Source organism: Podarcis gaigeae (assembly GCF_964106915.1).
Source record: "Podarcis gaigeae genome assembly, chromosome: 8".
In the NCBI taxonomy this organism is placed as follows: domain Eukaryota; kingdom Metazoa; phylum Chordata; class Lepidosauria; order Squamata; family Lacertidae; genus Podarcis; species Podarcis gaigeae.
The window spans coordinates 62535736-62586472 of record NC_139684.1 but is presented as its reverse complement, the minus strand read 5'-3'; the positions used below and the strand labels follow the sequence as shown (position 1 = coordinate 62586472).

The following is a 50737-nucleotide window of genomic DNA, read 5'->3' as shown; positions in this document are numbered from 1 at the left end:
CTTAGTCATGCTGGCCACATGACCCGGAAGCTGTACGCCGGCTCCCTCGGCCAATAAAGCAAGATGAGCGCCGCAACCCCAGAGTCGGCCACGACTGGACCTAATGGTCATGGGTCCCTTTACGTTTATCTTTACTGGCGCTGCACCACCACCACACGATTTCTGTTCTCATCCTGGGGCAAAGTTCTTAACCTGAGGTACTACTTCCGGGTTAGTGGAGTCTGTAACCCAAAGTGTTTGTAACCCGAGGTACCACTGTATAGGAAGAAAAATGCCAACATCCTTTGAAATTTTGCAGTAGTGGCACACTGTAAAATTTCACTGAAGCCCTGTGAGACACCAAAATCCGCCGCTCCCTCCCCCCCCCCCCTTCCATGGGATGTTATAGTTGTGACACCTCCTACAGCGCCTAATAAGCTCTTGACCACTTGCACTCCCCTTTGTTTGGAGTGCGGTTCTCCAGCCAAGTAACTTGTAAGAAAATGCATAAACTAGGGTAAAATATGTGTATAAACACATAGAAATGACAGAAAAATGCATTATCTTAGGGGGAATTTGCACTAAAATGCAGGTGAATTTTCAGGAGGCCTAAAACAACAACAACCACAACAACACACTCTCATGTGAAAAATGTGCAGAACTGAACTAAAATTGGACAAATGAGAAACCAAAATGGCCAAGTTCATCCATCCCTGTTCAAGAGAACTGGAACTCTTTGCTAGGAAGTCCATATGGTGACCTGGCAGCAGGTAAATGGGTTTTTTTTTCAGACAGAACTTTGCCCTGATAAGTTGATTTGTCTGTGGCTGGTATGTTGTAATTTGTTCATCTGGCTGCTGTCCTTATTGATTTTAGCCACATGTTTCATCTGCCGTTTTTGTTCCTTTTTCATTACTGTTTCATTACCCTTCTCTTACTATTTGGTAGCTGCTTTGGGCACTCTTTGGTTGAAAGGAGGGGTCCAAATTTCACAACAAACATCGAATAAATCAATATTTATGTACAGTTTTCCTGTGAGTTAGGGTGAGCTGTGAAAATGAACATTCTGGAAGTGGTTCAAAAAGTCTCTTCAGTAGGCGGGAAGGCCTTCTCAGCTTGCTGGAGCATGCTTTAACATCTACAAGATACAAAGATAGGAACCGTCCTAGAGTATGAGTCAGATATTGCACCTCATATGGGGCCACTCCCAAGTGAAAGAACATCACGTCACTAACATGCCTTAAAGCAGGGGTTGCCAAATGTTTGGGGCCCATGGGTACGTTTGCAAACTGGAGGAACACAAGCTGCAATTATACTTGAAACAAGCCTTAACCAAAGTGGAACACTTCTTCCAAGCCTAGTTTCAACTAGGGAGGGTGAGGAACAGGACCCTACAGAGAAGGCCTCTGTTGGCAACTTATGACCTAAAGCAGTGTGTGAAAATAAGCACATTTAATGCACATGGCTTCGCCACAAATAATCTTTGCAACTGATTACCAGTCACAGAACTACAATTCACAAAACCCTTAACAAAACTACAGTTCCTTTCCTTCCTTCCTTCCTTCCTTCCTTCCTTCCTTCCTTCCTTCTTTCCTTCTTTCCTTCTTTCATTCAAGTTGCCATGTGCTTTAAAAGTGTGCTAAGTGCACTTTAGATATACAGTAGTACCTTGAGTTAAGTACTTAATTCGTTCCAGAGGTCCGTTCTTAACCTGAAACTGTTCTTAACCTGAAGCACCACTTTAGCTAATGGGGCCTCCTGCTGCTGCTGCGCCACAGGAGCATGATTTCTGTTCTCATCCTGAAGCAAAGTTCTTAACCCGAGGTACTATTTCTGGGTTAGCAGAGTCTGTAACCTGAAGCGTATGTAACCTGAAGCGTATGTAACCCGAGGTACCACTGTATGGGTATGGCTCAACCCCAACGGGCATATAAACGCATATATTAGTGAAAGTAACATACCAAAACACATTACATTGGGGAAAATTGCTTGCACAAATGTAAGCACTGGTCAAAACTACACACAAGAATGTGTTTATTTGAATAAATTTGCACAAAATTTATGCACAAACATGTGGGGATGTAGAGAACTGACTGGAAAAATGAAAAAGTGGGAGAAACTGAAATCCACATATCCCTCGTCAAGAGAGAGGCTGAGTGGTCGTGACCCTAAAGGAAGGGGCATGTGCCGCCGTCTGAAGCTTGGGGAAACGTTTAGGGGGATCATCATCAGTCCATTTCCTCCTTCCCTGACCCTGGGCAAGCAGCTGCAGATGTTGCTGACAGCCCAGCCGGCCACCTGTTGGTTTCCATGCAAGGACGGGGCTTTAAAGGGTGCAGGCTGCCCTGCCAGGGGCCGCGTTCCAAGCTCTTGATGTGGGATGCTTTTCTGAGCAATAGCCCGGGGATCCCATGTCAGCAGCATGCCAGGTGATGCCACTCAGCCAGTGATTAAATGCCACGGCGGAGCCTGTTTCTGCTCACTTTTTAAAAAGGAAACCTCACGCACAGAACCATCAATGGGGACACCACTGGACCAAAAGGGGAAGGCCTTCCATTTGAAGGAGTCATACAGAATGACCTTTGCATTAGGTTATTATCAGGGACTCCAGCAAACCTTTGTTTGTTTGTTTGTTTGTTTGTTTGTTTGTTTGTTTGTTTGTTTGTTTCAACCCAGGCCACCCTCCAGAATTATGAAAGGCGAAGGCTGTCCTTTTTTCTTTGTTTTCTTATAAATTTGCAGGCCTTGAGTCTCTACAGCTGACACCATGTCATGGAAGGCTTAGAGTAGTGATAAGGAGTCTTTGGCTCTCCAGATGTTATGGACTACAACTCCCATCAGCCCTTCTCTTAGAATCATAAAATCATAGAGTTGAAAAAGATCCTGAAAGGGCAACCAGTCCAACCACATGGTTGGCAATCCAGACTCCTCTTAAAAAACCTCTACAGTGGTACCTCGGGTTACAGACGCTTCAGGTTACAGACTCCGCTAACCCAGAAATAGTGCTTGAGGTTAAGAACTTTGCTTCAGGATGAGAACAGAAATTGTGCTCCGGCGGAGCGCAGCAGCAGCAGGCCCCATTAGCTGAAGTGGTGCTTCAGGTTAAGAACAGTTTCAGATTAAGTATGGACCTCCAGAACGAATTAAGTACTTAACCCAAGGTACCACTGTAATGAGTCCACAACCTTCCAGGGCAGGTCCAGTCATTCGGATATTTAAAGAAGGACAACAGGAAACTCCTGACTCCCCCCAGATACAACGAGGTCCAGCACAATCTATTTATTTAACAAAATGTATATGCCACCTGATTGTAGTAAAACATTGAAATCATCAATGAAAACAGTTTCAAATATTTAAAGATAAATGCCCTGTTCTCAGAGTCAGGGCGAGCTGGCCCATGAGGCGAGGTGAAGCAGTCACTTCAAGCAGCAGATCTGGGCCTAAGGAGTGTGCCACTCGCTGCCAGTGCCACATCCTTGCCCCCAGCTTCCACGGGCGCACCCTGCCACTGTGACTGGTGCCCCCTACTGCCTCCTCTGCCACAGGCATGCCCCGCGAACACCATGGCCACCCTTTCTGCCACAAGTGCACTCCACTCCACCATGCCCCCATCGTGGGTGTGTCCACAGTTCTCAACTGCAACCAAGGAGGAGAAGGAGGGCAGCAAAATGTCCCAGCCGGGCCCTGCTCATGGTGGTCAGCCAGGTGGCTGTGGGAAGCCTGGAAGCAGGATTCAAGCACAAGAACATTCTCCCCTCCTGCAGTTTCCAGCACCTGGTACTCAGAGGCATATTGTGTCCAATAGTCAATAAAACCCCACAGGAAGATTTAAAAAAACTATTGGAAAGACTATTCAAGGCAGCAGAGATATGAGATGATCAGAGCCTCCCTGAACTTGAAGCATGGGAAGTCCCAACAAAAAAATTTATAATTTACGCAGAATATTTGGACTATTTGATATGTATTTGTATAATTTGGAACATTAAATGTGATTTGATTGGATTGTTAAAATGGGAAACTTAATAAAAATGATTTAATAAAAAAAAAGTCAGTAAAACCCTGCTTTGCACAAAAGCGTTGTGCAAGCGATCAGGATGAATGTTCAATAAACAGGTAATCTGGAGGAGCCCTGCTCTCTCTCTCTCTTTCCCCCCTCCCTCTCAACCCGCCTCTCTCACACACAGTGCACAAATCCACAGATTTGTTCATTGGCTAAAATTTGTGCAAATAAATCTTTCTGGGAGCCCAAACAGAAGAAATCCATAGATTCTGGGCCTGGAAAATCAGCCTGCAGCTTTTCTTCCTTGTTCTGCTTTGACAATGGCCATGAATACTTCTGACCTAGAAAAATGATCTTGCTTTACACGTGCAGAGAGCTGTTTGGGGATCATAAATCCTAGATAGTTCTCTCCATTGTCATTGAAATGACATGAGATAATGCTATATTTAAGGCTGCAAGGGTGGGCAGTTTACCCTTGGACACATTCTTCCCGGGACAGTCATTCTTAATACCATCAAGCAGGGGGAAGGCATCCTTCCTTTTGTCCTTTATCTCTCTTCTTCAAGAGTAGCTCCCTTGCCAACCTGCTCTCTGATTTTTCTCTAGAAAAGTCAAGATTTAGAAGATTCCCCAACTTCAGGGAAGGTACGTGATTCCTGCCGCCTGCCCCAAACTTGTATCTTGCTTTAAAGATTGCTTGTGATTCTTGTCGTATGAAAGACTAGCTGATTTTCATTGTTGCTGCTATTCTTACATTTTGTTTCACAGGAATTCTTTTGCTCTGTTTTAAATTTAATATAATTTTAATTTAGCATGGAAGGGAAATGCGGTTACTCCCTGCCCTGTTCTTGAACTAAAAAGAATGTTCTGCTCTTTTATTTAGCTCAGATCTCTTTGATTATTGTTATTTATCATTTCTGTCATACTTCACACATCCTATATTAAAACCATCCTGTGAAGCAGAGGGGTGTTAGGGCAACATCACCAATCCTAGTTTTACAGCCCCAGTTTGCAGAGCATGTGCCAACTCTAATTTGCTGATCAGATGAAAGGGCACACTATGGTTTCCTGCAACCAGGAACTAGAAGTTCCTAGTCTTGATTGGCAAGAGAGGGCAGGAACAATGTGGATGAATGCATAAGATTACGCACCAGATTCAGCCAATGTGGTGCACTAACAAAAGCTAGGACAAGGACTCCTGCTAGAAGAATGGGGCTGTCCTCCCACTTGGCTTCCCCCACCCCAAATCTACCCTGGATGGTGAGAACCACCAAAACAGTATGTGGGGAGGAGAAATGTTTGCGCTGATGGAAAGACCATATTAGCACGTAGTTGAATCGCACCCCAAGACTATTCACTCGCAAGATACTAAACCACAGCTGCCCAATATGGCTGAACCACTTCTGCGGCTTCCCAGAGGCTCCAACAAGTGTCATGGACAAAGAGTGTTTCCATGGGCATTCCCATCTCAAAACCCATTAAATTTCCTAACTTCACCACCTTGTCTCTCCTCACTTGCCTGCAAGGAGAGCAAACCCCCAACTTGAGTGTATAGCCAAAGTATTTATCGAAAGGGAATGACTGGAGGAGAATCGAAGCAGCTACTCCACTTCAGGGTCTGCACATCTGTTCGCTTGCACTCATACCCTCCAACATTTTGGGAGAGCACAGTGGGACACCTTCCCTCCCACCCATCTTTCTACTCCTCCCCATCTGCCCAAACTCCATGCTCCTTCTCCCGCCTGAATTTTGCACTCTTTCTGGCCTCCACCTGCCTGATCTTCCCGCTGCTTCTACCCCACCCCCACCCCGCATCACCCGCCCATCTCTCATTGCTCCAAAACCTCAGCCAGGACGCAGTGTTCTCACTTATTTCTCAGTATGACAGTACAATATATGAGCAATGGTCCACAGCAGGTAACCACCTTCAGAGTTGCTGCACCCCACCTACCCCACTGTTCCATCTTTAATGCCTCTAACTCAACGGCAACAGCAATGTTTCAAGTGGCCATGGCTAAGGCCAGCAACACCCACCTGCTGTATGGCTAGCCAATGAAAAGACGAGTTTGCTCTGACTGAGCACCAGCTTCTGCCAATGGCGATGCAAAAGGAGAGTGGTGGTGCTAAAGAAGGTGTAGGGGGCTTGAAAAAAAATCTAATGGAGGCAAAGGTGAGAGAGCATCTTTCAGCTCTGTTTTTTTGGTGCTGCATTCTGGTGTGAGCCAACTGACTCGCACCACAGCGCGGAAGCAAAAACTACATGTCTTTTGGTCCCAAATAGGACATCCAGGATTGGGATCAGGAGTCAGGAAGGCTTCTGTTAATCCAGGAAGTCCTGCTTAAAACGGGACAGTTGCGTAGTATGCTCTAAGCCATTGTGTGCTTAGCATTGTATGCCAATACAGACAAAGGAGGCATCTAAAAGAAAACTTCATGAATATGCCCTTTCTGAAATAATAGGGAAAATGAAACACAGCCATCCCTTCTCCAAATTTTCCAGTGCAGTTCTCCAGCCAAGTAATGTGTACAAAAATGTAAGTACTTGGGTAAGGTGCACATAGAAATCAGGAGCAGCACATCACATTGCACTGCTTGTGGCCAATTGGGTAGTGCCACCCTGCCCTGCCACTGCCACTGCCACCTTGGGGGCTTCCATTGCTTGAGAGGGTGGCCTTGCCCGTCCTTTTTTAAATAAATTTTTTTCCTTAATTTTAACATATAAATTATAAAATGTACCACAAAACTTATCACTTATAAAATCTTTTTGGACTTCCATCAGCACCTCTGATGATCCACCGTTTTAACCACTTCTTATGCATTTCTTAACTTTATATTGCCTTTACCTCTCTTAACAAATCATCCTCTCCCTTGTCCATTTTTACAATACTTCTAATAATACTCCTCACAAAACGTCTTGCAACCCTACAAACATCGTGTGTTCTTCACAATTACTTTTCAAATAGTCTGCAAATTTACTCCAGTCTTCCATGAATTTCTGGTCTCGCCGGTTTCGAATCCTTCCTGTTAGTTTATCTAATTCTGCATAGTCCATTAACTTCATCCTCTAAGTGGCTTTGCCCGTCCTAATGGCTGGGCAGGCCCTGATAGAAATGCATATATTGGTGAAAATAGGATGCATAAAAGGTTCTGTTAGTGGGGAAATGCTTTGCAAAAATGTATTAGGAGAAATTTGTACTAAAATGCTGATGGCTTTTCACGGTGACTTCTAAAAGAAAGATTGAATACTGTTGATGAAATGTGAAGGACTGAACTTAAGACTGGGGGGAGGGGGAAGAAACAAAAATTGTCAGACCCTTGTCATCCCTCTCCACACAGAATTAACCTCTCCTATATTTATTTATTTACGGGGTGACCCTCATTACAAATCAGTGGAGCATATAGCGTGTTCTCATCTCCTGAACTTCTTGTTAAATCATCTAGCAATGTATACCAGAGTACAGCAAATCCTTCAAGACGAAGGCATTTATTTCTGAGTATGTCAAGAGGACTTGCTCATGAGTATATTGCTGGAGTCCCAGAAATGGCACCATCAAATACCCTCCCGCTTGGTGCCTGGCAACAGCCTCTCCCCTTCCAGTTTTTAAAATTGAAAGCGGTGTTGTCTCTTTACTGATTGCTGTTTAGGGAAGTGCCCAATATGGGGTGGGGGTGTCTGTTGCCTGCTTCTCTGGACTGTGTTTTGTTTTGGTGGGTGTATAGGGGATTGCCTGTTTCATGGGCAGCAGTGGCAGTCTTTCTTTAGTGAAAATTAATTTTGTGGAGCCCGCAATAGTTCCTTAGATTGCCAAATGGGCCACGTGGCCCCTAGAAATCAGGGACTCCTAGTACTATATATTTAAAGCCACATCATATCACTTTAAACCTTTGTGATTTCCCCAAAGAATTCTGGTTACTATAGTTTATTAACATAAGAACGCAAAGAGCACCTAAGTGGATCAGTCCAATGGCCTATCTAGTCTAGTATCCTATTCTCACAGGTGACTCTGGGATTAATCATAACAAGACTTATGAGGAGGCCCCCGGACTCCTCACAAAGCTATAATTCTCAGAGTGGTTTAATAGTTAATGCATACACTTTTGCTATTGCTATCTAATAACAACAGGTGTGTGTGTTTTTTCCCTCAGTAGGAGGAAAAATATACCATGTGTCCACATTGTGTCCACATTGCACTCTCTTTTCGCAGAAGTCATTTTGAAGGTACCTGCAAATTTTACCCCATAACTTACTTTCTAGGAGGGCAAGAGACTGATGTCTTTTTTAAAATGAAAGCTCAGAGTCTGGGGTACTTGCCCAGCAGCTCCAGTGTAATCCTTCAAGGGCATTGGGTTGGTGACCTCAGTGCTAGGTGTTACAGATATCAGGTTACACACCTGGGATTCTGGACTAAAGAAGCAATGACCTCATTTTTAATAATGTAAAGTCTAAATAATGTCTTAATAAAGTCTATAATATAATACTAAAGAATACTAATTTATTTATATCCATTTCGCAGCTGCTAAGTGTTATTTTCATCCCGAATTTAAGACAATTGTCTTTCCACTTGCTGCAGTTATTATGCTTCCTCTTGCCTGAGCTCTGTTGATGCAAGAGTGATGGGAACACATGCACAGTTAAGTCTGAGTGTTTTGTGTTCACTGCAACAGTTTAACACATGGGCTATTTTAAAACCCGTTACTTGCATTCAAGCGTAAACAGTTTATTAAAAGTATTAGCCTCAGATGTTCTAATTAAAACAGAAAATGCATCTTCCAAACAGAACTTGAGACACACAATAAAACCAACATGCCAAAGACAAAAAAACCTATTTATTTATTTATTTTAAAATAATGTTTATTAACTGGCCAATCACATCAAATTAAATCACATCACATAAATTCCGAATTACAAAGCCAAATTTTAAATTTTGTTGGGGGGACCCATACTTCAAGATCCAAATGGGGATTCTAATCATCTTCTTGCTACTGCGTTAATGTCCACACACACCAAAAAAACAACTATTTAAATCCAGTGAGTTAAATGGGAGTTTCATTTTACAGATTTGGAGACTGTGTTATCTAACAAGTATTTTGAGTAATTTCTGAAATAATTCACCTGAATAATTTATCTTGGTTTTAACATATCTAGGTGGGGCTTATTGTCTGTTTGGTTGCAAGTTGCTTTGGGTTATCCTGGGCAAGAGAAAGCAAATAACTAATTAATTAACTGAATGAATGAATGGGTGAATTAGGGTGTGTCTTCTTCAACAGGGATGGGTAAATTCATCAATTTTCAGTTCTCTCAGTTTCTCATTCTTTTCCAAGCAAGTTCTTTACATTTTCCACATCATTTTCCATCTTCTTTTCTCATAAAATTACACCAGCATTTTTTCTGAATTTTTCCATACATACAAATGTCTCTATGCAATTTTGCATTTTTGTCTGTTATTTTCATGAACACTTGATGTTATTGTTTCTGACAGGAATTCCCTCCCACCCCATAAGGGTCCATCATGGAAATCCGAAGCTTTTCCCACCGCAGGGAAGAAGAGCAAAAGGAGGAGAGGCACAGAAATCTACAAATGAGCTCTAGAACAAGGAAGGCAAAGTTCAGGACCAGGTTAGCCAAGGAATGAATGAAATGACAAAACCCAGTGTTATATATATATAGTTTGTGTGTGTGTGTGTGTGTGTGTGTGTGTGTGCTCGCGCGCTTACAATGAATATCAGAATTTCAAATAATGTAAACCTTTTGTGATAAATTTTGTGAGTTCACGAAAACCAAGAGCGAAGCTTTGGAAGATTCACAAAACTCATTAGGGATTGCTAGCATTCCCATGAGAATGCCACTACAGTTTGGATATTCAGCATATCATATGAGCAGAGTTGCCATTTGTAATGCCAGGAATCTGAATTTAAGATTGGACAAATGGGAAACAGGGAGAAACTGAAATTGACAGATTCACCCATCCCTAACTGAGTATTTAGAAACAGGCTGGGGGTTTTGAGCACCTCTAGTCCATGTGAAACATTTTTGTTTTTGAACTTGTCCTGTTACATATCTCCCTCGCTGTACCTTGTAGTACTTCTTTGGTATTCATGAAATCTTTCATTTCTATCTGCTTCCTCAACCTTGGGGGCAACAGTGAAGAAGAAGAGGGCTTCACATGTCTGGATTTGTCCATAGCATCTGCACTTGCATTGACATCGGAAAAATCATGGTAGGTCCAGTAGCTTTAGAGCAAACTTTTCCAAAATTCTAAAGCATAATGAGTTCAGTTAGAGTCAGTTATCTTAGTGATGGAACTGTGTACATTTGCATAAAATCTGTCTGCTGTGTGAATGTGAACTGATATCACCAGCAAACCTTTGGACGCATTAATTTTCTGGAGCCATACCTACAAGCATAAGAAGATAGTCATGTGATGCCCTCCAGATGTGGTTCAGCTCCAAAAATCCCTGGTTATTGGCCATGCTGACTAATGTGCGTTGAGAGTCCAAATGTATCTGGAGGGTACCATATTGGCTGCCTGCCATCTAGAGCCCTGCTCATAGGTTAAGAACATAAGAAGAGCCTACTGGATCATTCCAATGGCCCATTTAGTCCTGCCTCCTGTTCTCACAGCGGCTAACCAAATGCTTGTGGGAAACTGGCAAGCAGAACATGAGCACAAGAGCCATCTCCGCTCCTGTGGCTTCCAGCAACTGGTATTCAGAAGCATTACTGCCTCTGACTGTAGAGGCAGAGAGAATGAAAAAGGATAAAGATTGCTAGTTCGGGCAAAACCTGTGTGGGAATGTTCAGGGGTCGCCAAGAGGATTGTTTAGTAATATCCTTCCTAACTTGCACTAGCAAGTGTTAGAATTCCTGCTCCATGATTACAGTCATGGGATTGTTGTCTATCACATGATGGTGTATGTTTTGACTCCACAGAGTGGGAAGTGACGGAGACAGGATGTTTGTGTTACTGTGTTCCGTGAAGTGGGACTATTGTCCTTTGTTCTTTCTCTTTGCTGAGAGAGGGAGCCATGTTACAGTGCTCTGTGTGTGTTTATATGTAAATAAAGTAGATTAGCCAAAATGCTGAGTTGCTGAGGTCTGTTACGCAAGCTGCAAAGACTCTGCGGATCCCTAAGTGTGCCAATGTTTGTTGGCATTGGTCGCTGTGATGTTCGGGCAGAAGAAAGCTTTTGAAGTTCCCGGACGATCAACCAGGAGGGAGAGAACATGCCAGTCGGGCATGTGTCTCTGCCAGGGTCCTACTCGAGTGTAGGACAAGCTCCTGACAGCAAGTTCCTTTATTCAGCAGAGTGCATTCCCCTCTACACAGCAGAAAACTAGTTGAAAACTCATGTGAGTTTCTTAAGACAATACGTGATTCAATCTGGCTTGTCCAGATTGAAATGTGTTCTAATATTTTCCTGGTAAGACCCTTTGAATCCCTCCTAAAAGAATAAAGACACCACAGTCTTATTCATAAGCAGTAAAAAGAAAGTTTACTCACGATCAGGCAGAGCACAGTGTGATCTCTGAAGGCAGGCTTTAGGCTTAAAGTTACAAACGTATAAAAGAGATGTACCCCATAAGGGAGATGACCTGAGAGACTGCTTGGCTGGCAGCCAGCAGTTCATTCCAGGAAGTTCACAGGACGAAAGGAAGATGGAAGAGGAGAGAGTGGCAGCATGCCTTGTCCTTTTACCAGGTCTGGAAAGGTCACGCCCACCCACTAGTCACATGCAAGGAAGGATGTTCTAGGCCAGGAGGAACAGGAAGTTTCGCCTGGCTGGACCAAACATTCCTTTGCATGTCCACTCTAGGAAAACAAGGAATGTTGTACTTGACTGCTCTCAGTGGATTACATCCCAAACTGAACCCTGCGAGAGGACATGGAAAGCTGGGTGCTATATATTTTATGCTTTCTGTCCCCAGGGAAACGAAAATGAGGCAGAAGACTACTGTTTTGGAGCTAGAGAAAAGAGGACAGAAGAGAGTTCGTTTTGGGAACGAAATGGAGAAACTGGAGAAAACGGTCATTCGGAACTGCCGGGCCTTGCGTGTGAGAGCTGACAAAAAGGCCCTGCGGAGGAAGGTAAGGGGAGGAGCAGCTTAAAGTGGGTTGTTTGAGAGTCAAGAGCCAGCAGCATCCACAGAGGCAAAGTTCATTGGGCAGATACAAACTTTCAGTGAAACTGCTGCGAAACCCACATCCATCCATCCACCAGCTTGGGGCCAGTCTGGAAGCTTGCAAATTGTACTGTGAAGATCAGCCTCAAGGCTGCAGCTTTGCGGAGGAGGACTGTCTGGCTCTGCACATGTGTGGATACTTTATCATTGCTTTCCGGCAGTGATTTCTGCCAGAGCAACAGATTAAAGTTATGCATGTTAGATGGGATAAGAAAGGGTCAGCGCTGCGTGGTTTGCGAAAAGAGAGCCTGACTGTTGTATGTAGATACTCTGTTGTTATAGCAAGTGGGTTAACAACCAGCAGGTAAAATAACCAAGCCAGTAAGGAATCTCAATGTTCATTGACACCTCCTGGTTAGTTCTGAGTCCTGAAGCCCCTTCAGCCACATATGCACTATACATTTAAAGCAGTTTCGTCTCACTTTAAACAGTCATGGCTTCCCCCAAAGAATATTGGGAACTGTAGTTTAAGGGTGCTGAGAGTTGTTAGGGGACCACCATTACCCCACACAGAGCCCCCAGAGAAGGTGGATTTACTGTTAAACCATTCCAACCATTGTAGCTCTGTGAAACAGCACATTATAAGATAAATGAACGTGTTAGATTTACAAGATTGTGGACATGCAGCTTCCATACAGTGGCCACTTATATACCTCCAGAAAGGAGGGGGCTGCTCTCCACTAACATTTACTTGGAATAGATCCGCTGAAATTAATGGACCCAAGTTAGCAGTGACCATTAATTTCAATAGGTCAACTCTGAGTAGAAGTTAGTGGATCCAACCCAGGAGGACCGACTTATAAAAAATATTGGGGGGGCGGGGGCCCATACCGACTTATAAAAAATATTGGGGGGGCCCAAGACCTCCAAACTGCTGCTGCTGGGGGAACGAAAGGGGCGAGCCCCGGGCTGCCCCGACCTTAAGTGAACCTGTGAGGGCCCGCCCTTTGCGGCAGCCGATTGGCTGCCGCCGTGGGCGGTGAATATTAATGAGCTAGGGGGAATCCCCGCTTCTCGCGGGGCTGATGCCAGCCCCGCAAGATTGTTGATGGGTCGAGAGCCCGCAACCCCACCCCCTCTCTAGATCGGGAGTGGCTTTGTTTTAAGTCATTACTGAATGTATTTTAAAAGGTAACTATCGTCAAACAAGGAAAATAAAAAATACCAACATAATTTTGTGATTTTACAAAGCATAATATAACTAATAATTTTTTAAAATTATTGGGGGGGCAGAGCCCCCCCAAACAAATTTTTGAGGGGGCTCGGGCCCCCTCAGGCCCCATGGAGTCGGCGCCTATGGAGGACACATATCTGCATATACAGATTTATATGTATAGATGCAAATTTCTATGATATAAATAGAAATACTGTGACAGGTAAACTGCATGTCAGACAACTTCCTGTAAATCATTTGTTCATATCCCACACTTTTCAGTGGATATACCTTTCCTAGCTACAAAGGTATATATTTGGATTTAGTGCACCGAGGCGGCATCTTACCTGCACAAACTTAAAATTAACAGTATGCTCCTGAATCCCTCCCCTGAAAGGCTGACAAACTTAAGCTTCCTGGGAGAGCTGTTCCATGAGATACCTTCACAGGCTTGATGCTCTGTCTGAAACCTTTGAGAGCTGCTGCCAGCCAGTGTACACAGTACTGAGCTAGGTGGTCTAATAGTCTGACTCCATATAAGGCAGCTTCCAGAAAGGGCCTGCCTGATTATTCTGTAGCAGAAAACAGAAGGGTGTTAAGAGTTGCCTGCCCAGTTCCTGCAAGTGTATTTATAGAACACTAAGATAAAAAGTTTTAAAGCTGTTTGTGGTCCTTGTCCTAGGCTGAAGCAAAGGCACAGTTGGAAAAGGAGGTCATGGAGCTGCTTTCTTGCCGGCCGCCCATGTTCTGGATCCCTCTCCGGGCTCACGCCGTCTGGGAAAGAATGAGCGTCAAACTAGAATGTACAGTTCTGGCCTCTCCTCTGCCAGAGGTGACTTGGTGAGTGGGCAGTGATGGAAGAATTCAATTTCAAGAACCCCCTGCAATTAGGGCGGCGGGTGGGAATTCGATTCAGTCTGCGTTTAAAGGTGGCCCTGCTAAAACCACCCTTTTTGCAGCAATATGCAAAGGGAAACTCCATCATTCTTTTGACATTCACACTTCTCTGAAACTTCTCCAGCCAAGTAAAGTGTATGAAGATGTATCTGCTTGGTTAAAGTGGGCACACAAATGCATTTATTAGTGAAAATGACACAAAATGCATTATTTTAGGAGAGATGGCTAGCAAAAAAAAATGTTTCTTTTAAAAAACTGCATACAGAAATATGCTTCTTAGGGGAAATTGACACTAAAATGCCCCCATCTACGGGGATTCCCTTAGCATTAATATTCATTGCCCACAGCGTCAGCCAATCGGCTGGCGCTGGGGGCGGGCCCACCAGGGAGCATTTAGGGTTGGGGCAGCCCTGGCTCGCCCCTTTTCTCTCTTACAGCTGCTGCGGTTTCCCACCCACCCACCCTCTAGGTTTGCTTTCTGACTTTGCTATGGGCTTCGGCTGGTCGCCGCAAGGGGCCTGGTAGGAGTTTTTCCATTTGGCTAATTGGCTGTATTTTGATGCCACTTGGTTTTTTCGCCTACCTCGTAGCAAAACGTCACAACTCCTTGGTTTTGGCGGTTAGGCATTGGCAGGGGGTATTGTCATGCAAATGAAGTCGGGGGGGAGGAATGCCATCACCTCCCCCAAATCTTGAAGGGTGGTCTGTTAAAGGACTCTGAGGGGCGTCGCCTCGTCCGAAACCTACGGAGGCTAGGGCCTAAAGTGCGCTCCCGAGCGGTAACCCCTTGGGGAGCGCCTACGGATGTGCATCACGGGGGGCTCCCCCTGTTGGTGTTTAACCCTTCCCGGTTAGTCCGGATAGTCTGTTAGGGCCAATGCCTAAAGCCAATACCGCTCTTACCTGTAATCAATAAAGTTGTGGCCATTTTCGCCCATTAACCTAAATTATTGTGTCCGGTGTCTTTATTTACTCCATCTGTGGGAGGGAGCGGGTATCGCCACGCAAATTATCATGAGGACTTTCTTTTGTTTCTTAAAAAATCACAAATTGTCGGGGAAACATGGAGCACTGAATTTAAGATTGGCAAAACAAGAAACTTAAATAACCAAAATTTACAACTTCATCCATTCCTACCTGAAATCTGGCCTTGCTGCTTATTTTCATGTCTCTGTGTTTGTTTATTTGCACCTGACTAGGTATAAAAATGGAATTCGGATTGACCCTCGTCTGGCTCCAGCGGGGAAATATAAGATGAAGAATGAGTTTGGAATGCTGACTTTGGACATCAGCAGGTAACGGACTTGCATGAAAGCAAGGAAAAGCCAGATTGTGATTTACCTTTATTGAAACATCAGGTGCCATTTCTCCTCTGAGCTGTCTGCAGAATGTCTTAATAGTCCAACCACAGGTATTAAAAATAAGCACTCACTTGTGTATTAGGAATCGGGGCTTCCGAACTGAAAGCCGTGGGGCACCCCAACACTTTCAAGAGACTGCGACCCTCCCAACCTCTTTGTCTATCCCTTGGTATTCTCCCTAGGCCACGCCCCATCCCAAGCCCCGCCCCCTCCCTCGCCCTCCTCTTCACCCTACACAAGTGCCTTTGCCTAGCTGGAATGGGTCCCTGAAGTACAATGGTGGCTATTTTTTCCTGGTTGAAGGTTGAAGATGTGTGTGCATAGGTACACCTTTCACTTTTGTGCAGCTAGAATACAGCCTAGTCTGCAAAGTTAAGAATCCTGTCAATTGCTCCACCCACCTTTGCCTCTGGCCCCAACCACCACTTGAATGTGGCCCCCAGAAGGTTCCCCTCAAAGAGATTGTGGCCCTCTGGCTGAAAAAGGCATCCCATTCCTGCCCATGGACTCTGGTCTGGCACTCGTTGCTGTTGAGGCCTCCTGGGGCCCCCTCAGGGCCAGGTGCTTTTAGATTCCTCTCTTTCTTTCAGGTGCTCCTTGGACGATTCTGCCGAATACAGTGTAGAAGTGAAAAACGCTTATGGCGAAGCCTACTCATTTGCCACGGTGCTCGTCAGGAGTAAGTGGACGTGGGCAAGGGCGAAGTGATTTTCTTTTCTCTCTAAAATGCTTTAGGACTCTCTCAGGAAGCTTCCTTGCAACTTCCTCGTTGCAAAATGTTTGGGGTTTGCACATTATGTTTGTTTCTCATTTGCGAGAAGATAATCTTTTAGCGTGGTAAAAGCTGTACTTTAGGACTTCCTGCCTATTGACATTAGGCAGGTGGCCATGCTGTATCGTTTTAGACTCCTGTGGGAAAACCTGTTTATTTCAGCAACCCTACCTAGGCAATATAATTGAGTTATGCATATTTGTTTTTAAAAGTTTTACTGGTTTCATATGTTCTATGTTTCATAGAAATTTTTATTTTGAACTTGTTTTATTGATAACTTAGTTTTTGTTCTAAATTCTTCCACTTAGAAGCCACCTTGGCAAGTAAGCAGTATATAAATTAATAAACCATCATCATAATGATAAAACAAAATTTTCGTTCAGGAGCCTGAAGAAGTTCCTTGCAGTAAAAATGGAAATGGAAGACTTTCCATGTGATGCAAAATTACCTTAATCTGCTGTTATAGCAACGACCCATTGTAACAGAAGCAACATATAATTTAATCATCCACGATGTTTACCAGATTGTTTCCTGTGTTTGCTTTGGTTCATGCCCCATCTGTTCCATTATAGATCCCTTCTGATATCAGGAATCACAAGACAGAGAAACCAGTAGGAGAACATTTCAGTCTCCCAGGACATTCTATACAAGATCTCAAAGTAGCTATCTTATTACAAAAGAATTTCAGAAATAGGCTGGAAAGAGAAGTTGCTGAATTGCAACTTATTACCAAACTTAAAACCATGGAGAGACCTGGTCTGAATAGAGACATTGGACTCTTATCTCATTATATATGATAAAGCTATTTGTAGCCATCTCTCCCCTTGCTTTTTCCTGTAAGACCAATTGCAGTCGTTAAGAGTCGTCAACAGGTTTACCACACCTATCAGCCAATCAACCATTCCCACCACCCTTCTGAGTAATACCCCTCCCCACCCTCTCACCATATATAAGAGTCTGGTGACTTCTGTTTCAGTGTATCTGAAGAAGTGTGCATGCACATGAAAGCTCAGACCAATAACTAACTTAGCTGATCTCTAAGGTGCTACTGGAAGGATTTTTTTTAAATTTTGTTTCAATTATGGATCCCTGTAACCCACTGGGATTATCCTTTGGTGGTATATAGGAGATTTTCCTCTACAGCTATGAGGCTGAGACATTGAGATCTGCCAGTGACCTCTAAGCACATTGTGGAGACATAGGGCCTCTCTCTTGGGCAGCCTCCTGGTGCTGTCCAGATGTTCTGGACTACAGCTCCCATGATCCCTGGACATTGGCCATGCTGTCTGGAGCTGATGGGACTTGCAGTCCAAAGTATTTGAAGGGCACCTGATTGGGGCAAAGTTGCTCTAGATATCTAATGTGAGTTAGCAGACCTCCTGCCTTCCAAGCGTGCCTACCTTCACTTATGCTCTGCCTGTATACTTCAAAATAAACCAAACAAGGCAGAACCCTCCAAGGCTTTAGCACCCTCTCATCCAAAGGAAACCCACCAGAACTGCTTCTGGAATTCTTCAATGTTGATACGAGCATAGGAAGCTGCCTTATTCCAAGTTAGCCCATGGACCCATCTAGCTCAGGATTGCTGCTACACAAACTGTTAGCAGCTCTCCAAGGTTTCAGACAGAGACTGGTCTTTCCCAGCCCTACCTGGAGAAACCAGAGATTGAACCCGGTCCTTTGGCATGCAAAACTACTGAGCTATGACCCTGGGGAAAATGGGGAATGTGAACATTGCTTTGGAGGATCTGCTGATCAGCTCCTGGGCATTATTATTTAGACTCTGAACTGAAATACAATTCTATAAACTGGAAACCTATGGCCCTCCAGATGTTGTTGGATTCCAACTCCAGTCATCCCTTACCATTGGTTGTGCTCACTGAGGATGACCAATGACTTCTGAAGGGCCACAGATTGTTCATCCCAGCTATAAGTATATATAATGCCATTCTGACAAAAGAAGAATGGCAGACGAAATTAATGGGCTATGTAGAATTGGACAAAATGACAGGAAGGATTCGAAACCTGCGGGACCAGAGATTTACAGAAGATTGGAAGAAGTATATGAATTATTTGAAGAGCAACTGTAACCAACAAATTACGCTAGTAGGACTACAATAAGTTTTGTAAGGAGAAATATATGAAGTGTTACGAAGTAGAAAAAGATAGAGATATTGGTTATGAGTTTGAAATGCAACAGGGAAAATAAGAAAATAAGAAATGCATATTAAGAGATTAGATTGGAAAATTTTCAGACAGGACTGATGGAAGTAAAAAAAAATTGAATAAGATGTAAAAGTATGTTTAATTACTGTTGAAAATTATATGTTAAAAAACTAATTATATATATACACATAGTGCCTATCTCATCAATTCCCTTCCTCTCTCTTTTTTTTGGTAGAATATTATGGAAAGGAGTCTGGATTTGACTCAGAGATATATAAAAGTAAGTACAAAACTAGTTATTTTGTGGTTTTCTCTTTATTGGTTTAGCCTGGCATGTGACCTCATAGTACTGTTTGGGGCCATTTTGTTGCCCAAATGATGAGGTGGGAATGCTGGGGAGAAAGCGGTAGCAGAGGTAGCCAGGGGTGGAGAGGGACGCCCATAGGGCGTCATGGGGCTCTGTAGGGCAGCACGGGGGTCTGCAGTGTTTTAAGTTGGCTGCTGTGTGTCAGGGGAGTTTGCAGACACCACTGAGGTTCCTCAGGGAGCTCAACAACTTCAATTTCCCCAAAAAAGCTCAACATCTTTGGTCCGCCCCAGGCGCTGCCAGGGGTCACTATGCTACTGGAAGAATGTCTAAATGGTGACTGGGAAGCAGGTCTATGTCTATTCTGTGGAGAGAGAGAGAAAGGATCCTGTTCCAAATGAGCCTTACTCCAGGGATTGCCAACCTTTCAGGGCCTGTGGGCACATTTGGAATTTTGAGAGAGTGTTGCGAGCACCAGTCACAAAATGGCTGCCACAGGATTTGTGGCACAACACATTTGCTCATGGAAAGAACCTCTTTGTACTTGTTCAGAATGGAACAAGGAGGGTAGGTGCAAGCAAATCAGGATGAATGCTAGAAGCTACATAACCTCCCTGCAAACATACCTAACTGAATGTTTTTATTGGGCGTTTTTGTAAGCAAATCAGGATAAATGGTCAATAAACAAGTTGTCTGGAGGAGCCCTACAGTGGGTTTAAAAAAAGCATAGATATGATTGGAGGAGGGGGTTGTATAGATGCCCAATAAAAAGAATGAATGAGTCAAACACAGCTGTTCCACACTTTCCTTAAACTGGATGCAAAGAGCAGAGAATAGCTCAATGCACTGTCTTCTGCTTGTGAGCTTAGCTGTTTGTGGCAACCAAAAGCTGCAGATGTCTAGAGAGTTCTAACAAAAATGGAAAACCGGAGCAGAAATTGTTACAATTCACATGTTCATTAGAAGTCAGGAATGGAAATGGTTGGGTTTTTTGATCTGCAAACGTTTTGTAGATAATTAGTTGTTTTCTGCATTGTGTTTTACATTTCCCTTGCTCTGAAATGCATTTAAATTAATTAATTGCATCATTAATCACATTAGTTTTGGCCATAGGAGACATCAAGATGAGCAAAATTAGGTTTTAGCAGAAGCTGAACTGTAGCTGAATGGAAATAGCACTGATTGTGATGAACAGATCGTCGAATCATAGAATTGTAGAGTTGGAAGGGACCCCAAGGGTCATCTAGTCCAACCCCCTGCAATGCAGGAATCATGCCCACAGCTGTCCCTGGGTGGGCTCAAACCACCAACCTTTTGGTTAACAGCCAGATGCACTGGATGGAAATCGCTATCTCCTTACATCTGTCAAGGCCAGGTGCTCTTACCTCACCTCATCTTCTCTTTTTAGAGTCACTCAGGGACCTGGAAGCTGACTTTGCTAGCACTTTGAGGCCTGTCTTTTCCAGAGAAAAGGAGCCCTTCACTCTTCGCTGCACTTTTACTTCAGACTTGCAGGAATACCAACGAGACATCCGCTGGTTCAGAGATGGTCTGTATTTGTAACCCCCCCCCCAAAAAAACCCCACCATCCATGACTATTGCCATTTGACAAGTATTAAGAAAATCCTGGCCCAAGACATTTTGTTGTCTGAGGTGGGGCCCCAGTACAGCCAACACTTCAGACCAGGGTTGGAATACCTTTTTCAGCCTGAGGGCCACATTCCCTTACAGGGAACTTTTGGGGGGCCACATGGCTCCTGATGCTACATACCTGGTTCCTGGTACTAATTACAGGGAAATTTCTCTTGGGGGAAAGGGGGGAGTGTTTATGCAAGAATACCCTCTGCATTTAATTTTCCATTAACATTCCCAAATAGGGCTGGAATTATAATTTCACATTTTGAAATTTTGCTACGTTTTAGCTCTGGTAGGAAGCCACCGACCAGGTAAATCCTCAGTTACCATCTTTCTCTTGCGCTCAGGTGAGTTGCTGAGAGATTCTGATCGCCGGCAAATAAAGTGTGAGGCCCAGGAGGCTTCCCTGACAGTCTCTTGTGCTTACAAAGAAGATGAAGGGTTTTACAGCATCCGTATACCGACACTTGATGGGTACAACGAGCAAAGAGCTTATGTGTTTGTTAGGGGTAGGTGCACTTGTTTGCTGCTGTTTGGTGATGGCTTTGGTTTATAATTGTAATTTACAAAGGCCCTAAAATGTCAATGGTCAGTATGGAACTAAAAAGAATGTCGGTCCTGCTTAGAGCCTTACAGTCTTTAGAGAGAAAGCAAAAGCAAAACCACAGGTCAGTGGCGAGGAACCTCTTGCCTACAGGCCTAGGTCCACCAGGTCTTCCCATTCAGCCCATGAGGCTGTTTTGGCAAAGCCGCATGCACCAGCCCTACACCTGATGCCATTGAGGAGGTCAAGTGCAGGGCAGGTAAAGATGCATCTGGGCTGAAAGAAGGTTCGCAAGTGCCAGCCGCCAGCTGATCAGTGGCACCTTCACAGCTCCTTGCATCGTGCTTAGTGAGTGCCAACAATTAGCTGATTGTCAGGGCTTGCAAAGAAGAGTTTGGATTTGATATCCCGCTTTATTACTACCCGAAGGAGTCTCAAAGCGGCTAACATTCTCCTTTCCCTTCGTCCCCCACAACAAACACTCTGTGAGGTGAGTGAGGCTGAGAGACTTCAAAGAAGTGTGACTAGCCCAAGGTCATCCAGCAACTGCATGTGAAGGAGCAGGGACACGAACCCGGTTCACCAGATTACGAGTCCACCACTCTTAACCACTACACCACACTGGCTCTCTGTGCATACTGCTTGGCAAGCCTTCCTGATCAGCTGATTGCCAGAGCTTCCATGCACAGCCCTATGCAAATCCTGACAACCAACTAATTGTCAGGGTTTACAGAGCGTTGTGCAAAAATGAGTCACCTGTTGTCATTGTGAGATCGAGTGAATAATCCCACCTACCTTTCAAGCTTGACCTGTGGGTAAGTGGAGGAAGATAACGATCCAGTCCCCGGGTTGGATTCAGTTCCACATTCAGTTCCACCTGGATTCAGTTCCACCTGCTATAGGCAAATTTTGTACAGTGGCTTCTCTAAAATTTGACCATGCTTTCAAGGGCCAGAAGATAAACTTGGGAGCCATTCTAGCTTATGGGCCAACCTGACCTACTGGAAACCATCTAAGCATGCCTTTTTCTTATCTTTAGATGCTGAGGCTGAAACTGCTGGAGCTCCTGGGTCACCCCTCAGCGTGCAATGCCATGACGTGAATAGAAACAGTCTCATACTTTCCTGGATTACTCCCAGTGATAATGGTGGAAGTCCTGTCATCGGATATTACATTGATAGGTCTGTCCTCAGAAGCCACAGATCTGTTATCTCTTTCTTTCCCAGATCATGTTGCACCCAAACTGTAAGGTCCTTCTTTTTCCAGGTGTGAAGCAGGCACAGACGAATGGGTATTGTGCAATGATAAGCTCGTGAAAACCTGCAGATCTCCTGTTTTAGGCCTCACTGAAGGGAAGACATACCAGTTCCGAGTAAAGGCCGTCAACTGTGCAGGCATCAGTAACCCATCGAAGGCCAGCGACCCAGTGACAATGATAGACCCAAATGACAGCAAAAGAGTGCTAAGTACATTGGGTTTTTAATTGCTCCAAGACAATTGCTATTTTCTTAACATCCAAGGCAGCCTCCAAGATCATAAAACCCACCAGTAATCCCAAATAAAAGAATTTTAATGTTCAAAACACAGAACAATTACCCTGTGTCAGCAGACTTTAAGAGCAATAGATCTGTGCAGGACCACTCAGAGTAATATCACATGTCCTATCAAAAGTGGCTGGTGGGGATAGTCATCTTCCCCTCAAGAATGCCCTGGGCAATGGCACTATGTCACAACAGAGCATCATTCCCAGTGATCCATTCTGGAAGACATGTGGAAATATCACTGGTCTGCTTTGAAAGCAGCTCAGCAACATAGTTTTTTCCCCTTGTTTATGAAACAGAGAGAGAAGACAAAATCCTCTTCTACTTCTCTTCCACCTCATCTTATTTGTAAGCCCCCCTGACAAAAATTAACACATTTTAAACAACTCCCTAAGATTATTGCCATACCCCAAAAGTGACCAGGAAAAAAATCTAGGCTGATTATTCTGGCCCAGCCTAAAACAAGAAGAACAAAAAGACTAGCAACTGCAACACTTTGCATACAAGACTCCACTGTAGTTCAAAACGGTGACAGTAAGGAAAGGGGGGACTTCTCCCAACTTTAAGGTCCCTTAAACCAAGGGTATCCAAAGTGGTACCCTCCAGGTGTTGTTGGACTTCACTTCCCATCATCCCTGACCAGTGACCATGCTGGCTGAAGCTGACGGAAGCTGGAGCCCACCAAAATCTGGGGGGTTCCATGTTGACTATCCCTGAAGAATTCTGCCCCCTTGCAGTTTAGAAGACCCCAGGAGAGCAGAATTGGTCTTTGAGGATGCTCTCATCAGGCATGTATCTTCTGAACCCTGTTCCCTATTCCTCATCATGTAGGCTCCCCCACCCACCAATTTAGCCTAGCACAAGCTTAACATAAGTCTGCATGATTGTTTTGGAAGCTGAAGGAGCAAAGGCACAAGCTTCAGCCTTCTAGCTTCTATACTTTCCAAACTGTGTGTCACGACACATTAGTGTGTCAGCTGCAGTGTGTAGGTGTGTCACATGAATGCTCCCCATGCTCGTCCTGGGGCTGGAAAGGGGTTAGTTTAACCTCCAGTTTGCTAGTAAAGCTGAACTACTGTGATACAAAATGATGCAAAACTGAATTACTGTGTCGCGAAATGATGCATGCCTAAAAAGTGTGTCACCATCATGAAACGCTTGGAAAGCTCTGTTCTATACCATCATTGGATGGTTGCTTAAGAGCTTTGGGACCAACTCATCCACTGTGCTCAAGAGTAACCCCCGCTATGGATTCAAGGCCACTAAGAGAGGCGCACGCTCACATATATGTTGTTTGGCCATAATGGGGGCAGGTCAGTTCCCAGCCACAGCCCCCTAGTCAAGCCAGGTAGCATCCTGGCCATTCCCCGCCCCCAAACTCAATTTGTAATTCTTTTCACGATTCCCCACTTGTCCCCATCTCTTTCTCTTTCTGCTCCCTGTCTAGATATCCCTTATGATGATGGATTTAGGACAATTACAGTTTCCAAAGATGAACTGGAACGTAAGTTCACATGCGACCTTTGTCCTTTTCCCCACCAATGATTAATGTTGTGCCCGAGAACTTCTTTATATAACTAACAATCACTTAGGAGTTTAGCAGACTAGAAATGCCCAAATAACTATATTTTGCTCAAAATGGAAGTGGCTCTGAATGGGCATTTCTGTTAAACAAGGGGGGTTTCCAAAAACATTTACTTCCCTTGATTTCTCTGTACTTCAAATACCTGAGGAGCCCTAGTTCCTAGAAGTGGGGTGTGTGGTTGGGTGACACTGCAGAGCTGCCCTCCCAACACCACCATCGCTGTTGCTTAACTGGATGGTGCTGGAGGGGGGTGAGGGGGCTGCATGAATGCACTTAGGGCCAGCCCATGCATGAGGCGCAGTGAGACAGTTGCCTCAGGCAGGAGATGCGGGCTTTAAGATGTGTGCCACTCCACCTGCCACCTCCACCACCCACCTCCACCACCTTCTTTTACTCCCTCACCTCATTCAGCGCACTGGGCCTGCCCTAGGCTACCTCCAGGTGACTGAGCAGGGAGCACAGAGAAGAAGATAGTGATGGGGGGGCTGCAGAGAAGGAGGAGAACATTTTCATTTTTTGCCTCAAGAGGCAAAACCTCCTGGGCTGGCCCTGGATGCAGCGATCGCACTTTAACCACTGCCCTATCCCACCCATGTCTAGCATCAATGCTGGTGGCAGAGTTGAGGTACCATTGCTGCTCTCTCCTTTGAAAAACATTGGGCGTTGGAGCAGAATGAAAATTATATCCATGGGGTCTGATCAGTGGTGGCTAGGGATGGAAGGAATTGTTGATTTCATTTCTGCAAATCTCTCATTTTTCTTCAATTCAGTTCCGCAAGTTTCTGCAGCAATTGCCAGGGGTGTTTGTTTTCGTTTTCTGAATTTGCAGGTTTTCCTGAAAAAATCTCCAGGATTTTTGTTTTAAATTTCTCCTATCTCCAGTTTTGACTGATGTGCACACTTTTGCAAGCAACTTCTCATATAATGCATTTTCACCAATTTCCCCCTAATATATGCATTTTTGCAAATATTTGGTTGGAGAATTCTATTGCAAAGTTCAGATAAGGGTTTTTTGAAATCTGTCTGTGTTTCAGTTCTGGTAATGTTTCAGAAATGCGGATTTGATAAATTTGGCTTCAAACATGAATTTCTAGTTGTACTTCTCATCAGCTATTTTGGGGGCTGCTCCATCTGGTGACTTTTATCCATCTGGCTGTTAATTGGTCTTCCTTGCAAACCCTTTTCTATTCCAAATTAAATTGCTGAAATGTTAGCTTGTTGTTTTTCTCCCACAGCCAAGATCAAAGTCCCTTTGCCACCCACCAATGTTCATGCCAGTGAGATCAGGGAAGAATATGTTGTCCTCTCTTGGGATGAACCAGACCCTAGAGGCAAAGAGCCACTGAGTTACTATGTTGAAAAGGTAAGGAAAGGGCACAGAGAACATACAAGAAGCACCATCTGTTAGTTGCTAAGGATGCTGGAGAAGTCCATCGGAAATGCGAGTAGAAATTGCCGATGTTCCCTAATTCATCCCATGTCTGGAACGAAAACCAACCCAGGGAATGCAATCAGTAGCACTGCTCTTGCGTTTTTCAGTCTCAAACAATACCTAACAATACATTATTTATGACTCCACTGTCCACCCACCCACAATGTGTATTGCATTTCCTTTGCGCTGTAATGAATGATGTGCAATAATGTAATGGTAAAGTGATTAATTAATTGTTTGATTGATTGCATAACCTTTCACCACAGTGGACAGCAAGATGTCATTTTTGTTGGAAGTTGAACTGCAGCAGAATGGAAACGGTGTTGCATCTGGCAAATATGGGACAGAACTGAAGTCAGTGCCGTCCTACATTCCTGTTAGTTGCTTCAAAGATCTTGTAAAGATCCCGCTATATTTTTGCCCTGGCTTTTCCCTGACCTATAGGATTTGACTCTGTTATTTTTGTATTTCTCTCTCAACTGTTCCTGTTTTCATATGTTCTTTTACTGTTTCAATTACAGTGCTATTTTTATGCTACTTTTGTATACCACTGTGGATTTAAAAAAAAGGCCTAGAATGGTTTTTCAGTTAATTAATCAAATTAATTAGAAATGGGCAAGGGCTTCCAAGTGTGCCATGGATTAACTCAGAAATTATTCAAATTGTTCAACCCCCCAAATTGCAAGAATTTGGGCAATTTTTCCAAGCTACTCTCTCATCTCCTTAGACGCCTTTGACTGGACTTAACCATCCAGGGATCCTTTACCTTACTTATATGCCACTTTGTTGCGCTGAGTGCAAAAGTAGCAGCTTTTATGATACCTGCAGCTTCCCAGAGGCATCTGGTTGGGCACCTTGAGAACAGGACTAGATGGGCCTTTTTATCTGATCCCGCTCCAAGTGCTCCAAGTCAGTCATAGAGCAGCTGCTTTCCATGCAAAAGGTCACAGGTTCAATCCCCAAGCACTCCCAGGTAGGGCTGAGGATAGCCCCTGCCTAAAACTGCTACCAGTCAGTGTGGACAATGCTGAGCTAGATCAGGGGTCAGCAAACTTTTTCAGCAGGGGGCCGGTCCACTGTCCCTCAGACCTTGTGGGGGGCCGGACTATATTTTGGGACCCAAAAGAGCACCTTCCCCAGTCTCAACCATCTTGGATCCTACGGTCAGCAGGAGACGCTTTGTTAGTGGTCCCACCACTGGAGGCTGCCCTGTTGGCATTGAATAATAATAATAATAATGCCCCACCCATCTGGCTGGGTTTCCCCAGCCACTCTGGGTGGCTTACAGCATATCTGAAAACATAATAAGAACATCAAGCATTACAGGGCTGCCTTCAGATGTCTTCTAAAAGTTGTGTAGTTATGTAATGGGTCCTTTTCAGTGGTGGCTCCCCATTTGCAGAATGCCCTCCCTCTGCCTGCCTCACTATTGATTTTCAGGAGAAATCTGGAAACCTTCCTGCTTGCCCAGGCAGTGGATGGCAGAAATGCAGAGTTCCTGGCAACCCCGAGGTCACTGGTTGAGTTAATGTTTTTAGCTGTTTTTAGAATGTTTCAAATGTCTTATCATTATGGTGTCTGCTGCCCTGGGCTCCTTTGGGAGGAAGAGTTATATATAAATCAAATAAATAACATTAATAATAATCCTTTATCCTTGTAGCGCTACTGTCTCTAGTTTATAGCAATTAGCCACTGATAAATCACCCTTCCTATCTTCTCAGTCGATAGCAAGCAGCGACAGCTGGCAGATGGCTAATCTGGACACCCCAGTGAATTCCACAACATTCACTGTCTTTGATCTGGACAAAGGGAAGTCCTATTGCTTCCGAGTGCGGTCTGTGAACAAGTATGGAGTGAGCGAGCCTTCCTTGCCCAGTGAGCCCATCTCTTCTGGAGAAAAAATAGGTAATCTTTTTTTTAATGGAATCGTTTCAGTGAACATTTCTCCTGATGTACCTTGTATGCAGTTTTGCTTCTACAAGCAATTTTCCCGAATATAAAACATTTTGGTATGTTATTTTCACTACTATATAGTATATAGGGAAGTTTTTAATATTTAATGCTGTATTGTTTTTAACACTCGATTGGTAGCCGCCCAGAGTGGCTGGGAAAACTCATAATAAATTATTATTATTATTATTATTATTATTATTATTATTATTTGCATCTTTACACACACTTTCCGCTAATATACACTTCCTTACACACATGTTGCTTGGAGAACTTCTTTGCAAAATTTGGAGAAGGGCGAATTTCAAAGGTTAGTTGCATATCAGTTCGCATATTGCTTCGGGAAATGCAAATTAGGTGGGCTTGCATTAAAATGTGAACCACACCCAATTTCTTCCCCATCCCTACCCGTGGTTGATAGCAATAACCTGGAAGGAGCTACATAATAGGCTCCCAATAGCTGCTGTTCTTTGGTGATTCCATCCTTCTTATTCCTTCTTCAGCTCCCCTCCCACCTCCATCCCAGGTGCTGACCTTCAGAGACACAAACACTTCTGTTTTCCTGAAGTGGAGCAAGCCAAAGGAGGGCCAGGAACCACTTGGCTATTATATATATTGCCGGGAGGTTGGGACAGATGAATGGCAAACGGTCAACAATAAACCCGTCACATGTAATGAGTAAGTTGGTAGAGCAATCTGGTATTCCTCTCTGCATCTCCTCTCTGACCTTCTTTGAGGGCATGGGATGGATCCTATCACCCAGCTCTGAGATTTGAAACAGGGGAGGGGGAAATTCCATTTGTTTGTACTATTTTATGACGTTATTGGCTTGTATACAGACAGGTAAGTTAGCTAAACTGAGGTCCCATTGAAATCAATAATGAAAGGCAAATGATGACTTATTTGGAAGTCCCATTTATCTGAATGGGATCTAACTGTAACTAGTGTACAGGGCAACCTTGTGCACGTCTACCCAGAATAAGTTTCACTGTGTTCATTGGGAGATGTTCAAGACACTGTGATTCATAGAATCATAAGAGTTGTAGAGTTGGAAGGGTCATCTAGTCCAACCTCTGCAATGCAAAACTCTCAGCTAAAGCATCCATGACAGATGGCCATCCAACCTCTGCTTTAAAACCTCACATAAGGAGAGTCCACAATCTCCTGAGGAAGTCCATTCCACTGTCAAACAGCTCTTGCAGTCAAAATGTTTTCCCTGATGTTTAGTTGGAATCTCCTTTCTTGCAACCTGAAGCCCTTGGTTCAAGTCCTACCCTCCAGAGCAGGAGAAAACAAGCTTGCTCCATCTTCCATGTAAAGGCAGCACAGTGACTGCAGGAGTCCACCCACCGCCTCCCCCTCAGGGCGCAGGGCGACGTGGTGCCTGCAGACACTTGAGCCACCACATCACTCCCAGGAGAGACATATGGCCCAGGCACACTGCAGGCCCCACGGTAAATGCCGCCCCCCGGATAAGTGGCACCAGTGCGCCCCACTCCTCCCCCTGCCCCCCTAGCTACACTGCTGACCCCTAGATCATTTTCACATGTACTACTAGTAAGCCAGGTGTCCCCCATCTTATATTTGTGCAGCTGGTTCTATGTGCAGAACTTTACATTTATCCCTATTTGACTTCATTTTGTTAGCTTGGGGCCAGTTCTCCAATCAGCTAGTCATTTTGAATTCACTAGGAGCTGCTCCAGAAACTCTTTTTATTGCATAATCATGATTACAGTCATACGTTGGGTTACAGATGCTTCGGGTTACTTCCGGGTTTCTGCACTTGCGCATGCGCAGAAGTGCTAAATCGTGCTTTGCACATGTGCAGAAGCTCCAAATAATGACCTGCGTGTGCACATACGTTGCGCTGCAGGTTGCGGGCGCTGCGGGTTGCAAATGTGCTTCCCGCACAGATCACATTCGCAACCTGAGCATCCACTGTACTTGTATTCATGGTGGTTATGTGCAATTCTGCTTTCGGTATTTTTTGTGTCTGCAAATGTTAATAAATAAATAAATAGGCTGAACACTGCAAGCACTTTTACATTTTGAGTTTGGAAGGTGACTTGCAAGGTGCTCAGAAATGACCATGCAGGGGGGGTTTCAATTGTTTATCAGGTTCACCGTCCCAGGGCTCAAAACAGGCAAAGAGTACGTCTTTTGTGTGAAATGTGTCAATGAAGCTGGCGTGGGTGACAGCTCCCCTGAATCAGATGCCATCATTGTGAGGCAGGCTATCTGTAAGTATTGTGTTTGGGATGGGCAGATCTATCCATTTTTGTACTCTAGCTTTCTCATTTTTTAAAAAAAAGAAAAGAAAAGAAAATTCCTCTGAAAATCTATTGGCATTTTAGTGTGAATTTCTTTTGTATGCAGCTTTGACTAATATAAACATTTTTGCAAGCAGTATCTCCTAATCCAATGCTTATATACAAGGTCACATGATATGTCACATTTCAGCCATCTTTGTGCATATTGTCTGGTTGGAGAACTGCTTTGCAAAATTAGGGGAAGTGCAAATTTTGAAGGATAGTTGTGTTTTAGTTCATGAATTGGTTTGAGAAGCATGAATTAGGTCGTTTCTCCTTAAAAGGCAAACCAATTCGAATTTCTCTTAGTTATGGTGTACATATTATCCCCTGAAACCACACAACTTGAGAGAGAAGCTGCATGCCGATCAGATTCTAAACCTTCATTATCCTTTCATTTATTTCCTGCATAGCTTGTCCATCAGCCCCGCGGGCCTTTGCTTTGCTGAGTTGTGGGAAAGACAACATGACCATTGCTTGGAAGCCTCCCAAACGCAAAGGAGGCACAACAATCCTGGGCTATTTCCTGGATCAACACGATGTGTCGCAGATTGAATGGCACGAGATCAACATTAAGCCAATCGCTCAGCGTGTTTACACAGTATGGGTGTTTGTGCCATTAGTTTGCCTCTGAAGAAATCAGTAAATAAGTTACTATCCCTTTTAGGCAAGACTTTCGCTCTCTTTCAATTCTATAGGTCACCAGCCTGGATGAAGGGCACTTCTATGAGTTCCGTGGTTATGCAATGAATGTGGTTGGTGTTGGGAAGGTGTCAGAACCCAGTGACATGTTCAAGTGCGAGGAGTGGACAATGCCAGAGCCAGGTAAAAGTCAATGCCAGGCCTTGAGGCTGATTGCTGTCTTCACACACCCATTTACTGCACACTCTCTGCATTCCAGTGCTGGGTTTTAAAATCTGTGGTTTCACAATGTGATCCCAAATGCGCACACCCCCTGTACTTTGCTTCAACTCCTATCTGATGGGTTATGCCTCAAACCAGCTTCACACCAATTAAGAGTCCCAAAGCTGTTCTTAAACCATACCATCAGGTAAAAGCATCTTGCCCAGTCTCACCTTGGAATTTAAAACAGCAGGAGAAGAATGCTTGGCCAGGAAGGTCTGGGCTTTAGGACAATTGTGAGGTTGTCACAGCAGATGACTCCCAAGCAGATGGAACGGTGGTCTAACTATGCCCCCTCCTGGCAAGGGGGGGGGATGTATGTCCAGGGATTCAACTTTACAATTCTATGGTTCTATGATTCTATGAAATTAAGGGGCATGTGTGCTCCTTGCCCTTGTTTTCCTACCTTCTCATTTGCGCATACTTTGAAATTTCATCTGCCCTTGAAATAGGACCTCCCTATGATGTCAGGTGTACAGAAGTGAGAGACACATCTCTGATGCTTCACTGGGAGCCGCCTGTGTATACTGGAGCAGGCCCTGTCACTGGCTATTACGTGGATGCCTGTGAGGAGGGATCAGACACCTGGGAACAACTGAACAAGCAGCCAATATCCAGCACCCACATGAAGGTCTTTCTCTTGTATTTCCTGTGCCTTTTACATCTGCATTACAGCTGTCATTGCTCCTCTGATGCCAAGGTCCACTGAAGCCTGCAGGCTGAATCCAGCCCATGAAGCCAGTTCTAGTGTACTACCAGCCCTCTTGCCAATATTGGTAGTCAGAGAGTAACGCTCTCTTCTTACCTTGGAAAAAAATATCTCTTCTTCCTACTGCACAGTCCCCAGGGATGGTGTGTCCCATTTGAGGCAAAACAGAAATTTGTCCTGCCACTGCCGCCACTCCTGCCACCACCACGTCTGCTGCTGTTGCCACAACTGTTGCTGTTGCCACCACGTCTGCTGCTGTTGCCACCCACTTGGCCTCTACCACACGCCCTGCTGCATCCACCGCTGGCAGATTGCACCAATTTGGGGTGAGAGATCACCCAAAATAGTGTGAGATATTGTGCGCTCTGCAAGTTCTCACATGGTTTCAGGTGAGATCTCACTCAAACTGGATGCAATCTTGTCTGAAATCAATGCCAATGGTGGTGGCGCTTATCTGCCACTGGCGGAGGTGGCAGGGCACCCATGGGGGTGCTGCCTCCGGCTTCTGGTGCCTGAGGCGATGGTCTCACGTTGCCTAATGGCTGGGCCGGTTCTGAAGGCCCCATTACAATAAGTCCTAGAGATTTCAGAAACACTCTAAAAACTTCTTCCAGTGGTGCTGTTCCACCCCACGGCAGTGCTGGGCCAGTGGGGGTAAACTACTGTTTTTCCACCACAGAGCAGCATAGAGATAAGAGAAGAAGAATATCTCCTATTTTAGGAGGAAAATACTCTCTGCCCGTCTGTGTGTGTGTACCCATGCCCTCCTCTGACATGTTATCTCTGACTGTTACCAAAAGAAAAAGGAACGGGGAGGGGAAATGAAAGCAAGTACCGGAGTTGCTGCACCTCTGGCATGTTGCCTCTGACTATTACCTGCTCTTTTTCTCACATTTTTCTTGATAGCTGTCTGATCTGGAGACAGGAAAGTGCTATATTTTTCGAGTTCGGGCCCTGAATAAGGCAGGAATTGGCCCGCCATCCTTGCCATCAGATCCTGTGGTAGTAAAAACCAAACCAGGTACAGAGCTTCTGCCTCTGCCATCCACTTCCTCTCCCTTTCCCCTCCCAACATTTTTTATTATTTCCACATTTATTCACAAAAGTCTGCATTTCCTTGGAGAAAGATTAGGTCAGTAGACCGGGGGTGGTTGGAACTGTCGTCCAAGACCTCAGGAGGGCACCAGGCCAGGGAAGGTAGACCTTTCATCAGAAATCTTAATGCCATTGTACGAATATATAGTGTGACGGCCTTTGGTATACTGTGTACCATCCTGGTCACCTCGCCTCAAGAAGGATATTGTAGAGTTGGAAAAGGAAGCGCAACCAAATGATCAAAGGGATGGAGTGACTCCCTTATGAGGCAAGGCTGCAGTTTTGGGGACCTTTTTGTTTAGAAAACAGCTGAGTAAGTGGTGACATGATAGAAGTTTATAGAGAAAGTGGATAGATAAAGGTTTTTCTCCCACACAGCTCTAGAACTCATGACATCCAATGAAGCTAAATGTTGGAATATGCAGGACAGATAGTCAAACTATTGGAACTTGCTCCCAAAGGAGGCAGAGATGGCCAGCAACTTGGATGGCTTTAAAAGAGGATTGGACAAATTCATGGAAGACAAGTTTACCAGTGGCTACCAGTCATGATGGCGGTGCTGTTCCTCCAGAGTCAAAGGCAGCATGCTTCTGAATACCAGTTGTTAGGAATCGCAGTTGGGCATCGCTCCTGTCCATCTTGCTGGCTTCCCTTAGGCATCTGGTTGAACTAGATCATCAGGCTCCTCTTATGTAATGGCATTGGGCAAGGAGAAAAGGAGATAAAAGCTGTTTCACTGTGTTGAAAAATTAAATTATTTATTTCTTTTAATTTGCAGGCACAAAAGAAATTGAAGTTGGAGTGGATGAAGAAGGATTCATCTATATGGCCTTTGAGGCTCCAGAAATGGTTGACACCTCAGAGTTTATCTGGTCTAAGGATTATGAAGGGCCACCAAATCCTGACAGGGTCGAGGTTGTAAACAAAGATGATAAGTAAGCTTGCAGTGTTGCCAGTTTTTCATTAGGTGTGCTTTTGTACCATTAAAAGCCACCCAAAGTACAGGACCCTGAGAACCTAACTACAGCTGCATAGATATGTCTTAATTTGCATGTTTGCGTTTTCTTTTCTTTTAAGATCTAAACTCATTTTGAAATATGCCACTGAAAGAGATCTGGGGACATACTCAGTAGAAGTAACAGACACTGATGAAGACATCTCTGCCAGTCATCTTTTAACCCAGGAAGGTAAATAATCCATCCTTACAGGGTTAAAAAAAAAGAATCTAATTAATTCTGCATGATTGGAGGCTCAGATATAAATTCCTCCCAAGTTGCTAGGTTTGAAATTGTGTGTCCTCTGTGCTCCATCCTCAAATGTGCCTGAAAGAGGTTGAGGTGGGCAAGTTGTATTCTGCAAGACTCTCCTTTTTCACAAGGACAAGAGGTCTCAGTGTAGATTGGTGAATGTTTTCTTCCTGCACCTTGTAATGTTGGAGAATTCGGACAAAAATGGAAAAGGGAGCAGAAATAGTGTGTGCTCTTCTATGGTCACGAATGGAATCAGTCAAGTGAATACAACCAGTATTCATTCACAACGTTGTTCTTTTTAAGTCCTCAAGCAGTATGGCATGAGGGGTTTTTAAACACTGAAATGAAGGTAAAGTATATAAGTAACTTAACTAGTTGTGTAACATATGTTATATACCGGACAGTGAGACAAATACTGTAGTATCTGACAGAAACTGAGCTGCAGCAAAAGAGAAACAGCGCTGATTGAGAGGAATATAGGTCAGAATAGAAATTGCTGCCTTCTTACATCCTCTACCTCCACAAAGATGTCTCCTCAAGCAAAATCCAATCAAGTCTCCACAGCATGGTTACTTTGGTTTCATTCATATCATCCTCTAAAACAGTTCTCAACCTGTGGGTCCCCAGATGTTGTTGGACTACAACTCCCATCATCCCTAAGCTCTGGCCTTGCTAGCTAGGGGTGATGGGAGTTGTAGTTCAACAACATCTGGGGACCCACAGGTTGAGAGAGGCTGCTCTAAGAGGAACCTTGCACAACTTGTGATCCACCAACCCAAACTAAGCTAAGCAGCCATGAAAGGCAACCCACATAAGGGGCCCGGCACTTTACCTCCTGACCCCCAACAGGACACTGTATGTGGCAGGCAAACTTTACGTGACTTGGATTGGTTCCAGGTTACCCAGTCTAAGGCAATGCAATCAGAGGGAACCAATGTCATTGTGGGGGCATTGCACTCAAGCACTCCACACTAGGTGTACAGAACCTCTAGCCCATGAGCCGAATGAGGCTCTCCTGGCTTTCCTATCCCTTGGGGACTCATGCCTGGCCTGGCCAGGGCCATCTCTCAGACCACCCATTGCTGTGTGCCACCCTTGAGTGTTTTCTATTAGTTACTGAATTGGCTCCTTCCCAAGACTATCTCAGAAGTTCTACCACTCATTTATTCAGCGCAGTAGAAATTTGGCACCTGAACCAAAGCACCAGCACCCAATGGGAAAAGGGTTGGGATGTGCATGGCTCCTTCTCTTAAGTCTAAGGCCTACTTCTGTTCATTGCATTTTTTTCAGAACTGGACAAGCTGCGGAAGATCAGCCAGGAGATCCGCAACCCCTGTAAGTTGTTGTTTTAAAAAATGATATGTGACTTTGCAGCTACAAACAGTGGCCAAGGGGATTAACAAACACAAGGGTAAAAATACAGTGGTACCTTGGGTTACAAATACCTTGGGTTATAAACACTTCGGGTTACAGACTATTACAGAAGTAGTACCTCGGGTTAAGAACGTTACTTCAGGATGCGAACAGAAAATGTGCAGCAGCAGCGGGAGGCCCCATTAGCTAAAGTGGTACCTCAGGTTAAGAACAGTTTCAGGTTAAGAACAGACCTCCGGAATGAATTAAGTTTGTAACCCGAGGCACCACTGTAATTAAAATTTAAAATAGATAATAATAAATAACTCCTAGTGGTTTTTGTGTATATTTTTGTAAATTTTCTGTTTGTACGTTTTATATCAGCCTTCAGCAACCAGGCAAGCTTGGTTTTGGTGTTTTGTGTAGGCCCAGTTTGCACAGAAAGCCAAGCCAAACCCAGGGCTAAGGGTGAATGCATACAGGCATCTACTTTTGGCCACTTTCCTCCCCCGCCACCCTATCTGGAACCAAGCCATGGTTTAGTTTAGCATTGTGGCCAAACCCAGAATCGGTTTTGCTCCAAACCACAAGCTGTAACCAAGGCTTGTTCATGGTTTGTCTGGAGGAGATGAACATAATGCTAAGTCAAAAGTGTTTTACTATGAGTATTCACACCCTTGGACATTGGTTTTGCCATGGATTGGCATAGTGTTAAAGGAAAATCAGACCAAATAATTATGGGGTTGGTTGTTTTTTTTTAGATTTTGCAAGCCTCCCAAGGAGTTCAGCAATGAGCCTTAATCCATCAAATGTTGCTAGTTCAAGCTGAGCTTCACTCTTCATCCTTGGAGTCCAATAATCTGTCACATCTTCTTCTGTTCCTTTCAGTAATTGACCTGATATCTGGATGGAACATTGATGTTCTGGAGAAAGGGGAGGTGCGGCTATGGCTGGAGGTTGAGAAGCTCTCCCCAGAGGCAGAGCTGCACTTGATTTTCAACGGAAAGGAGCTTTCAAGCACTCCAGTGAGTTTCCCATCATTTCCTTTATGACAAGGGTGAGGAACCGCTGCTCTGCGGCCCAATCTGGGATCCAGTTTGGCCCATGATGCCATTTCCCCCAAACCTGTCACTCAACTGATGTCACTTGGTGATGTCAGCTAATGGGCAGAGGAATGGGGTTCAGGTCTACATTGGCTGTGCACCAAGAAACTGAGGCAAGCATCCAATAAAGCATAATTTAACACACACACACAAACACAGCTTATTAGCTGATGGGGCTGTTAAATCCTGCTCAGTTTTGCCGTGTAAGGCATTTCCTGGTGGGGAATTGGTGTCTGCAGACATTTCAGCAGAAATACACACACACACACACACACACACACACACACACACTCATCTGCTGATGAGTTTCCCTCAGATGCAATGGAAGAGGTTGTTCCAGTGGAAGATGCTGACAGTCCTCTTTTCTGTATGAAAAATGAAAAATGGAGAGAGCTCCATCTTGTACTTCTCAGGCCGCAAAATGTCTTGGGGCAATTCTGCCCCTAAGAATCCCTTCCTGCTTGCTCCCTTCTTCCTTTCTGGATGCTACAAACCCCATTTCTCAATTCTGAAGTCTTTGGAGTAGTGAGCTGATATAAATAAATGGTTCCTTCTTATTCTCATGGTTGTCTTTTGCTGTGATTTTAGTGGGATTTTAAAATGCATTGTTCAGTTCCTCACTAGCCATGTTCTCCTTTGCTAACAACTTATTTTTGCTTGTGTTGCTGTTGCCGTTGTTTACATTTAGACACATAAGATCAATTTTGACAAAGCAAAAGGCCTTGTGGAACTGATCATCCAAGACTTCTCCGAGGACGACAAGGGGACATACACTGCCAAGCTGAAAGACGGCAAAGCTGAAAACCAGTTTACTTTGGCTCTGGTTGGGGACGGTAAGTGGAGGGTCAGGAAGCAAAAGGAGGCAGCTGCAAATGTCTCTTGAACTGTGTTTCAAAACAGTTGGAGGACACCACGTTTTTTAAATGTTCAGGAAGTGTGTGAACTTGATGCAGTGTTTAGGGAACAGCTCTTAAATAGTTGGGTTTAAAAAAACAACAACCAATCACAAAATTATGGCAATGTGGTGAATCACACTTAAGATTGGAAAAATTAGAAATTGAGACAAACTGAAATAGAAATATTCTTCCATCCCTACCATCCACGGGCAAGTATCATTACTTTCTCTTGTCTCGCAGTCAGTCTCCCACCTTCGCTCCATATTCGTGCCCTTGGATCTTGAAAACCTAATAGATCTACTAGAAAACCTAGTAGATCAACGCATCTGGGGAAGTTACTCATCTTAGCACAGTGTTAAACATCCAACACTATCCTTCATGAATCAAGATATCTTTGCTTGCCATCACACACTGATTTGATGGTGTATTTATTATTCCAGATTTTGATAAACTTAAAGCAGAGGCTGATGCCAAGAAGAGAGAATGGAAGAGAAAGCATGGTAAGATATCCTTGCAGTCAGTGGCTATATGCCTGGCTTGAGAAGCCGCGTTTGTGGCAAAAGGGGTCACCCATAAAATGCACCTGGGATGGGGAAGTGGGGGAACAAAGCTGTGATACGAAATGGCATTTGTTGACATGGGGCAAAGTAGGTCAAGGTTACAGGTAGAGGAGTTGAAAAGTTAGCAAGAGTTTTGTACAGTGTGTTGTACTTTAGAGACAGTCCCAAAGCTGGACACAGACTTGTGCGGTGGTGTGGATGGTGAAGGGGAACAATGAATCCCCAATGGCTTCTGCTGTAGGGACATTGAGCCACTGTGGGGCCAGTGGATGCACCTCCCCACTTGGATGCCTGATTCGTTCTCATCTAAGAATTTTTCAAAACCAGGGTCTTTGATTTCTGACATTTCCATTTAAAATTGTTTAAAATAGGAAAATGCCTAATTTCAACAAGCAAAAGAAGAAGAAATCAACCCTGTCCCCAAAGTGAGAGTGCTCAAAATTCCACCCATCTCATCACCTGCTTAGTTCTGCCTAGTCAAGATTCCCTTGACTGTTTTAAAAAGAAAATTATGCTTAACTATGCCTAGAAACCAACCCTTTCTTCAAATCTACACTGACTTTGAGCACAGCAGACGACCAAGATTGTTTCTTTCCATTTAATAGGTCCACATTTTATTGAACAGCTACAGTGGAAGGTCACTGAAGACTGTGAAGTCCTGTTGACCTGCAAGGTAAATAGCACAATCCCAGACACTGCTGTTATTATTATTATTATTATTGAAAAGAAAAGAGGAGAGGAGAGACAATATCCACAATTAATAGGCAGTTAAGAGTGCAATCCTATCTATGCCTAGTCCTGTTGAATTCAATGGGGCTTACTCCCAGGTAAGTGGTGTTGGGAGTGAAGCCTATTGTTTTGATATAGCAAAGATGCGAAATGTTCTGTCTCCTGGTCTCAGTTAACAAAATAAAACTATCCCCACAATCTCAGCCTTGTTCCCATTTTACCAGAGGCCGGTGGACCAGTGGTATAGTGGAAGATTTTTTTTAAGTGCAAGAGATCATTAGTCTTTGTAACCGTGAACTCAAGGAGAGTCCAACAATGCAAGCAGTTGTTATTGATCCACTCTGTATTATACACTCTTCAAAGAGCAGCAGTACATACCACGATACTCAATTTATTAGGACCAGCAGGACTGTGATCCTGCTGGGAGTAAATTTACAGGAAGTCAATTTCATTGAATTCATTGGTACTTGCTTCTGACTGCATAGCATCATATTGTATAAGACGCTGAGCTTTAACAAAAGACCGTCAGCCAACTGAAATGCAACTACAGAAATGCAATCAATCTTGCAAGGAAGCTGCAATAAGTTACAGTTTAAACCACTAGCATGAAGCAGTCATCCCATCCAATAAAAGTAAAGCAGTACCTAGCCTCTATTTAAGTATTTCCCTCTTTCTCTGACTTCGTCTATGCTTCTCTGTCCCAGACAATAGATTGTACTTGAAAGTGTCTTTATCGCTCATTTCACTTGCCAGAGCAAGTAGAATTCGTCAATTCCCTTATACTCCCAGCAGGTATTGTCATTGCTCTGGCCCCGTAAAATATCCTGGAGCTGTGCTCCCTTGCACTCTCCCTCCACACTACGTAGCACTGCTGAAAGCTAAACTATTTGTGACATTAATTGTGCCAGAAATGGGACCCTAGGGGATGCTGTAGCAGCAGAGAGGAGGAGTTTCTACATTGCTTCCCCTAACCAGATTTCAAGTAAGCCTCCACCCTCCTACCCATTTCCTTTCAACAGGCAGCAAACATGAAGAAGGAGAGCACCTTCAAATGGTTCTTTGATAACAAACCTCGTTCAGATGGTCAGTATGACCCAAAGACAGGAGCTGGAGTCCTGCGGATTAAGAAGGTAAAGAGTGTGCAATAGCCAACTGGGTCAGTATTGTATAGGGTGGAATTAAAATGGATTTATAGACACTGCATGCTAAAATGGGGAGGGGGAATGAAAGACTGCCCAGGTAATCATGGTGCACAGGAATATGGACCTTTGTTGCATCTGATCACCATACACATCAATGATGCTCAATGCTTTTTTCATTTCTTGATAGATAAGGTAAATATATGTCTGTATGTCTGTATTTTGCTAGATTAGCAAAGCAGATAAGGGAATATACAAAGCTGTGGTTTCTGATGACCGAGGGGAAGATACAACTCAGCTTGATCTCTCTAAGGAAGGTATGTTTCTCTTCATTCCTTGGGCAGGAGATATATTGTTGTCTGTTCATTAGAAAATATTTATAACCTGCCCTTTATCAACACAAATCCAGAGTGTATCAAGCAAAACACTCTGGTGTTTTTTTTAAAAAAAATCATTTATTTAAACAAGAGTATGCACTTCAATAACAAGAACAAAAAACAAAAACAGCAGAACCGAATGAAAACGAAAATTATACATACACACAAGAAGTACAAATATGGGTTGTTTCATTCACATGCTCTGGAAATTATAATAATTATTATTGGTGTTGGGAGGTAATAGCATTTTTAAAAAAGATTTGTTTTATTTATAAGTAGCCCCGAACATCTGAAAGGTACTAGGTAGGGTTCAAATTCCCACTCAGCATAAATCTCCCTGGGTGACTTTGACCTCTCATTTTCTCTTGGCCTAATCTACTTAAGCAGGATTTGTTGCGTGGATAAGAGGAAGAAAGACTTGTGTGGCCAGCTGTGCTGGCTGGGGATGATGGCAACTGTAGACCCAAACATCAGGAGGGTACCAGGCTGAAGAAGATTGATGCACATTCTTCTGAGCTTCTTGGAGGAAGGGCGAGATCTCAGTGAAATTCTAACTGAATAACCCCTAATTCTTTTCCAAGTAATCCCATGGTTATCCAGAACATAGTTTGAAAATATTGCCATTCTGATATGTTTGCTATGTGTTGCTGCTTGTTTGTTTTATCTACTTAAAAGGATTTTTAAAAAATGTGTTTTACAGCGTTTGATGACATCCTCAAGGAACTTGCCAGGATCAGCGGTAAGTTATTTAATTCTAAACCCACATCCTTGTGGTATCAATAACATTACATTAAAGATGTAAATAGATATAAGACTGCCGCCTTGCTGAAGCCAAGCAGGTCTGGGTTTGGTCTGTGCCCTCTGAGAACGACATGTATACATTGTTATCCTTTGTTATCATCATGGAAGAAAGGCAGAAAGAAAATAAACAAATGTGGGTTAAAAGAAAAGCAAAAAATAGGAGGCTTAATCATCTTTCTCAACTGCATTTCCATCCCCACAACCCCTCCCTCCCCATAATTCTCTGTTTAGTTCTTTCTGCATCACCTTTGAAAGTCCAGCCTACTGTAGAAGGCATCAAGATCTACAGCGAGGTGAAATACTACACAGATGCCATGAAAGCAACCTGGGACCACAAGTATGTGTTTATTTATTAGTACTTAATTGATTTAGCATGGGTAGGCAAACTAAGGCCCGGGGGCCGGAGCCGGCCCAATCACCTTCTAAATCCGGCCCATGGACGGTCCGGGAATCAGCGTGTTTTTACATGAGTAGAATGTGTGCTTTTATTTAAATGCATCTCTGGGTTATTTGTGGGGCATAGGAATTCATTCATCCCCCCCAAATATATAGATAGATAGATAGATAGATAGATAGATAGATAGATAGATAGATAGATAGATAGTCCGGCACCCCACAAGGTCTGAGGGACAGTGAACCGGCCCCCTGCTGAAAAAGTTTGCTGACCTTTGGCTTATACCAACAAAAGCAGAGTAGCAGGTTAAATTATTTGAGTATATGGAATTAGAGAATATGATTGAGAAGATCAGGGATCAGTTGACCCAAAAGTTTAACAATGAATGGGACATTTACAGATTATAATTACAGATTATACATATACATCAAAGCTTTAGTATGCTTTGACTAACTCTCATGATAGCATAAGGTAAAAAGAGCACAAACAACATTTAATACAGGTTAAGTTTATTGAAAAATAGATGTAATTAATAAGGAAAAAAGAACCCACGCTGAGGAGGTCGGAAGTTGTTGGAGAAAGTTGTCTGTTTGTAATATTTGTGTGTTTTGGTGTTGTACTTTCTTTTTTCTTTTTTCTGTGTGTATTGCTTATAAACTAATAAAGATTATTTTTTTTAAAAAAAAAAGAATGCTTATACCCCCACTTTAAAGCTCCAAGTGTTGTTCAGGGGATTGCAAAAGATTCTCAAAATGAAATTACATTCAAAAGTAATATTTCACATTCAAATCTAGCATTTTTGGAAATTATTAGCATAAGAGGTATGTGTAATCATGGGGTGGGGAAATGTTCAAAAATGACACGTCCACATGGTTTGCACAATCATATCTTGGTTTCTTAAGCCAATACAGTGGTGCCTCAGGTTACATACGCTTCAGGTTACAGACTCCGCTAACCCAGAAATAGTACCTTGGGTTAAGAACTTGGCTTCAGGATGAGAACAGAAATCGTGCTCTGGCGGCACAGCAGCAGCAGGAGGTCCCATTAGCTAAAGTGGTGCTTCAGGTTAAGAACAGTTTCAGGTTAAGAACAGACCTCCAGAATACTTAACCCGAGGTACCACTGTATACGCATGAGCCTTTGCCTGCATGCCACCACTTGTCTAACCTCTTCTCAGCAATTGAGCTTTATTTTCAAGATGGAGGGAGGAAACCTTTACACCACTTGTCAGAAGTCACTGCCTCCATACCTGAAAATGTGGGACAAATCTTCTGGTAAAATGAGAGGGGGAATTGCTGCTCTCTTCTGCCTTAACTCAAAGGTTTGGTTCAGCAATTGTAATTCTTTGTCTATGAAACTTAGGGAATGGACTAGTCTGCTTCAGGAGGAGTGAAACAAAGGTCAGCCCCCTATTTTTAAATCAGGGAGGGAGGGAGGAACAAAGGAACATTGGAACCTCTGAGTGTAGCAAAAGGCCACACACCCCAATTTTAGATATTTTCCATAACTTAACCCCTAGCTTCTTAACTCTCGGTGGCAGTAATCCATCAATCACATTCCCCAGAGAAGAGGCTAGCTGGCACCAGCACTAAGACGTCAGCACTAAGACCCAGCACCGTTACTCTGACATAGTTAAATGTTTGTTTGTTTTTTAATCATGGTAATCCAATGTCATCCTGTTTATTCAGCGACAAGCGCGTGGAAGGAGGAGACCGACTGAAAACAGGAACAACCATGGAGCAGGTTTGGCTCCACATTCTGGATCCCAAGGAGTCGGACAAAGGCAAATATACTTTGGAGTTGTTTGATGGAGAAAAATCACGCAAGCTGTCAACTGACCTGTCTGGCAAAGGTAAGCAGCAAGCCAACAGCTTTTTTTTTAGAATCATAGAATTGTAGAGTCGGAAGGTACCCAAAGGGTCATCTTTGCCACCATCTCAACACCCAACACTCTGCCTGGCCTTTGGTTTTCCTCTCTCTAACACTGGCAAAATTAACCTTTACATTGCAAACTGAATGATCCCTGCCGTTGCACTTCCAGCCATTTGAAGCTAAGGAAGACCTGCTGACTAAAGTCCTGCTTCCTCCCTGGCCTAGAAAATTAACATTCTGTGACTTTGCTAAGTTCCAGCCTTAGCTCACTTAGTTCCATCTCAGAGGAGATCCTGGTTTAACACTCCTTCCTGCAGGATTAGAGTTGGAAGAAAATTTCCCACAGATTCAACAACATTTCAGATGTCAGATTTGACTTTTTGAATTTCAGATATTTATAGATTTTTGTACTGATATTTGATTTTGAGGGAGATGTAATTTTTGCTATTGCAAAGGAGCAATGTGATGTCACTGAGCTATGGAACAAAGTTTACTTAATACACTACATCTCTTACAACAACTAGATTCAAAATGGCTACTGCTACCCTGCACCTGCAATTCTATATGCACTGGGAGTAAGTCCCACTGAACTAAATGGCATTCATAGGCTTATGGTGTATGTTTCAGTTACTTGTTGGTGTTCCACAGAACTGGTTCCCTCCAATAACACTTTGGTTCCTACTTACCATTCCTACCTGAGTTGTTGCAGGAAATTTAGAATTCCCCGTCTCTGTCATTTCAGCTCTACGTTTTTTACCTCCAGTTTTTACAAATACCTTCTCTTCTCCTCTCCCAATGAACAAGGCTCTATTTCCACTAATGGAGACTAATTCCCTGTGTTAGAGAGGCCACTGAGCATTTTCTGTACAGATTTATGGGCATAGGTGGGATAATAAAAAACATTGTACTGCTGACAATCTTTCCTTTTCATTGGCTGCTTGTATATTTGCCTTAAAGCTATATATATATATATATATATATATATATATATATATATATATATATGGAAAGAGTATGGGCACTTCCTTGGAGATGAATGACAATTCTGTGCATAGGAGACAAATAGAGGACAAGAACCTGGTATTGTTTTCATATTTCAACAGTAAAGAAAAACATGGTTCATTCAGTCAAAATCTCTCTCTTTTTGCAGCTTTCGATGATGCGCTGGCTGAACATCAAAGGCTCAAGTAAGTTTTTGCTCCAAACTTTCCTTTTCCGTAGAAAATCTCTACTTGTCACTTAACCAAGACTCAATGCAGAGGAAGGTATTGCTTCCTTTCTGAGCATGCTCCAATCATCTGGGTGTGAAGCTGATGCCCTGTGTACTTCATGACATCCTGAGATAGGAAGCAGTTAGTATGGCATCTACACCAGCCTGCTCACCCTTTGCAATGATCCTTTGCAGCCACATTTTTTTTTTAAGAGGCACCTGCCCTTTGGAGCAAAGTACTCTGCACTGGACCTACCATTAAACAAAGGGTGGTGTAATTTGTTCTTCTAACAGCTGCCAAACTAGATCTTGTCAAAAAAGCACTGATGGCAAGCTTTGTTTAAAAAACACACCAAAAAAAACACACCAGAAAGTAGGGCGGGAAGACATGCAAGATTGAAATGCCAGTTACTTGAGGGATGTGAGGGGTTTTATTTGCCCTACAGTTGGGGTGATGGTGTCTTTGTTAGTGTTTTAATTTTAATTAAGGATGGGATGGCTTTGGATATTTATGGTGGAACTCTCTAATCTTATGTAATAAGCCAGTACAGGGCGTAGTGGCTAGAGCATTGAATATGACCTGGGTTCAAATACCTGATGAAGCCATGAAGCCAACTGGGTGGGCCTTGGATGTCACATACACTCTCTCTTCTGGCTGGGAGGGAGAGAAATTCAACTCAGGTCACATTTAAAGGTCAATCTACCTAACTCAAACTTTCTGAAACCAATATGAGAACCAAAACATAGCCATTTTCAAAATTTGCACTTTTCTGAATTTTCAGTGCAGTTCTCCAGCCAAGTAAGGGGTACAGAAATGCACATATTGCAATAAAATGTGCATTGAATAGGAATATAGTGGGGGGTATATGCAAAAATGCATTAAATTAAGGAAAATTTGCTTTGCAAAAATGTACGTTAGGCAACATTGCATTTTGAATTGTATACATTTGGACTTTTAAAAATTGCAAATTGGTGTGGAAATGTGGAGAACCGAGCTTAACACTGGAAAAAAATGAGAAACTGAGAGAAACTGAAATTGGCACATTCATCTGCCCCTCCTTCCAACCTTTATCACGGGGTTATTATGCAGCTGAAATGGGTTGGCTCCTTAGAATAGGGGAAAGCAGAGATTCAGGAAGGAAATCTCTTTATGAGTATTAGATACTCATTTAATAAGAAAAAGCCTATGCTGATTTCACAATATCATTTTTCATTTTAGGGAAGCAGCTGTTGTGGAAGAGCGTGAGTATACAAAAGTGCAATCTTTGTTGACTGAACCAAAATGCATTGTTTTGTGTTATATATTGTACTGTGACACACTTCCATTTCCCTTGGTCATGGAGGGGAGGTCTAGGGGGCAGTACCAGTGGGTTGAGTTTCCTATGGATCCAAAAGTATTGGAGACTTAAAGATGTCTTTCTAATATGAGCTATCCACGTCAATATACAAGTTGGGCATATAAGAAGCAAGCAGACACTCTTTCAGCAGGTCCAAAGGGATAATCTTCTGCAGCAGCATCAACTCCACCCCTGCCATCAAGGCTGCTCCTCCCATTTCAATTAACTCCAGGTGGAAAACTCTCTTAAGTTCAAACTGCAAGCTGCTTTTTTGCTGTCTATCTGCCTGCTCTTTACAGCTGGAGGAGTATCACCTTCTCTGAGCTTTGATGTACAATGCATTCTGAAAGCTACCGAGAGAGATTCCCAGCTATCACAAGATCATCTTCTGGCCTTAGCTCTCAGCTGTGAAGCATCAGCTGATGTCCTGGTCCAACAGTCAGTAGCCTAACCAAGGAACAGTCAAGCAGCAGTCATAACATTATTAATATATAAGCCTAGTAGACATTCCTCTTTTGGTGGGAAAAGGTGAGGTGATAGTTGAATAAATAATTATGATGTTTGATCTTTTGCCAGGCCGAGCAAAAGTTGTTCGGGGCCTTCCAGATGTTGCCACCATAATGGAGAACAAGGTAATTCTAATGGACAGGTTAACTCTAGCCCTAATAGTAGGGGAACAACTTCTTCCACTGGATGCCCTAAACTGCTTGAGAGCCCTTACAATTTATAACACCATGGATACAATAATGCCCCCTTTCCGCACCCTAGTTCATTAACAAGACCATGGTCTAAATCTTTTTCTCATATTTACATTTCTCTGTGTATGTATGAGGCAGGAAAAAGACAAGGGGAGGGCATTTAAAGCTACTAATCACAATCAGGAGCTTTAAATGCCCTCCCCTTGTCTTTTTCCTGCCTCATACATACACAGAGAAATGTAAATGTAAGGTAAACTATGGTTTGTTACCAACTGAGTCTGGAAGCTTAAAATAACCTCCTCTGCATGCAACAGAGGTGGAGTATGTGAACCTAATGCTCACTAAGGCTTACACATAACAACTGAATTGGTGCTGCATCCATTTTATAAGGGCATAAGTTTAATATACTCTCCCACTCAGAGACCTTTCTTATCTGTATTGCTTTTCTTTTGTAAAACCCGAATTCTTATCACTAATGCTATGTTTGTTTATTTGTTTGTTTGTTTGTTAAACAGACTCTCTGCTTGACATGCATCATATCTGGAGATCCGTATCCGGAGATCACTTGGTACAAAAACGAGCAGGTCATTACATTCAAAGATCGGTACAAGATAGAAGTGAAAGGGACCGTTATCACCATCACCATTGAGAATGTCAGCAGCGAGGACTCTGGGAAATTCAGCATCTTTGTCAAGAACAAGTGGGGCTCTGAAACTGGCAGGGTTACCGTCAGTGTGTACAAGCATGGAGAAGAGCCCAAGGAGCTAAGAGATGAGCAGGCCTTGATCTGAGCTAGGCCTTAGCCCAGCGCCTTGTTTCAACTCCAGAGCTCACATAAAATAATCAGATAGAAGAGATTTATTTTCCTTCCCCATTTGTAGAGCATTTCTCTCACTGCCAAATAACTGCCACCAGTATATCTGGATTGGTGCTTCCAGGACAGACTACCAGCTATGCTGGCCATGTTCTACCTCCACTGTCAGAGGCACTGACAGAGGCCACTGTCAGAATAGCAGCTGCTGGGAATCACAAAGGGTGAGAGCTCTGTTGCACTCAGTTTTGAGCTTTTCATAGGCATCTGATTCACCACTGTAAGAAAAGGATGCTCAACTAGAAGGGCCTTTAGCAGTCTAATTCAACAGGGCTCTTCTTGTGTCTGCCTGAAAGCACAACTCCTCTCCTTTTAGAAATTAAACACTATAAAGAAATAATTCCCCAGCCCCTACTCTTGTGTTGATTACTATCCTGACAGTATTTCCTAACACAGCATGCATGCACACTTAGATAGATACATGGGAAGGAAATAAATACCTATGAAGAATCAAAAACCAGGGGAGACCCATCTGTTTTTACATGGTAAAGGCAATCTGTGATGGACAGTGTCATTGGGTTGCATCCAGGCTAAGCTAATTGAATGTGGGTCCCATGGAAATCAATGAATTGGGGAAATCATGACTTACCATAACTTGCATTGAAATAAATAAAACTTGAATTCAGCCAGCAAAATTCCTCATATGTTCACCCAGTAAATTTGTTTGGGGTGTCAACCTTAATCTGGATCCATCCTCCTGTTTTTTTATCTATCCTAACTAGTGGGCATGCACAGTTTGTACTGCCTCCTTCATAAACATAGAACATCTGGTGCCAAGGGACAGTTGCAATGAAATGGCTGGAGGTTGGAGGCAGCACTTGGTAGTCAAGGTTGTTGTTGTTTAGTCATTTAGTCATGTCCGACTCTTCGTGACCCCATGGACCAGAGCACGCCAGGCACTCCTGTCTTCCACTGCCTCCTGCAGTCAAGGTAGGAGGCTGGAAATGAAGCCCAGTTTTCTTGTGGGCACCCAGGAATTACACAAGTAAGAGGCATGTGCAATGGACTTCCCCATTCTACTGAGTCCCTCTGAAGGACACTTCTGCAATGAATGGACATGAGGGTCCATCTTTAGTCAAGCATCTTTCCAGACAGATGCCTCATGGGAAACTCAAAAGCAGGGCCGGATGGCAATAGCTCTCCCCACATTGTGCTTCCACCTAAACACACACATCCAGTAGCTGGTATTCTGTAGCATACAATCTCTGACTCTTCCTAGTTGATTTTGTTGTAGTGATCTGAGCCTGTGAAAGTGCCAACCACCACCACATCCCTTGGTAGCCCACTTTTTGAAAATATTTCAGAACACAGCTACGAGGACTTGCATCAGAGCATCCATAGGAACAGTACTGTACATGAAAATCCCACTCGGAAAATGTCGACTGCAAGCTAAGGGCCCCTCCAGATTGGTGCTTTATTGTGGGTGCTATCACAATAATTATGTTTTAGTGGTGGCTTTATTCTGCTCATTAGTTCTGTGATGCTTCCCCAATGCTACCTCATTATTGATGTCTGGAAAGGCTGTAGCAGAACAAAAGTAGGACACACCCAGAACATTTGTAGCAAAAAAAGTCAAGGAATTTCAGCAGGAAGTCACAGGATGTGTACTGATTGGAAATGAAGTAGTGTGACTGCCTCAACTTTTGTAGGTGCAAATAGTGGGATTGCATATGATGTCCCCAATAGTATAATAATAATAATAATAATAATAATAATAATAATAATTAATAATAATAATAATAATGTTATTATTTATACCCCTCTCATCATGAAATCACAATTTTAAAAATCCGGGTTCACCATGTTAAAAAGGGAATTGTCAATCAAGCTTTATTGGAAAGTTTTGGGACTTGGGTGGTATGTCAGGCAGGTCTAAGGGTGATGTTAGGTCTACAGTGGCTTGTTCACAAATTATAACATGATATTGCGGTTGCCCAGTGACGAGCATGCATGCATGACTCAGCCCTGGCAGACAGAGAGAAAAGAAAGTGTACTTTAGAGAGTGGGGAAAGGGGGGGGAGTGGGGTGCCTGGAAAGAGTGACAGACCTACAGCTGGATCTCTTTACAGGACAAACATGGCCTGAACTAGAGTACAGAAGATGCTGAATTTGTTTTTCATGAAAAACAAACCTGAAATCAAATGTCTGCAGAAGCAGCAGCATTATTATTACCTGAATTATCATTATTATTATTATGATCATGATCATCCCACCTTATAAGGAGCTCAGCAGAGTATACATTATTCCCATCCCCTAATTTTATTCTCACAGTAACAACCCTGAAAGGTAGGCTAGTGGCAGAGATGGTGTGTGGCTCAAGGTCACCTGTTGAGTTTGATGGTTGAGGTCTCAGTCTACAGCACTATATACTAGCGTCACATCCACAACATTCATTTAAAGCACATGGTTCCCCCCCAAAAAAAATAATAATCCTGGGAACTATAGTTTAGAGTGCTGGGAATTGTAGCTCTGTGAGGGGTATACTTCCAGAATTCATTGGGTGAAGTCATGTGCTTTGGTTTAAGTATGTTTTAACTGAATAATGTTGATATGTCTGAGGTCAGAGACCTGCTTATGTTAATAGCAGTGGCTCTATTCTGGATGTAAAGTCCAGGTGACACTTTTTCAGAAAGAAGCCTTGAGTGGACTTCTGATGCATTTATTATTTGGTGCTATTGATCAAGAATCTGTAGTGAGCTGTTTCGTGGTTCATGCTATGCTTTTAATATTCATGTGAAAGAAAACAGATAAATGTGACAAGACAAGAGCAAATGATGATGCTTGATGATGAAGCATGCATTAATAAACTAGAAGCCTAAAACCCGAAGTCATGGCTGCTCACCTGTGTGCTACCTAGATCTAAAGAAGTTTGAAGGTCCTCCTTTGTTATGAAAAGGGCTAACAGGGGTTGCCCAACTCCCCCCCCCCATGGGCCAAATATAGGTGAATATTTAATGCAGACACACCGGACCACTTGAAAGAAGCACGCAGACCGCTGTTGGTGTTGGGGAAATATTGGGGTTCAATACCCAAGACCCTATGAGTTCATCCTAGATGGCCAATAAAATCCATACTTCAATTGTCGGTCACGAAGGGTGCTTATTTAAGCTTTGCAAGGCTACCTCAACCAGCAAGTAGTTGAGAGGATGGCACACCAAATATGAAAAAGACAAGCATTTGTACATGTGCTAGCAAAGGGGCTGTTATCTCCATATATGGCAGTACTTCTTTCTACTAGCTTCTACTGGTTTGATCTCAAGACATAGCAACTTTCTTAGCTTCCCTTCCCTTTGTCCTTAACACTTACAGCGAAAGCTCCTGTTGTTCCACCCTTCTCTCATGGTTCTCTTGCAAACACAACCTTCGCTTGCTCAACCCCCTCTCACACACATTTCAATTTCCTTTAATTCTTTCATTTCTATACTGTTTCTCTGACAGTGGTCCATGGACCACAGTGTGGTCATATGCACGTAATACATTTAAAGCATGGAGATCCCCCACAGAATACTGGGAACTATAGTTTGTTAACGGTGTTTGGGAATTGTAACTGTGGGAGGATAAATTACAGTTCCTAGGATTCTTTGGGGAAAGTCATTAGCCTTAAATATAAGGTGTAGACGTGGCCAA

The 50737-nt window shown here is 43.4% G+C and overlaps 1 protein-coding gene across 1 annotated transcript; it reads left to right on the top strand.

Annotated features, from left to right (window-relative positions):
• Positions 1 to 4436: 4436 nt before the first annotated feature.
• MYOM3 (myomesin 3) lies at positions 4437 to 49937 on the top strand. The gene is made up of 38 exons (XM_083751612.1): positions 4437 to 4624; positions 9460 to 9596; positions 10123 to 10197; positions 11907 to 12066; positions 13997 to 14154; positions 15411 to 15506; positions 16163 to 16251; positions 18746 to 18790; positions 20226 to 20366; positions 20800 to 20961; positions 22036 to 22177; positions 22263 to 22462; positions 23985 to 24041; positions 25358 to 25485; positions 27276 to 27459; positions 28008 to 28182; positions 29623 to 29744; positions 30227 to 30414; positions 30512 to 30638; positions 31169 to 31347; positions 32332 to 32446; positions 33299 to 33455; positions 33598 to 33707; positions 35061 to 35105; positions 36012 to 36148; positions 36915 to 37059; positions 37563 to 37622; positions 38288 to 38355; positions 39431 to 39541; positions 39780 to 39867; positions 40628 to 40666; positions 40960 to 41065; positions 42811 to 42974; positions 44145 to 44181; positions 45424 to 45446; positions 46118 to 46173; positions 46755 to 47940; positions 48041 to 49937. The coding sequence occupies exons 2-37, from the start codon at positions 9490 to 9492 to the stop codon at positions 47028 to 47030; spliced, it is 4272 nt and encodes a 1423-aa protein (XP_083607738.1). The 5' UTR covers positions 4437 to 4624; positions 9460 to 9489; the 3' UTR covers positions 47031 to 47940; positions 48041 to 49937.
• The last annotated feature ends 800 nt before the right edge of the window (positions 49938 to 50737 follow it).

What these genes read in the sequence shown, in the direction of transcription:
- MYOM3 (XM_083751612.1), top strand. Translation starts at nt 9,490, where the DNA reads ATGGAAATCCGAAGCTTTTCCCACCGCAGGGAAGAAGAGCAAAAGGAG. An exon ending in AGCTTATGTGTTTGTTAGGG is followed by an intron (nt 20,962 to 22,035) that starts GTAGGTGCACTT and finishes TCTTATCTTTAG; the next exon opens with ATGCTGAGGCTGAAACTGCT. An exon ending in CCAGGAGATCCGCAACCCCT is followed by an intron (nt 35,106 to 36,011) that starts GTAAGTTGTTGT and finishes TGTTCCTTTCAG; the next exon opens with TAATTGACCTGATATCTGGA.